Source organism: Cajanus cajan, chromosome 4 (genome assembly GCF_000230855.2).
Source record: "Cajanus cajan strain Asha chromosome 4, NIPB_CcT2T_4, whole genome shotgun sequence".
In the NCBI taxonomy this organism is placed as follows: domain Eukaryota; kingdom Viridiplantae; phylum Streptophyta; class Magnoliopsida; order Fabales; family Fabaceae; genus Cajanus; species Cajanus cajan.
The window spans coordinates 60,945,877-61,012,250 of NC_138520.1; the positions used below are offsets into that span (position 1 = coordinate 60,945,877).

The 66,374-nt window shown below is 32.9% G+C and overlaps 6 protein-coding genes and 1 long non-coding RNA gene across 11 annotated transcripts in view; 3 read left to right on the forward strand and 4 right to left on the reverse strand.

The window, feature by feature from the left end:
* The window catches only part of LOC109791965 (laccase-2), a 4,700-nt gene extending 4,321 nt beyond the window's left edge, over positions 1-379 (forward strand). Inside the window, exon 6 of the mRNA XM_083072717.1 lies at positions 1-379. This exon is cut by the window's left edge and continues 62 nt beyond it. Within this exon, the coding sequence (XP_082928843.1) occupies positions 1-69 (69 nt within the window). The 3' untranslated portion in view covers positions 70-379.
* Positions 380-2,347: 1,968 nt separating this feature from the next.
* Positions 2,348-6,082, reverse strand: FHL (far-red-elongated hypocotyl1-like protein). Of its 4 annotated transcripts, none has more exons than XM_020351334.3 (5): positions 5,957-6,082; positions 5,818-5,876; positions 3,210-3,520; positions 2,702-2,965; positions 2,348-2,557 (listed from the first exon to the last, which is right to left on the reverse strand). In XM_020351334.3, the coding sequence occupies exons 2-5, from the start codon at positions 5,853-5,855 to the stop codon at positions 2,484-2,486; spliced, it is 687 nt and encodes a 228-aa protein (XP_020206923.1). In that variant the 5' UTR covers positions 5,856-5,876; positions 5,957-6,082; the 3' UTR covers positions 2,348-2,483. The 4 variants fall into 4 exon arrangements, with proteins under 4 accessions (XP_020206923.1, XP_020206924.1, XP_082928844.1 ...); XM_020351335.3 differs by having other exon boundaries at positions 5,818-5,855; positions 5,957-6,076; XM_083072718.1 differs by lacking the exon at positions 5,957-6,082 and adding an exon at positions 5,043-5,111 and having other exon boundaries at positions 5,818-5,923.
* A 1,031-nt stretch (positions 6,083-7,113) lies between these two features.
* LOC109791962 (laccase-17) lies at positions 7,114-10,315 on the reverse strand. Its single transcript, XM_020351329.3, has 6 exons — positions 10,100-10,315; positions 9,809-9,960; positions 9,477-9,721; positions 9,244-9,372; positions 7,975-8,946; positions 7,114-7,580 (listed from the first exon to the last, which is right to left on the reverse strand). Exons 1-6 carry the CDS (start codon positions 10,226-10,228, stop codon positions 7,450-7,452), a joined length of 1,758 nt encoding a protein of 585 aa, XP_020206918.1. The 5' UTR covers positions 10,229-10,315; the 3' UTR covers positions 7,114-7,449.
* Positions 10,316-19,572: 9,257 nt separating this feature from the next.
* PCS1 (Eukaryotic aspartyl protease family protein) lies at positions 19,573-21,490 on the reverse strand. The gene has a single exon (XM_020351330.3). It carries the CDS (start codon positions 21,172-21,174, stop codon positions 19,852-19,854), a length of 1,323 nt encoding a protein of 440 aa, XP_020206919.1. The 5' UTR covers positions 21,175-21,490; the 3' UTR covers positions 19,573-19,851.
* A 12,046-nt stretch (positions 21,491-33,536) lies between these two features.
* Positions 33,537-38,669, reverse strand: LOC109791961 (Transmembrane amino acid transporter family protein). Of its 2 annotated transcripts, none has more exons than XM_083072719.1 (11): positions 38,300-38,669; positions 37,003-37,292; positions 36,450-36,496; positions 36,307-36,330; positions 36,028-36,208; positions 35,723-35,945; positions 35,378-35,513; positions 35,070-35,235; positions 34,166-34,209; positions 34,020-34,082; positions 33,537-33,916 (listed from the first exon to the last, which is right to left on the reverse strand). In XM_083072719.1, the coding sequence occupies exons 1-11, from the start codon at positions 38,494-38,496 to the stop codon at positions 33,821-33,823; spliced, it is 1,467 nt and encodes a 488-aa protein (XP_082928845.1). In that variant the 5' UTR covers positions 38,497-38,669; the 3' UTR covers positions 33,537-33,820. The 2 variants fall into 2 exon arrangements, with proteins under 2 accessions (XP_082928845.1, XP_029125843.1); XM_029270010.2 differs by having other exon boundaries at positions 36,450-36,664.
* Positions 38,670-42,886: 4,217 nt separating this feature from the next.
* Positions 42,887-47,062, forward strand: LOC109791966 (pre-mRNA-splicing factor SLU7). Its single transcript, XM_020351332.3, has 10 exons — positions 42,887-43,048; positions 43,510-43,673; positions 43,793-43,905; positions 44,480-44,899; positions 45,021-45,156; positions 45,258-45,557; positions 45,776-45,992; positions 46,136-46,239; positions 46,569-46,637; positions 46,719-47,062. The coding sequence occupies exons 1-10, from the start codon at positions 43,033-43,035 to the stop codon at positions 46,794-46,796; spliced, it is 1,617 nt and encodes a 538-aa protein (XP_020206921.2). The 5' UTR covers positions 42,887-43,032; the 3' UTR covers positions 46,797-47,062.
* A 2,367-nt stretch (positions 47,063-49,429) lies between these two features.
* Positions 49,430-50,633, forward strand: LOC114915376 (uncharacterized). Its single transcript, XR_003803349.2, has 2 exons — positions 49,430-49,930; positions 50,314-50,633. It is a non-coding gene; the product is annotated as an uncharacterized LOC114915376 (long non-coding RNA).
* The last annotated feature ends 15,741 nt before the right edge of the window (positions 50,634-66,374 follow it).

Here is a 66,374-nt window from a genome sequence, read left to right on the forward strand (position 1 = left end):
CTTGTATTAGATGGGCCCGGGCCCAACCAGAAGCTTCAACCACCTCCTTCTGATCTTCCAAAATGTTGACTTTGACTAAAACCCTTTTGGGTCCAGATTCATTGGCTCTGCATCATTTACTTAGTTACTCTCCAATGTTGTTTGTTCCTTTCTTTTCAACAACTGTGAAATTCTTTTGATGTGTTAAGGGAAAACGAATAAGTTATGACTCGTGCATGTCACACTACAATGGGGTTTGTTCAGGTGAAGGGTTCGGTTTGTCTTGATGTTGTTGTCATGTTTGGTTGGTTGGTTTGAAATGAGCAGTCACAAGGGTTTTGCCCTCTGATGGAATATTTAAAGCATTAGCTGATAATTAAAATTTGATCAATTCCTCTCATGATATGGCCTCTTGATCATTGTTTTGCTTATATTCAAAGTCTAAGTCACATATTTATCCTCTAATTGTAAGTAATAACATGATCACTTATAAGTTTAATTTGAGAACTAAAATATAGCACTCAACCGAAACTTCACTTTTAACATCTAGGGTTACTTAGATTAACTATTTGAGTTGACATTTGAACTCCCTATTTTATATGATTATGTCCCTTCTCTAGTTCTCTTATTTCTCCATTTCCAAAAATTAGAGGAAAAATACGTATATATTTATTTCTTAAAGGTTATAGGTGAAAAAATGACTTGTGTATTCTTTATTGTATAACTCAATCATGAGTATAAAAATTGTGTCTTTCTTAAAAAGGAATTAATATTTAAGTCATGGACAAATGTTTTCTCTAGAAAATAAATGTACTCGACTAGATGTGTAGACAATGTGATTTCACTTTTATCTTATTATTATCTAATAATGGTTTAAGTGATATTGTGCAATTATATTGGTGAGATGAAAATGGATGAAGAAGAGATGAGAGTTATAAAAATTACTAAAATAAGGGAAAAATTAAGGACTAAAACTAAAATTTGAATTCTAAGGGACTAACATCGGAAAATGAAAATTCAACGGGAACTAAAATCAAAAGGTGCAAATCTTATAAAGAATAAAATTTAAATTTCAAAATTTTATAGAAACTTTAAATGACATAGAAAACATGATGTCATGTCACATGACACCTCCAAATGATGCCATGTGGTATGTATGCCACAATTGCCGTGTGGACATGTGTTGAGCTAATAGATATTTCCATTGAACACATTATTATCACTTGAAAATTCCAATTTATTATCGGAGACTAAAATTGTTAACGAAAAATAAAGGCTAAAACCCTATTTTGGTCATTTATAATAATTGTTTGTTTCAATTTAGTTTTATTTTTATTTTTTGTCTCAATTTGGTCCCTCATAAGTTAATTGTTGAAATGAATTAAAATATGCTACCATTGTCTTTAGTGATACATTGCATTGTCCTTAATAATATATTGTATAGCCTAACTGTTTAGCAATTGAAGTTATCAATTTCCATTGACAATATTACCAAATTCAATGTTTGAAATGCTTTGTACCTTGGGTCTTTTTCCTTCCATGATTCACAACCGTGAACTATAATCATTGATCGTTTATGCTTAGCAGTCTGGAACCAGAACGGCCCGTTCTGGTTGCACTTTTCGTGTGTAAATTTTGCACCTGGAACGGGCAGTTTCGGATGCAAAATTAACGCACCAAAAGTGTAACCAGAACGGCCCGTTCTGGTTTTAGAACGTGCCGTTCTGATTCTAGGTGTTTTAAAAAAAATTGGCATCCACGTGGCATCCACCTATGCATCTACGTGGCATCCACGTGGTCACACAGTTAACTCCGTTTAAATAATTTAGACGGAAATCCCAAATTGAAACCAATTAATTTATTAGGGACCAAATTGAGACCAATTAATTTATTAGGGACCAAATTGAGACAAAAAATAAAAAAACAATTATTATAAGGGAACAAAATAGGTTTTTAGCCAAAAATAAATGAGAAACTAAATGCGAACAAATTAAAAACTTAAATAGTTAAGAGGAAATACTTATTACTCCAAAAATAAAAAATTTGCACTAAAAGCAGCATGCTATGCTAGAATGCTACGTTATTTAATTAATTAGTTGGTATTTTTATTATATGTCAATAGTTTTTATTAAAAAAATTATAAATCACGATATATAATGAATTTGTTGACTTTTATAATAATTATCTTAAAAATTATACAACCAACCAAATTTTTATTGATCGATTGATAATACATAACTATTAAACTCATAATTAATAACTATTACACTCATAATTTGAAGTAAAATGAGAAATACAAAGGGGCAATATAGAAGATAATGAGAACTGCGGCATCACTATGTAATGTATGCATGAAGGATGCGAAGGGTGGGAAATAAAGAAGAGAAATATTACACCTACTGAATTTTTTATAAAGTCATTAGAATAACTAGTAAAGCTTCGAACAACACATACAACAGCCATTTCAGAATCATATTTACATTTCACTTTATAGGTAAACACTACTAGAGCATAAGCATAGAAAAGTACTCCTCAAACTCTTGATCAATTGTTGGTTGTCTTGAGCTTGATTGAGCTTCTGCATTGAAAACATTATTATGTTAACCTAGGAATTACTAAACAAAACTTCTTTATTAAATGCAGGTAACCTAGAAACTAATTTCACTAGTTCTAGCACGATCCAATCTTCATACATATCAACTGTCTAGAACAAGCATAATACCTTGATTTACATTCCATCTTCCAGATGAAAGAACACACATATTAGGATTCACCCCACTAGAAAAAAGAAAATCTTCAAATTCCTTATCTACAGGGTACTCATTGCTGTCTTTAGCATACTCTGAGCATTCATGACCTGAAAAGCCTCCTAACCCCAGAAGGTCATCCTCATGATTGTTCAAAGCTTGTGCATCGGCATCATCATAAGGTGGAACATATTCACCATCAACAAACTCTTCATCCTCGCTATATCTCACCCTATTTACTGTTGAGACATCCAAAGAGCAGTGGTTACCCTTAGCATTATAAGCATCATCTTATTCCTACACTAGATTTTGTACCCTTTCCTTTAAAAGAATCTTTTTATGGTAAAAAAATGCATGGTGAAGGGGAAGGTGAACTCCCTCCCCCTTTTTCTCCATAAAAGGTAGGTGTAAAAATCAAAGTGTAAGAGTAACATTTTGTAACATTATAGTCATCTCAATTAGCCAAAGAAGTGGAAGGCCTACCATATAAGTATGAATTTTCACAATCTGCCTCATGTTTGGCTTCTTCATTTACAGACATGGCAGTATCAGAGTCTTCAATAAAACTATTGCTGTCTTTGGCAGATTCAGGTTCGGACTTTTCAACTGTGTGGTTGTGCATGCACTCTAAAACTGGATTTTCATCATACATTGAAGCATGATCAGAAGGGAAACTTCCAACCCAGCATTTATGTTTTGGTCTAAGCAAATCCAATTGATCACTCTGTAATTTTCTCTTCTTTTTCCACTCAACAATGTCAAGATTGTGCATTCCAATATCATCCACCTGGAATCTGAAAAATAGCAGAAAAATGTCGGTGTGAACACGAAGGACAAACAAATCAAGACAAATAAAAAATGACAAAAGAACCTCCACTCCACACATATAGAAAAGGAATTAATTAGTCAAGACATGAAGAAGAACGGTTATTCAATTAATATTTTGCTCATGTTAATCTATAGTCAATGAATCAAGAGTGTGCAGTGACAAAAAAGGATCTAAAACACCATTAATTCTTGGTTTCTCCTGTCATTTCTTTGATTTGAATTGGAAAAGTCGTACCTACAACTAGAAAGGTATATATTGTAATCAATCTCTCGATGTTCCAGATGTCTGGATCATATGTCACATAATACATATTCCCATATTAGACCATAATCAAGTCGTGTATAAGCAACATGTTATAGTTATGTTATGATATTTATATGAGACAATATATTTATCAAGAGGAGAGGGTTATATTTTGTTATTTTTATTAGGTTATTTGCACACATAATTCCTCATTCATTAGTAAGATATTGTCCGCTTTGAACTTAAGTTCTTACAATTTTGCTATTGGTTATTTTTCAGAATTATGTGTGTACTTTATAAACATTCATTTCTCTTCTTGTTTTATCGACATGAGACCTTGTTTGTATTTCAACATAGCATAGGTCAAATTTTCATAGTTCATTATCTATTTTGTTTTGTGTAACAAGGAAAAAGCTCAAAGCCTCAACTTAAGCATTTTAAAGAACAAATGACACAGCACAACACGGACTATTACATGAAAAGCAGGATATGATCAGTTCCTTGCCTAGAATGGGATGACAAAGAAAATTAATTCCATCAAAGTACTTTTCATATGTATAAATGGCGTTTCCTAAAATGTTCTTTTTTTTTTTTAAAACATAGCAGAATGGAGCCGTATGATCCATAGCCTATCTCACTTGGTGGAAAAGAGCTTTTGTTGTTCTTATAAATTTTACATATGTTCAGGCATGTTCACTGGTGCAAACATAGCTGCAAACAGAAATGCATACTTTGAATGTAAAAATAACCAAGCAGACAGATTATAATGCTCTGTGGATTTTTTTTTTTACATGGTTCTAACTACATACTTGGAGGAATTCTTGAATAAAACAATTATTTTGCAGTTATTCTGTAATACGGTGTCAAAATCTAAACAACAAAAAAAGAGGGGGGCGCAATTGAAAGGCTAAGTTCTTCTGCAGTAATAATGGAGGAAACCATTTATGGATTACATGGCATGTTTCACATATCATATAACAAAACTTCCCAAAAGAGCTGTTAATGTTTTGCTAGTGAAACATTCTCAACTTGCAAACAACCAGAAGAGTAAAGGGCATATTTTCCTCAAATTTCTAACAATTTCTGGAATTCAAATTTGAAGGTTCTCATAATAGAAACATAAACACCAAAAACAGGACCAAAGGAAGTAAATCCCATATATTATGCGCCAAAATGCAATCCAAACACTTAAATCTGCAATCATAATTTTGTCTATTGATCATATCATATTCTGACAAACATACCTAATGCTTGACTCTTTAAAGCAAATCTACATGCTTTGACTGTTTCTGGTACAAACCCTTAAAAACAGGCTACAAATTAAAATTAAAATGGTAAGAATTTTTGTAATTATTTATAAAAATAGCCAATGAAATTAGAAAAGTTTTATCAAACGACTGATTTAGATTAATTAAGCTTCTTTTTTTTCGTGAAGTAAGAAACTAGTGTGTACAATTGTGTTTTTGGGTTTTAGTTTCTAAAAATTATTTTACAAAATAATTTTCAAAAAATAATTTTTAGAGAGTCAGAATGAAGAAAAAGATGCAAAAAATGTAAAAAAGAACATAAATAATAAAATAAATAAAAAATTTAGAGATGTTCTAACTTTATTATTAAAAAATACTTTTACCAAATAAGTTTAAAGCCGAAAAATAGTTTCCAAAGTGGTCACTCGGGTTTTCAGCAGAGTCAGTGATACTTCACACCATAAACAACACAAACAAAAAAAAAATAGTTTTTAAAAATACAAAAAGAAACCCTAAATCTCATACTTCCAGGCGAATTTTCAACATTCAGCTACTGACATAAGCAACAAGGTTTTAATATACCATATTGGATGAGAGAAACAGTAGCATCAAATCTATGACATAAAATGGGCCTTTCAGCCCCCTTCTTACCAAAAAGAAAAAAACAAAGCTTTAACATGAAATGCTGAAAAGGGGAAACAAACAGTGATCAAACAGAGCAAAAACAAGAAGAGAGGAAAATCCTGAAGACCCAGATAGTGAAAACTGAAACCTGTTAACTTGAGAAGGGTTCTCCATGCTTTCCTCCATCTGGATCCAGAAAATCAAAGACTGTGATTAAAAAAACACAGAATATTAAAGACAAGTTTCTAGAGCTGAGCCTGAGAAAGAAAGAGAGAGAGATAAAGAACCTCTGAAAAGAAGATGAAAACTTTAAGGATGCCATGCTCAGTATATCCGAGAATATAACATCCACACCCTTCGTTGTCTCCTTCTTGCCATTTCCTATACACTCCATGGCGCGTGCATACCACTAAACAAGTTAACTAAGTCAAGTTCACCCCATCTTAGTATCACAGTACTCTTATTAACACATCCAATGAAAATTTATTTAATTTTTTTTTCATGATTCTAATAAATTTTAACTATATAATTAATATCAACATTTTTTTTGTTAATAAGTTACAATTACAACAGTCTCACTTACAATGTTTGGTAATGTTAAGAATTACATGCAACAGCCATTAAGATCGCAATCACAATTTATGACTGTAAAAGTTTTTAGTAGACAATAAGGAAAGCAAAATTTAAACCTAAAACGTTTTTATTTATGCATGTTAGTTTACCCCCTTTTTTATTAATCAACCTTAATAAGTTTAGTATGACTAAAATTACAATCATGACTATCATGAATAAATTACAAGTTAGATCACAATTTTTTTAACCAATTTATATCACAATTTAAAAACTTTGATTTTGTGAAAGTTTTAATAAATGAAAAAACTAAGTAATTTAGTTATATTTTTAAGAATAAAACATATATTAAAAATGTATCAAGAAATGTAACGGTGGCAACATGCGAAGATGATGGCACGTGAGTAAATGTGCAGTGCTGGTGAGTGCTCGAAGAACCATTTGGGTCCCCCATGTATGCCTTCTGACTTATCTGCAACCTGTGAGCATAGGAAATTTGCTGTGAATGTAACACTTTTAGGAACAATTCAATTGTTCATGTACCACCCTCTCTTATTTAAATAATGCTATGCAGCCAAATCACAATAATTACTAATTAATTACATGCCTAGAATCAAGATGAAACAAAATTGTTTCTTTTAATTTTTAAAAGATATACATAATCATGCATCTATTAGAGATTTAGGCTCCATTTACTTGTGCTTTTACTTTTTGTTTTTGATTTTTTTGATTATAAATCTGTCACTTGTTTTCAATATATTTCTTGTTTTAGAAGATTTGTATAAAAATAAATAAATAAAAAAAACGTAGGTAACAAATAATATTTTCAATGTTACCTAGAAGTATGTAAGTTTTTCTGTAAGATACACAAATCTTTGCTAAAGGGGCTTTGGTCCTTTCATAATCATATTACCATATCTGGCAAAAGATAATGTATTACAATTCAAAATAGATATTGAATATGTAGCCTACATACAACTCTTTCCACTCATAGTTTTTCTAACTAGAGTGACCCCATAAGAACTGAAACAACCATAACAATCTAATTGCCCAAACATTCTTTTTTTGGCTACAGAGGAAAGTAATCCCAAAATTTAGAGAAAAAGGAAAGGATGTAAACAAAATTGAAAACCATAAGCTGGAGCAATACTTCCAAATCTAACCCCAAAAGTTGACAAAGAAAAACAAAAACATGAAGGTATCGCTATTTTCAACATTTGGGAAGATCAGAGGGTGGAGGTGGCAGCTTCTGATTGCGCCGTTTTCCATCTTGGACTATCCATGCCATTTTCAAACCCCAACTTGTATGCACTTCAAGGTGGCAATGCATGAACCAAACACCTGTTCATGTAAGATCAGCAAAATAATGTTACAAAAACCCACAACGAATCACCCCGAAAATCCAGAATATGGTAGTTTTAAGATACACTTCATATTACCTTGGTCCTCCTTCAAATTGAATTATTGATATTAAAGTATTTTCTCAATGTTAATTCCTACCCTCAAAGTGGTTTTTAAATTAAATTTCATTAAACTTATCTTCCACTGATTAAAAAGAACTGGTGCCATGAACTATTATCAAAGTACTATTCTAATGTTGTTATGAATATATGTCTAATATGACATTGAATATTATACAAAATTACCCTGTGATAATATGTGATTAGGTGAAAGTTCATTTTAATTATATTCAAATAGATATATATACTTGTAATGATATAGTAATAGTTCCCACCTGGATTGTCTGCAAGAAAGCGCAAAGCAACCCAGCCTCCAGATGGCACACCAGCAGTGTTCCTCTCAGCAGGGTCAACCAGGTTGAACTTTTTGGGGTCCTTCTTGGGGTCAAAGTTTCCATTGCCTTGACCAACAATGAAGAAGTTAAAGCCATGAAGGTGAAGAGGGTGACTCTCAGCTCCAATAATGCTTGTGTCCTGCAGGACCAACTCCACACTGGTGTTGAATGGCAACACCACAGCCTTGGTCCCACTACTCACCATGATGTTGCTTGGTGGAGTGCCAGTGTAGTTGAACTTGAAAGGAGGGTTAGCTGGGAAATCAGTGGTGTATACTCCCTTGGACTTGTTGAAAAAATGTGCTTGAAGTAATGCAATGTTTGGTGTCACAAATGTCACATTGTTAACTGCAGCAGCTACCCTTGTGTTATTAGGCCCTTGGCATTGTTCCTTTTTTGAGCATTGGCTGATTCCTAAGCCAACAGTGAAGAAAAAGTGTCTGTCCACAGTTTTTGGAACTTTAGCAGGGAATCTTGCATTGGCCAAGCTGCGAACCTTGTTGTGGAAGTTCATTGCAAAGACAGTGTCATTGAATTTGGGAAAGGCTGGTCTAAGAAGAGGAAGATTCTTGGTGTTTGATTTGTTGCTTGAGAGTGAAGATTTCTTCTTGTACTCAAGGAACCCTGTGGCTGTGGTGTTATCAAAAGCAGCTGGACCTGTAGCATAGGGCCTTGTAGATATGGCAAATGTGGCATTTGGAGCCTTGGATTTGGCCTTGAGAAGGACGTTGACTGTTTGACCAGGTGTAATCAGAACAATGTTGGTGCTGAAGGGCTTCACATACACTGCATCAGCTTCAACCATAGTGAGGGTGTGGTTGGCTATGCTGAAGAACATCTCATCATTAAGTGCAGCATTGATCAGACGAAGCAAATATGTTTTTCCAGGCTTCACCTTGAGCTTGAAAGTATCTGAAGAAATAGACAGATTAACTTAAAAGGAATGAAACCAATCAATAATCATATTTTATCAAAAACCGACAATGTTTGTGGTTTTCTTCCATCTTTATTTTGAATTTAATTTCTATGTCCTGTCAATGTAAAATCTTGTATGGTCTACCGATCAGAAATCATGGTAGGTATGACTTTTAAGTTAGTATAAAAGTCAACAAATTAGTCTTACATGACAATTTATAATTAGATAATAGTGTAAAAACTCAGTGTATATACTATTTTCTATTGTTTTTGTTTTCCTTACTGTTTTCTTACCTTTGGCTGAGCAGTTGGAGACAGGACCTGGAAGGCCATTAATGGTGTGAGCATCTGAGACATTTGGTGCCAATCCTGTTTGCATTGCTTGGTTTATAATAGCTTCTGTGTCTGCTTTCCACCACTCCCCTGCAATTTTATTCAGAATTGCATACCAGTTTAGGAAAAATGTGAAGTTTATAATATGCCAGTGTCACTAAATTCTGTGATGTGGTCTGGAGGATTGCCCTTACCCAATATGATGGGCACTTCTTTGAAGGGTTGAGTGAAGGGGTAAGGAACGTGTCTTTTGGGAAGAATGACAATTGGACCATAAAGAGTTGTTCTAAGCCATGAGATATGTGCATGCCACCATAATGTTCCTCTTTGGCCAATGACTCTGAAGTTGTACACATAAGTTTGGCCTGTCTGAATTGGACACTGTGTGATATAGGCAGGTCCATCAGCCCATGCACTTTTCAGTTGGCGAATTCCATGCCTGAAAAAATGAATCAAATGTTGAGAAAATGCTACCATTCAATAATCACAACAAATTGATTCAAGGGGTATAGTTTTATAATAATACCAATGAAGGGTAACATTGTACTGAACGTGGTTAACTACTTTGACCACAATTCTATCGCCTTCCCTTGCTATAATTCTAGGACCAGGAAATTGTCCGTTGACAGTTACAATGCTCTTTGTTTGGCAAAGCCTTGTGAAGTTTTGCATTTTAATCTGAAGAGAAAAAAAAAAAAAAAAAAGGATATTAGTCAGTAAAAGTAAATTAATATATGTAAAATTGATTGAAACTTGAAAGCATATCTTTCTTTGTATAAAAAAACCATTGCAATGAAATGCATTACAGTACACATACGTTAAACTTGTAGTGCCTAGTTACTCTTGCATGCTTTGCATGTGTTAGCTCTGGCAGTATCATCAGAGCACATAACATAAGAAACATTGCTCTCATGAATCCTCGCATGTTGAGATAAGCACAACCCATTTCCCTTATTCTCTTCTAAATCTTCTTTTGAAGCTCTTCAACTAGACAATAGAGCTTATAATATTTTTTCTTTGGATGGAGAGAACAGCATAGTGAGGCAGCTTATATAGTAGAAATTGGATTAGTGGGATTAGATAATTAGGTGATTGAAAATGAGACATCACAGACTTGGAATGCCTTCAGCAACAATGTTCCAAACTCGAACCATGCCACTAGCTTGCTGCTGGCAATGCTTAACAACATAGAGTACTTTACAAGCCAGATTATATTATTCTGGAACTTCCTCTAACGGTCTAACTTCATTTTCCAAAATGACCCTTGTAAGACACGTAATGATAGAATGATACTAGATCAAATTTACCCCAACTCAATAGATTTTGTTATCAGTTAATGGCAATGGTCCGTGTCATCATAAATCAGATTGAACAGTAACAGATCCAACTAAACTTTTGATATTTATTGTGATAATATTGTTAATAACTTTATTTTACTTTTGAACTCAAGTTAATTTTAGTTAATAACTTTATTTTACTTTTGAACTCGAAGTAATTTTTGGCTGAGAGTTAACAACTAATTACTAATTTATCAGATATTGAGCACCTCCATTTATGGGATTTTACATATCACTGCAAACATTTTTTATTATATATTTCTATTTATTCGCTTTGATTCACAGTAGTTAATCTATTTTTTATTCATCAAAATTACAATCATCAAATCAGAGTTTGAATAGTCAATCTACTTTAATGACAAGAGTAAATTACATAAACACATTTTAAAGTTTTGTAAAATTGTACAAATGTCTTTTGAAGTTTCATGAAATTGTTCAAACACTTATTTTTTCTACTTCGACAATAATTCTCCTTAATTGTTTAAAAAACATTATACTAACACTGCTTAAACATTATGCTAATCCCTTTAATCATCTAAAAAAACATTACATTGTAATCCACGTAAAAAAATATTATTAAAAACCTAAAAAAAAAAATAATCTGGAGTGTCTGTACAAAATCACATAATCATGAAGTGTCACGATAGTTTAAATGGATCCGGGGCCAATTTGGTCAAATTAGATTATCTTTGGATTAAATATTTCCATTTGTGCACTTTGAGTGAGAATAAAATAAATAAAATGTAGACATATGAAAGGGATTGAGCATCACAAATTGGGTTTGATGGACTCGGTTGTGAGGTAAACCTCAGGCTCCTACCGTTAATACTTGCTAATAAAGGAAGAAAAGGGAAAGCTGGATGTTTACATCACATTGTTTCGTTAGCTGTGTCGGTTGTTAATTTCATTCTATGCTATGCTAACTCTAACAGCTTTTGATGTTACTGCCAATGAAATTTATGTCTTTGAGAATCTCCCTTATATTTTCTAGGACAGGCATTGATTTTGCATCTATATATCTACAGTTTCAAGTCCAAACCTCAGATTTTCACTGCTTATTGTTAAATTGTTGAAAGGTCAAGTTGAGTATAACTTTTGGAGCTGGTTGACCCGGAAAGATTAACGACCCGGGATTGTGGCTCGGGTTTGGATCCTTTGACCCAGCCTTTTATCCATTAGAATAGATATCTCTGTCAGTTAGTTAGACAAGAAGAAAATGAGATGCGAGTGTTCATAACATGCATTGAGATTTTTAATATTATTTTTTAATCTTAAATATAACTTCATTTGTTGAAATGACTATTAGAAAATATAAATTTTAAAAGAAAAGAAAACATTAACCCAAGTTAATATAATTTTAAATCTTAAAATTGAAACTCCTCAAAATTAACTTCAAATCAAATCAAGTTAATGAGGCAAGGATCATATGACATGTATGTTGGTTAACTAATATAATTCACAATTTTTTATTTTGTATGTAAGGGGACTAACAACCCAAATAAAGACAACAACAGAAATAAACTCTTGAAATATCAATTAACAAACATAGGATATTTTTATAGAGAAAAAAACTTTTAAAAAAGTTATACTATTTTCATTATATTTTCTAATAAAAAAATGACATGTGATACTTCTTTTTTTTTTTTTAAATATAGTATTGGTAATAAGTATTCATCGTCAAAAGTTGTGATTAATCTTTGTTGAAGATCATAAGTGTACATAAGGCAAATATTCTTCTCCTAATATAGCCTATTTCATATATAAAATTAGGATTTGAACCCTGTACAACTTGATTAAGCCACACAAGTCACTACCATTTATGTCAACCAATGTTTGTATGACATGTGATACTTAACGATAATAACACAGTGAAAAAAATACATGTTAATGTGTGTTGTGAATAGGCGTACATGGTTGTGCATAGCTCATATTCATAATAGGTAAGTAGATGTTAAAGTGGAGCAGACTGAGCTTCGGCCACCTATTTTTGGATTACAAACTAATTGGGTTGAGGGAGCAGGGTATGCTCTCATAGTTAATATACATTTGATGTAAACCTATTTTTAATTATTAGTAATGGTAAAACAACCACTTTGCTCTTGAGACTAACATCAAACTTCATTTAATGTGTTATTCCTCAGCAGAGTGAACAAAACAAAGATTCGAAACTCTTGAAGTACATTAAAGACGAAAAAGACAAAAACAAATTGTGAAAAGTCAAAAAAGCAAAATCCTGAATATCACGAAAAAGGATTGAAAAGACTGTTCTGCACCAGTCCTAACTACTTTACATTGACACTATCTGCTACATTCAAAAGTAGAAGGAAATGATGATAAGTATTTGCCTGGATCAGATTAGAGATACATGCATCACTGATAAGCATTTAATTTTTGTATTAAATGCATCAAGGGTAATATCTAAGATTAGCAAGGAAGACAAACAAAGCAACTTGTGAAGAAATTTAAACGTTTAAATTTCAACGTTGCTACAACGGTCATCTTCTCTAAAGCTACTATATAAGGATCAAGCCTTCAAACTACAAAGAAAAAGAGTGACATATACAAAGAATAAAATACGAAGAAAAGCATTGTACATAAAAGATCAACATTCATTGAGCAGTTTACATTTTATCAAACATACTGAGAACAAGCTAAAACACTACAAAGAAGCTCTTCATTACAAATCTTGTATATAGTTCTTTGTAGTCTATTTGTGCTATATTTTCATAGTATCATGTCTAAAAGAGACAAAACTATTCTTATAACTCTTGTCAAATTTATATCTAAGGGTTGAACCTGGAGAGGTTTGTGCAAAATAATACTTAGTGTTGAGCCTAGAGAGACTTGTTGAAAGAATATTTGGGTTTGAGCCTGGAGAGTTGTTGAAAAAATACTTGGTGTTGAGCCTAAAGAGACTTGTTAAAAGAATACTTGAGTTTGAGCCTGGAGAGGCTTGTTAAAAGAATAATTGGTGTCGAGTCAAAAGTGTTTTGTAAAATAATACTTGTATCTTATACAAGATAGTGAAACTCAATCTGGTTGGATTGAGAATTGGACGTATAGTCTCTATGTTTGAGATGGACTATTATAAAAACATTTGTGCCTTTTCATCTATTGCTTTACAGTACTTCATCTTATCACTTTCAGCATTTCGTTTGATTACTACTTCACTACAAAAGTGCGAGTTTTTGATATATATTATTCAACCCCCTTCTAGTGTGTATCTTTTTCTCCAAAAATTGGTATTAGAGCTCATACTTTAACAGGGTTAAGCATCTAATAGTGCTAAAGGAAAAAGATCCAAAATGGGAAGTAGTGAAGGATAATACTTACCGAAATGAGCTTCTCTCAAAAGGCCTCTAGCCTTCAATGGAGAGGACTATCCCTACCAGAAGGACAAGATGGAAATGTTCATCAAGTCCACCTAGTACTAGTTCTGGAGGATCATCACCCAACATGACATTAAAGTAACTAAACTTGGGAGTCAATACACTCGGGAAGATTATAACATTTTGTAACAGAATACCAAAGCAAGATACATACTTGCCTGCTCTTTATCCAAAATTGAGTACAACAAGTTCTGCAACTACTCTACTTCAAAAGAGATGTGGGATGCCATCAGGGTAACTCATGAGGGCACTAAGGATGTCAAACTCAGACAAGCTGCTACTCTTTAAAGGAACTATGAGTTGTTCTCAATGAAGGAGATCGAAACCATTGACAAAATATTTGGAAGATTTCAAACAATTCTAAATGAGTTAAAATCCTTGGGAATTGAGCGCACCAAAGCTTAGAATAATCTCAAAATCCTAGACAATCTTCCTAAAGTTTGGGAACCTAAAGCCACTGCCATCTTGAAGCATGGGATTTAAAGGTTCTCACTCTAGATGAACTTCTTGGAGCACTTCGTGGAGCACCCAAGGCGAAAGACAATATTGCCTTGAAAAGCAATGAGACAAGCATAAAAAAAGAAAGATGAAAAGCACTAAAACTCGAATTTGAGTCAAACAGGTCAAACGATACCTCAAAAGACTTAATAGACAGTGAAATCTCCCTAATGTCCAAGAAATTCAAAAACATGCTAAAATAAAAGGGAATATTGAGGAACCTACACAAAAAGCAAGAGAAAGAAAGAAAGGTCAACAAAAGAGAGGCCAAGGATATCGTCTGCTTCAAATGCAGGCAACTTGGACATCTAAAAGCAGATTGTCCATAACTCAGGAAAAGGTGGTCAAGCAAAAAAGAAGATCAAAAGAAGTCTTATGGCCACTTAGAAGGATCTTGACGACGAAAGTAGTAGTTTAGATGAAGAAGTTACTAACATCTATCTTATTGAGTCAAACATAATTGATATAGAGGTAAATTCTGACTCTAGCTCTTATTTATCTGAATCTGACAATGATGAAATGTCTTTTGAGACACTCTTAGCTAATTCTCACATGATTTCCCTTTAGTACAAAAAGCTAAAAGAAAAATATAAAGCCTTGGAAAAAGAGAATCTTAAACTCAAAAGAAAAATGTTAGATGATGCTAAAGAAATATTATGTCTCAAAAGTAAGATCACTAGTTTTGTTCCTCCTAATGTAGAAATCTTGAGAAATGAAAATATTCAACTCAGGAAAGACTTAACTAAGTTTATAGATGGAGCCACAAAACTAAATCTTTTGTTAAAACATAGAAAGATTCCATCTAACAAAACTGGTATTGATTTTGACTCAAGTCTCAAGACTTCTCAAACCAAACCCAAAGTCTTCTCTCACAAGGCTAGTGGATACGAATATAAAAATTCAAACAAGAGGAAAACTAAGGGAAATGAGACTAACGAAAAAGGACCCAAGAGAATCTTGAACTCAAAATATATATCTTTGTTGTATCCAAAAAATGTAAAACAAATATAGCAGGATAGATCTAGAGACAGGAACTTATATATATAAACTTAGAATCGAATTTGATTTTTCAAATAAAAGAAAACCTATATCCAAACTCGTATTCAACCAATGTAATTTTTTCTTTTAAAATTGGGTTAGAATCAGACTGATATAGATTTAGTTGCCATGCCACACGAGTATTAACCTCAATAGAAATAAGATCAAAGGACGAAAATATCATATTATTAGGTTTTCTTATTCCCATGTGTGCTTCAAGCACATACAATGAATGATACAACATATAGACAATTAGATAACAGATTTGAAATTTTGTTTGAGGAACATTTAGGTATCATGATACCGGAAAGAAAAACACAAATCATATATGCAATGCAAAATGGTAGGTTTGTGAACAAGTGAAATTTGTGTCTTTCTCTCTTATCATGTCATTGAATAAACATTCTTTGTCACAATTAGTTAGACAAGAAGAAAAGGAGATGTGAGTGTTCATAACATGCATTAAGATGAATTTTATCTATAATTTTTAAATGACTTGAAATTTTAATATTATTTTTTAGTCTTAAATCTAACTTCATTTGTTGAAATGACTATTAGAAAATATAAATTTTAAAAGAAAAGAAAACAGTAACTCAAGTTAAAATAATTTTAAATCTTAAAATTTAAACTCCTCAAAATTAATTTCAAATCAAATCAAGTGAATGAGACAAGGATCACATGATATGTATGTTGGTTAACTAATATAATTCATAGCTTTTTATTTTATATGTAAGGGGACTAGCAACTCAAATAAAGACAATAAAAGAAATAAACTCTTGAAATATCAATTAACAAAAATATCTAAATGAAGGGATATTTTTATAGAGAAAAAACTTTTAAAAATATTATACTATTTTCATTATGTTTTCTAATAAAAAAAATGACATGTGATATATATATATATATATATATATATATATATATATATATATATATTGTAACTATAGTATTGGTAATAAGTACTAATATAATCTATTTTATATTTAAAGTACGATTTGAACCCTATAAAACTTGATTAAGTTTAGGGAATATTTTATAAGAGTTATTTTTATAAGATTACTTCACACACAACTCTACAAAGATGAGATATTGTCCGTTTTGGGTATAAACCTCTCACGATTTTGCTTTAAGTCTCTCAATTATTGGAGTGTGTGTTTTATAAGTTTTTATTTCTTCTCTTATTTTATCGATGTGGGACTTGTTTGTATTCCAACAATCCTCTTTTCAAACAAGGGACCTAACCTTTCACACATGATGACAAAACTAGGTGAAGAAGATGAATGATCTTCCCCTGGTTTTGCTCTGGACTTGGAGTTCTTCCTTGAACCAAATTCTGGACTTCAAAGTCCAACAAAGAAGAAGAAGAATTGCATAATGGAAAGAGGAAGGAAGCACCAAAGCAAAGTGAGCAACGGATTGCTCACAAATGGAACTAGACTTAGAAGCTCTCAAGGCTCTAAGCTAGGCGTGAAATTGTGACTTTGAGGAGAGAATTTGGCTGAATCAAAATCTGATCAGAATTCTTTAAAATGTTCAAAGTGATTACAATTGAGAGGATTAAGCTATATATAGATCCGGAGGCAAGCAAGTGGCGCCAATCTCAAGCTTACACCATTGGCGCCAAAAATTTGAATTTTAAATGAGATTTGAAATTCAAAATTTTGGTCACCCATGTGCATGGCTATGATCTTAGGCTAACCTTGCATCTAAATGTCATTTAGGAGGTATTTAGAGTGGATTTGGCGTGCACATCTTCAGCCACACTCTAGGCTTAAAACATGTGACCCCAAATTCATGTTAAATGACTTCTAAATGAAACCTAGATTTAGCCTCCTTGACTTATTCTAGTATTCCTTCAATATTCCTACTCTAATGAACTAAATACAATGGCCAACCAAATACAATTAATAGAAAATAATAAAAGAAACAAAATGAGCCTAATATTGGGTACCAAAATACCAAAGGCCCATAAAGCCCAAAAATAAGCCCATGAAGCCTAAGGCCGAAAAATCTTATTCTAGGTGGTCCAAAATACAAGACTAAGAAATGTAAATCCTATACTATACTACTCAATAAAGAAAATATCATAGTGGTCACTATAAAGCCCATGTAAAGAGTACTCTAGGCCCACTAAGCCCATTAGGCCCACCAAGCTCTGAAACAGTCAAATCTTCAAGTAATCTCCTGACAATAGCTCTAGTGATTGGACCTTTGGTCCATGCTCTTCCATCAACACACAACTCCACAATGGTGAAATATTGTCTGCTTTGGGCCTAAGTTCTCACGGTTTTGCTTTTGATTATCACCCTAAAGGCTTATCAATCATTGAAGTATGTGTGTGTTTTATAAATTGTTATTTTTTCTCTTATTTTATCGATGTGAGACTTGTTTGTATCCCAACACAAGTCACTACCATTTGTGTCAACCAATGTTTGTATGACATGTGATATTTAACGACAATAACATAGTGAAAAAAATACATGTTAATGTGTGCTGTGAATAAGTATGCATGACTCATATTCATAATAGGTAGGTAGATGTTGGAGTGGAACATATTGAGTTTCAGCCGCCCATTTTTGGATTAATCATTTTTATTAACATATAACTTTAATTTTAAATTTTAATCAAATAAGATTTATCATTGTTTTTCAATTTAATTAAAATTTTCATAAACAATTTTAATTATGGGACTAATTATCAAAAATTTATCTAATCAATTAATCATTGTCACAATTTTTATTAAATTATTTAAAAAAATATTTTTAACTAGATAAATCAAAATTCTTTTTTTAAAAAAATATAATACTTAAATTTTTCAAAATTAAAATTTTATTTAAAAAATAATAATTTTATTTATACAATAATAATTTTATTCACTAATTATTTAATTATTTTTTTGCAATAAAATTAATTAATTAACATTAAAAAATTAAGTTTATAAAATAGAATTAAAAAATAAAAATATAAAAAAGAAAAAGAGAAGTGGCTTTGAGAAATTCGGATGGTCAATCTCAATTTCTCAATAGCTAAATTTGAAAAGCAATGCTTTTTATGTACATAAATCGAGTTTGAGAGGTAGAAAATATCACTAACAAACTAAAATGTATTACTTGAGTAAATATATTACAACTCGTGTTATTGTTGTAGGTATTTAAAAATAAAAAAAAATAAATCCAAAAATAATTGTTGTGACCTTCATTTCCTACTAGTCACTTCAACAATTAGATTTCCATTTTTAGCTCCTTTGTTTTTCCCATTTCCAATTCATCATTGAGTCCAACAACTTCAATATATTTGAAAAAAAGTTGAAGTGAACCTAACCTACTTTTAATTCAAAGCAACTACTTCTAGTATATTTATTAATAAACAAATTAATTAAATTTTTTTTTTAATAACTAAAATATGACTTCACTCTTTTATATATAAACATATTTTTTTAAAAAAAATATGCACTTTTAATTTATGCATATTTAAAATTTAGCAAAATAACTAAAAACAATTGAAAGATAAATAATATATATATATATATAAAAAATTAATTAAAATGTGGGTAAGAAAGAAAACCTAAAAGATGTTCAAGTCTTAAAAAATTGTCAACAAAAAAATTTCTAGCAATCTCATTCCGATTGGAGCATTCAGAAATAAGTCTTGTCCTTCTGTGGATTTGACAAGGAATTTTTATTTGAGATAACCAATGATTATTTAAATTAGGTGATCCCCTCTCATAAATAGAGAATCCAAAAATCATTAAAGAAATGAGTTAATATATGATGATAATTATGAACTTTATATATATATATATATATATATATGACTTGATTTAAAATGGAGAATACATACTCCTCTAATCCTAGTCAAAAAAGAAAATGATGCTTAAAATAAAGGTAGTTTTTTCAATAAAAAAACAAATGTAATCGACATTTTGAGTCGACTTATAACTAAGGAAGTGATAAATAGTTAATTAGATTCTTTCACATAAATTAATAATCTATAAAATCGATTAATACTTTATTTGAATAACACGTCAATTTGAAAGAAAATGAAAAGAGTTTAAGCTATAAAATGGGTGATAAAGAAGCAACATTAATTTCAAATTTATTTGGTTACTAAAAACAATAAAACAATGAAATGTACAAAGTAAGCATTTAATCTTACCTATACCTCTAAGCTCACTGCCATCTAAATGAATTGGACCCACAACTTTAAACATCACCAAGTTCTTTAAACATATACACTAACCCCTCACTCTCTCCTTCAAAGATCTCTTCACTAAGGACCACACCCCCCAATGAAGCAAGTGGGCCCACTCAGCCCAACCCAAGTAGCTTTTGACCAACCAAATCACAGCGTGCATGAGCCAGCCCAATCCTATGTTCCACAAGATCAAACTCCATCCACATGTTCTCTTGTTGGTGATGACCAATGATAAATGCCTCCACACCAAGAAGATCCGAGTTCCCAAATGTGAAGCAATAAACCCAATCATTGCCCCGAACCAAACCCGGCACCCGATACAAAAGCTGCTCACCCGAAACCCGCATCTCCGCCCCGTCAAATACCAAACTCACACTCGGTAACACCGGTAATTCGGATCGGTTCATGGGCACCCGGTAACAAAGATCCATCGCTATTTGAAAAACAAAATTCGGATCATCCAATACCCGCAAAGTACCATTTGTTTGCTTCAAAAACTCATCTCTCAGTACATTATAAACCGGGCCAAGTAAAAAAGTAAATTGGGTACCCAAATCAAACATGGTTTGACCCGCCCCGGTATGATCCGGTATCAAATCATTGCCCGAGATATTTAGTAATTGACCCGAAACCTTAATTCCTTTGAACCGAACCGTGTACGCGGACCGGTCGAAGTAGGGTAAAGGAGTGGATATTTGAACCAAGGGAGTGTAGTTTAACGGCCCGACCCACGAGAAATTGGATTCCCCGAGAAGTAAAATGCCCGAGAAATCAGAACCCGATATGCAGTACGAGAATTTGGGTATTTTTAACTGAGAAACCAACGAGAGTGACCCGAGATTCATACCCATTAACCCGGTTGTGTTGGAGTCCGAGTCCGAGTTAGTGCTGAAGGAAGAGTTCATGCACCCGAACACGATTCCCGGGTTAACGAATGACCCGAACCCGAACGTGTCCGAAGCGAGGTTCCCTTCTGAGGAAGAAGCGTCGGCGTAGGAGAGTGTTGCATGGCAGAGGTTGTTGGAGTCGCACGAAGCGGGTATCGGAAAGTCTCGGGTTCGGGTGGTGCATGTCGACGAAGAGCACGAGATGGGGGAGTAGGAGGAAGAGTGATTCGGGTTGAAAAGCGGGTCGGGTATGACCCGCGTGGTGGTTGTGTTGTTGCAGTGGAGCCACGAGAGTTCGCTTCCTGTGTCAATGACCATGGACACGTTCTGTGGGGGTGTTCCAACTGTTATGGACACGGTGAGGCTCACGTTGTGGTGGAAACGAAGCTTGTTGGGTGGCCTTGGGAGATACCCAGATGGGATCACTTGTGACTTTAGTGGCAAAGCTAGAGTCTTGGCCTCACTTGTGGCAAGAAATGTTTGTAGGATGAGAAGCATGACAAGTCTGAGACGTGGGGTTAAAAGGGTGTGTGTGGTTTTGGGCCTCATTATGGTGTTTTGAAGGGTTTTGGATTTTGGTTTATGGGGGAGTTAAAAACTTAAAATGGAGGGTTATGAAGTCCGAGTGTTTTGGAGAAGATGTTTTCAGTGACAGTACGTGGAGCAGAAATAGTCTCTAGTGTGGACAAGAAAAAGAGAAGAGGTATGGAGTAATTATGGAGGATTTGTTATAAATTTTGGGGGCAAAGAAAAGTATAGGAATTGCTTCAAGATTTAGAGTTATAAGTGAGAAAAACCCTCTTCCACTACTCAAGAAAAAGATCTGAGAAATAGTTGAGATGGGATCCACCAAGGAAGGTACAACAACACTGTGGTTGTACCTAGTGCTATAGTATTTAATACCTAATTGACGTACATTTGTTTTGTTTGATATGTATATATATATAACGGTGTTTCTATATCATATGTGTATTGTTGTATATTTATGTTAGATTTGAATTCATTCTTCTGATCTATGTTTGATTCTGTTTTCTTTATGTGATCTGGAGTTTGCTTTTTTCTTCCTTTATAACGAGTACTAGCTGCTAACATGGCTTAAAATGGTATACATGACAGATGGGAGAATACAGAATTTATGACTTTGTCATGTGGTAGGAAGTAGCAACTACTGCTTATGAATGTGGAAGGCTATGCAATAAGTTTATTTAGATGAGTATAGTTATTAACCAAAACAGTTTAATTAAGGCTTGCATGTAGGTAAGTTTAAGATCTAGCTTTTAACCATACCATACGGTAGTTGGACTTATAAATAATTGAGGATGGTTTGTTTTCTCTTTTGGACTTGGAAAAAAAGTAAGGTTCTTTGCTCCGTGTTGTTGCTACCACAGAATGTTCCACCTTGACTAATAAAGCAGCGTAGCTGAAAAGGAAATTTTCAATCTTCGTTTTTTACGAACCAAGTTAAGTAAGAATATAAAACACACCACGTGTCTTGTCTTGTATGAAAATAACAAATGCTAGAGTTTTGAGGCCAGTGTTGATGCTAAATTCTGTTAAAAATTACTTTAGTGAGTTCAGTAAGTTTGAATAGCTTGCATGATTTTATATATGTTGAAAATTGAAAGAAAGAAAAATAAAGAATTTAATTTATTCATTTGCTAAGGTTGAAAAAATGACATGTGATGCAGAAACATTATAGTACTTACTACATCACAATGCATAGTGACTGGTTGCAAAAAAGCTTTGTATGCTTACTTTGCAAAGGAATATGATATGATGACAACCTTGTGTCACAGGCATGGACTTGTAAAGGTTGCTTTCTGAAGTAATCAGCTTTTCTTGGTTGTTGTAGATGCCAAAACATTTTCTCATGGCAAAGCACGTGATGCTTTTCTTAATCGGGACATTGATGTTCTAAAAACTAGGCCTTGGGATCCTCTCATTTGTGAGACAAACCCGAGATCTCTATTCCTAGCTTTCAAAGAACGACACATGGATTAAAGTTTTTCAAGGGCAGAGATTTAATACTGCAATTTTCAAACTTAGCCGCTTTGATAACCATTTGTAGTTTTAGGATGTGTTTGTATTATTATTTACACATGTTTTGATACTTTCAAATGAAAAAATATGGATCTAAGTGCATTCAAATAAATAAGTGTTTATTTGTTACAACAGTTAAAGCAAATATTCACTTAATTGATGAAAGCTTATCAAATTAAGAAATGATTTAAAGTTTGGACAATATTTCATTTTAAGTTTTTCTAGAATTTAGAGATGCAAATTATAGGAATGTACAAAAGTGAGCAAGTAGAATATTGAGCTCTAGGAAAAAAATTGCAATTTAGAATCTTTTGAGCAACCAAAATTATGAGAGATTTTAAACTAGAAATAGTATTTATGAATAAACTTCTTCATAATAATTTTTATGAAATAAAAATAAGAAGAAAAATTAAAATATTTTTTTATAAATTAAAATTAACTCATCCATAACTTAATTCATAAAAGCTTGTGTTGATTTTTTCAAAAATTATTTTTTCTTATATATAAATTAGTTTTAGTTTACAAAAAAAATTCATTTATTTTTATTTTTTCTCTTAATTATGCTTATGAATAAGTTTATCCATTCATGTGCTAAGACCTTTAACTGACCTAGTTGAAGTGTAGAACTGTCATCTAAAACAAGCATGAATAGATGGACTTTTTAATATTTTGCTCAAACTTGGGAAGTTTTCTACCGAAAGAATATACTTCTTAAAGAAATCATGGATAGACTTCATGTTTTCACGTTTTAAACCAATCATAAATGCTTTCCTAGCTTGGAATTTGAAGATGATAATTAAGCAAGTTGCAGACTCAAGAAAGCATATAGCAATTTGATAGCCACACGATGATGCTGAAAAACTGCCGGCATTAGCTAATATTCCGGTCATTCATGACTATATATTAAAATGTATAGTTTAAAAACACATGCAGAAGCAAACCAACTGCATAGATTAATAGAGCTGCATTCAATACGTGTTATTCCAAAAGTTAATATATGTAGGCACACCAACCTGACCATCAAATTATTGATCTTGAGTCATATTCTACATAAAAACAAATTATAAAGCCATTCAACCCCAGAAATCTGAGTTTAGAATATATAATTTCAGAAATAATTTGTGAGTATAACAATATGATATCATGTTACACTGCGAAATTTTGCTGATAAAGTTGTCATCCCTCCTTTATGGTAATCTTATTGGACGGATTCTAGCATTGGAGTCCCACAGTGGTCACAATGTTAAACGCTTTAACCAGCTTTTAACGTTAATGAAGATAAATTTTAAATTAATATTTTTAAAAAGAAATCCACTTGTTATATGTTTACTCTACTGTACATTCTGCTACTCTTTTTCTCTAGTTCTGCCGCCCTACCACCATGTTGTGTTTACTCTACTGTATAGACTTTGACATTCTTTTCTTTTTCTATTAAATCTCGATGACGCTCTACCACCATGGACGAGCTTGACATTTCACTGTTGAATTTCTTCTTCTTTTTAAAATCATGGATTCACTTTTAATGACTTACAAATTGCAATAGTAATGAAAAAAAAAGAATAAAATTATCTTTTAATTCATGCATGTATTAAGTTTGATTATTTATTTATATATATATAAGGTGTATTGGAGTATAATCTTACTCCTTTATCTTCTAGTAATATTTTTTTGTTTTGTGTAACTAATCCCTTTAGTCCATCATATTGTTATAGGTTACCAATGCTTTTGTTAGTCACCTAATCATATAAATAATCTACTTACTCTCTATAATATTTGTATCTTGAATAATATATAAATTATATCTTATTTTTCAAATCTTTCTATCTTAAACTTAATATGGTATCACAGAGCTAGGTTTAGTCCTTTCTCTTTATCATTTTTTTTCGATGCTTCGCTTCTTTATTACTTTCGCATGGCTAATTCTGGTCCATTGCCACCGCCTTCTTCACCTATCCATGCAAAATCTCTTAAACAATGTTTCTCCTCAACCAGCGTGCTTGACAACATCGCCTTTCTCGCATTTGCTCACACCATCTCTGAAAAACTTGACAATAAGAACTAATTACTATGGTGTCAACAAGTGGAACTTGTCATTAAATGACATTGTCTTCATCATTTTTTGGTCAATCCGTAAATACCACCAAATTTTGCCTCGGTTTCTAATTGTGATGCTAGTTGTATTTCTAAATCCTATATTGCTTGGGAATAGCAAGATCAATTATTTCTATCTTGGCTTCAATATTCTAAGTTGAAGGATATACTCACTCGTGTAATCAACTGTACTTTTTTTCAACTTTGGGATATAATTCACTCGTACTTCCACACTCACAAATGGGAAGTGTGCCAACTCTGTAACGATCTTCGTAATACGAATCTTAAAACACGTAATGTCTTGGATTACCCAATTCATATTCAAACTCTTGTTGATGCCCTAATAGCCATAGGCGATTCTATTTCCTCCAAAGAACATCTGGATATAATTCTTGAAAGTTTTCCTAAAGAATATGAATATATTGTTTCCTTAATCAATAATCATTTTGATGATCTTTTAATTGATGAAATCAAAACTTTACTTCTTGCACATGTGAGTCGCGTCTTGACATGTTCAAGAAGAAAGCGGATGCATCTATAAATGTTATTGGAACCTCATCTAATTCTAATTCTTAACAGTGCAACCTCAAGCCAACATTGCTCAGCATGACTTGAGACAATACCAAATTCACAATTTTGTGGTGGTTGAAATGGAAACAGAGGTGATAGATATGGTAGTCGTGGTGGTCGAGGACGTGATAGATACCCCGTTGTTCAATGTCAGGTTTGTCACCACTATGAACATATTGCTTCTATGTGTTATTATAGGTTTGATCAAAAATTTGTTCCTACTACATCCTTTGATCATTGTTTGCCTAGCCACACGATGCAATCTACTCCATAAAATATGTGGAAAAATACTCAAGTTGTGTCGTCTCAACAAATCTTTCGTCCTTCGCCTGGTCATAATGGTATTCTTGGAGCACAACCCAATTCCCCACAAGTGTATATGGTTTTCAATGGCTTTGTGGGAGTTGCTCATTTAAAACCACAAGCCATGGTTGTAAACTCTTTCCTTCTTGGTTCAAATGTTTGGTATCTAGATTTGGGAGCCTCTATTCATGTAACAAATGTCTCCCAAAATGTGCAACAAATGACACCTTTTGAGGGTGTAGATCAAATCACTATTGAAAAGGGTTAAGGTCTCAATATCAATTTTATAGGTGTAACTAGTTTTCCTTCTCCTTTTAATCCTAATATTATCTTTGCCCTTAAAAATCTTCTCAGTCCCATCCATTACAAACAATCTTATAAGTGTCAATCAATTTTGCAAAAATAATCTTGTATACTTTGAACTTTCACCCTTTTATTTGCTTGGTGAAATCACATGATACTAAAGAAATGTTATTCAAGGGATTTGTTGGCCCAGATGGTATGTACCAATTTCCCTCTTTGTCTTTTTCTACCACAAGACAAGAGCCTACATCGAATATTGCTACAAGAAACTATATATATTTATTTTGCCACTTAGCATTCTAGACTAGGCCACCTAAATAATGATGTAATGAGAACTATCTTTCACAATTGTATTTTTCCTATAATCAATAAAATTGACATTGATTTTTGTGTTTTCTATTGTCTTGGTAAGTCACATGGATTACCTTCTAGTCACTCTTAAACAATTTATAGCTCACCTTTTGAATTGGTGTATAATGATCTAAGGGCCCTACACCAATTTCTTCTTCCTGTGATTATCTTTATTATGTGACTTTTGTTGATGTGCATACTCGTTTTACTTGAATGTATTTACTTAAAAACAAATCTCAGACCCTGGAGGAGTTTAAATAGTTTCATGCCAGGGTCCAAAATCAGTTTAATTCCACCATCAAAGTTGTTCAAACAAATTAGGGAGGTGAATTTTGACCCTTCTCTGTTTATCTTGCAAATATTGGCATTCAACATCGGATCATCTTCCCTCACACTCATCATCAAAATGGAGTTATCGAGAGGAAGCATAAACATGTTGTGGAACTTGGCCTTACGCTTATGGCTTAGGCTAATATTCGTATGCAGTTTTGGGATCATGCATTTCTTACAAGCATTTATATCGATTAATCGCCTTCCTTCATTGTCCATACAAAATGATATACCATACAGACGCTTATTTCATCAACAACCAGACTACAATTACCTTAAAAAAAATTTGTTCGTGTTTTCCTCTATTACGACCTTACAACAAAAATAAATTGCAGTTTTGGTCTCAAAAATGTGTATGTTTGGGATATTCCATGTCATATTAAGGCTACACGTGTCTTGCATCTGATGGTTATATATATATATATATATATATATATATATATATATATATATATATATATATATTAAAGATGTTATTTTTAATGAGTCAAAGTTCCCATATGAAACTATATATGTTTAATTTTAAATCCTTAACGTCTTCACAACAAGTTGTCAATGTTCCTTTTACCATAACTTTGACAATATATTTTGTGTTTGCAAATAGCTCACAAACATCCATTGCTACTCATAATTTTGTTCAACCATCTCACTCCTTATCATAAGAATCAACCTCCCCTTAGTAGCAAATTGCTTCTACTGTAACTTCTTAACCATTAAACTTACATCCTATGATAACATAGTCCAAGTCAAGTATCATTAAAACCAAGCTACAACCAACACTTCTTTTGACTTATTTTGAACCTAAAACTACAAAACAAGCTTTATCTAGCGTGCTGCCATGAATGAAGATTACAATGCTCTTTTGCTCAATAAAACATGGTCTCTAGTTTCTTTACCTCCCAACAGGACTACTATAGGATGTAAGTGAGTTTTTAGGATCAAGGCTCGGCTAGTTGCTAAAGGATTTTATCAATAACTTGAATATGATTATAATGAGACAACCAATTGTTAAATTAGTTATTGGTCGATTAATTCTCATGTTAGCATTTACTCATCATTGGAAAATTCAAGAGTTGGACTTAAATAATGCATTTCTCAATGGTCAACTTCAAGAAGAAGTCTATATGACTCAACCACAAGGGTTTGAATCTTCAAACAAAAGCTTGGTTTGTAAACTCAAAAAAGTAATTTATGGCCTCAAGCAAGCTCCACGTGCTTGGTTTAATAAATTGAAAACTACTTTGTTGCATTTGTAGCTTCAACCTAGTAAATGTGATCCTTCTTTGTTTGTTTATTCTAATAATAATGATGTCATTTACATTCTAGTTTATTTTGATGACATTATTATTACTGGAAATAATTATGCCATTCTACAAAATCTGATTCAGCAACTCAATACAACCTTTTCTCTCAAGGATCTTAGTGATATCTAGACTACTTCTTGGGAATTAAAGTCAAGCCTTGAATAAATGGTTCTATTGTTCTAACTTGGAACAAGTATATCATGGATCTTCTCAATTGCATTGATATGGAAGGTTCTAAACCTATCTCATCACCTATGGTTAGTGGTTGTAAGTTATCAAAAATTGGTTTAGATAAGTTTCTAGACACTTCTTTCTATAGATCAATTGTCAATGCATTATAATATGCAATAATAACTAGACCAGAAATAAACTTCTCTTTTAACAATGTTTGTCAATTTATGTCAAATCATCTTAAGCAACACTAGATTGTTGTAAAGAGGATTCTTTAGTATTTATAAGGTACAATTTTGTTAAGTCAAAAGATCGTGGATCTCTTGAACTTAGAGTTTTAATACTAACAATAAAATGTTTTTATAACGAGAAAATGTCTACAAAAATGTCCTTGAAAAATATCTCTAAAAAGCTCTTATAAGATGAAGTGTAAAACATAGATCGTCTATGAGACATTATAAATTAGGTGAAGCATACAATCTTTCATATTCATTAAATGTTTATTATATATTGAGACTAACAAAAAATGCTTTTGAATGTTTCATTCCTTAATAGATTGAACTAGAAGATCATCTCAAAACTCACAAATTTGTTAAAGAGAACAAGATCATACTTTTTGGCAAGACCAAGGACAAAGATCCCTAAAATCATGGAGAAAAGCATATAAAGTCATTGTTGCTACTACACTGCATTGACATTACCTTTACAAGCTCCATTTGGTATGAAAAGATGATAAGTAGCCTCCTTGATCAGATAAGAGGTACCATTTAGTGAAAAACAATTAATGCTCGCATTAAATAAGTTGCACATTTATCTGCCATCACAAGGAAAGACAATGAAGACAGACGAAGCAAACTTATGAGTTGAGCTCAAAGTGTTGCAATGGTCATCTTCTCCGAACTACTATATAAGAAGATTCAAAGCACAAGAAAGATAAAAACACCAATTTTAAGTGATACATATATTTTGTACAAAAACATACTCTCTATAAATCTATTATTTCTTGTAAACATTCATTGTTATTTACTGGTTGTATAACGTCTAAGTGAGATAATCACAATACTTGTGTAACCTTCATAACCATTTTTATAAGGTTGTGCTTAGAGAGGCTTATCTGAAAAGAATACTTGTTTTGAGTTTGGAGAGGCTTGACTCTAAAAGAGTATTTGTTTGTTAAGCTTGGAGAGACTTGTTGTTAAAAGAATACTTAGGTAGTTGCTTGAAGAGATAAGTCAAAGAATATTTAGGGTTGAGCCAAAAGTGGCTTGCTGAAAGAATACTTGTATCTTTATTTAAAGATAATGGAACTCAATCTGGTTGGATTAAGAATTAGATGTAGTATTAATTGTTGAGATGAACTAGTATAAAAATTCCCAGTGTTCCATCTAACTACTCTTCATACTGCATATGACTAGAGTTACTACTTTACTACGAAAAATCATGCGAGTTTTTGATATGCATTATTCAACCACTCCCTTCTAGTGTGTATCTTTTCACTACAGTTTGGTATCAGAGCCAAGTTTTGATGGGGTTGAATATCTAACTATACTAAAGGAAAAAGATCTATTATGTGAAATAGTGAAGGACAATACCTACCAAAAGAAGTCTCTCTTACAAGGCTCTCTGCCTTTAATGAAGAGGACTACTCATATTGGAAGGATCAAATTGAGATATTCATCAAGTCTACCTAATACAACCTTTGGAGAATCATCACTCAAAGTGATATTGCTGTTACCAAGCCTGAGAATCAATATATTTAGGATGACTATAACAAATTACAACTTAATACTAAAGCAAGATACATCCTTGCTTGCTCATTATCCAAAATGAAGTACAATAAGTTTGCAACTATTCAATAGCTAAAGAAATGTGGGATGCCATCAAAGTAACTCATGAGGGTACGAACGATGTAAGGCTCAAATGAGCTGCTACACTTTAAAAACACTATGAGTTGTTCTTCATAAAGGAGAGCGAATCCATAGATGAAATGTTTGGAGTATTCCAAACAATTCTAAATGGGTTAAAATTTTGGGGAACTAGGCTCTCTAGAGCTCAAAATAATCTCAAGATCTTGGACAACCTTCCTAAGATATTGGAACCCAAAGCCACAACTATCTCAGAAATGCGTGATCTTAAAGTTCTCACTCTTGATGAACTTTTTGGAGCTCTACGAGTTCTTGAACAAAAAAAATCACCCTAAAGCAAATGACATTATTACTTTGAAGGATGGTGAGACCAGCAAGATGAAAGAGAAAGGGAAAGCATTGAAAGCACAACCTGAATCTAGCAACTCAAATGAAAATTCTAAGAACTCTACAAATAATGAGATATCTTTTATGTCTAAAACGTTTAAGGACATCTTAAAGAAGAAAGGAAGATTAAGGAACTTTCAAAAAAAGAAGGAAAGATTTAGAAAGCTAAGTCAGACTGACAATAAAGATGTTGTTTGCTACAAATGCAAGACGTTTGGTCACATGAAAGTAGACTGCTCTTCTCAAAGAAAGAGGTGGTCTTCTAAAAAGAAGGTCAAGAAGAGTCTAATAGCCATTTAGGGGGATCTGGATAGTAATAGTAGTGGCAATTCAAATGATGAGAAGGGCAACATATGCCTCATGGCAGACATTGAGTCAAACGTTACTAACATAAAGGTAAGAACTAATTCAAGTTAGTTTTTTCTGAATCAGATGATGATGAGATGTCTTATAAGACTTTCTTGGCTAACTCTCACATGATCTCCCTCGAGTACAAGAAATTAAAGGAAAAATGAAAGATTCTTGAAAAAAAATTTCTTGAATTGAGGAAGAACATGTTAGACGTAGGAAAAAAGATAAAATCTCTCAAGGACAAAATCACAACCTTCATCCCACCTAAGATTGCAAGATTGGAGGCTGAAATCCTACAATTCAAAAAGGACCTAGCTAAATTTGTCAATGGATCTTCTAAGTTAAACATGCTCTTAAAGCATAGAAGACGTTTATCTACCAAAAATAGTCTTAGCTTTGACCTTGGCTTAGGGACATCTTAAACCAAACCCTAGGTCTCTTTTTGTGAAGCCAATAGAAATAGGGATAAAACTTCAAGCAAACAAAAGAGTAAGATCAAAGGCATGGGGACTAACAGAAAAGGAACCATGAAAATATGGGTACCAAAATCTTAAATAATCTCTATTGTAGATATCCTTAATAGGAAAAGAAAGAATTCACATTGGTACTTAGATAGTGGCTGCTCATGACACATGACAGGGGAAAGGTCATGTTCCTAGACCTCCAACCACATGAAGGATCAGTCTCCTTTGGGAGTGAAAAGGGAAAAATCAAAGGTATAGGTAAGATAGGTAAAAACTTTATACCTATTGTGAATAATGTTTTGCATGTTGAAGGTCTAAAGTATAACCTCTTTTAGCATAAATCAATTTTGTGATAGTGGGTATGATATGAAATACACTATTAAAGAAGACTCTTTTTTGTAAAAGTTTGGGAATAAGTCATTGGGGGATAGTTGGGTTTGGAAAGCCCTAGTCTTGCCCATTGTGTGCATGGGGCAGAACTTGCGCAACTTTGTTGTCCTAACTAAATCCTGGTAGTATATTCTTCTAGTGAGAGTGCATTGAAGGTGTGATCGAACATATTCTCCTAAGCTACTATTTGTGTTGCTTGAGGCAATACTCCACATGATATTTTTTATTGGTGTCACATGCATGATTAAATGTAATTCATGTCCATTGTATAGTGCATGTGGATAAATCTTTGTATTATCTTGTTATTATTATATAAATTTATGATGTGATATCAATTGAAAGCTATACCTTGTCATATGTAGAAAAATGTAATATGTTCATATTATTTATAAAAGATAGGGCTATCAAGCATCACTATAGACACCAGACATCCCAACAATATTGACAACCCTAGGCCTAACAATCATCTACCACAAACCCAATAGCATTAAAAAAGAAAGGAGAAGATAACAAAGTGTGAGGGACTAGACAAAACTCAAAAAGACAATTTAAACAAAACGAGAAAAAGGCAAACCATTATGATTATGAAAAAAAACCTCACCAACAAAACCTAGGAAGACGTTCCCACCAAGTGAAGGACATTCTATTAGAAAAACTATAAGAAGCTAATCTATTTAGTGATGGCGAGCTCAAAACAATTGTAGAAGAAACTACCATAGAAATGGCCTATGTGACAGTGAAACTTATGTTCCTATAATGAAGATTATTACAACAAAATCAAATTACCCCTAATAACATATACCAAAGGTCCTAAAAGAACATCTTTCACTTGGCCACTCCTTTATTTCTAGAGGATCATAAAAAGGTTCTCCGGAGATGAAAGATCAAAAGACATCTTGCATCCAAGACCAGATATCTAGTACAAAAAGGCACTATAAAAACGATTCTCAAAAGATTCAACTACAACTTCACAAAGGTTGGGCATAGAAACCACTATGATTTCATGCAAACAAAGGTTTTCATCAATAAATTTTTCTATGTAATAACCTCCAAAAAAGATCAAAAGGGTAGTATTGCAACAAACTAAATAATTGTTGCCCAAGCTGGAAAACTTTCCTACAACCTACAAAAAGAATAAGCATCTTTGAATGTTAGCTCACCACGTACTGTAGAGGCCCAAATTGGTTTGTTAGCTTGTGGAAGAAGCATAACACTTATTGGAGTTTAGGAATTTGTCTTAATAGGCAAGAAAGGATGCACCAAGAATTGACCACCATAAGACCACAAACCTTAGTTTGCAATACATGACACTTTATAGAAGGTCAAACGGAAGACGATTTACACCAATACAATGGTTGACCATGTCAAAGGAACTTGGCTCACATGAAGATTGCCCATTCCTATGAACCATACAAAAATTTCCAAGCAAGCTTAATAATGGTAGCCTCATTTAATGTTGAGATAGAACAAATACCTTTGTCACCCTCCTTAAGAAATGTACATACTTTTTTCCCATGCAATTATGACATGTTTATAAGTATATAGATCATTCCACCAAGTGAAATTACACAACATAAAATCCACCAATTTAATCACTTGTTTTGGCCAAGTATAAACCTAAAAGCTATAGATCAAACTACCATGAATAATGAAACTAACCAATTGTACACAACCCATAATATAACAACTTTATTTTTGATTCCTAAAAAATATCTCTTTGGGTCCTTATATTTGGAAATGTGCAAAGTTTTGTATTTACCCTTCACAACAAATTATTTTCATTTGATTATTTTTTTTAGAAATAAGGAGCATATATTACATATTTGTATAAATTAATAACAAAATAAGACAATTTTTTGAAAAAAAATGAATTAAAAGCAAGCATTGTTATATTTGTTGGATAAAGACTTAACATAATTAGCCATTTGGTTGTACACACATAATTTTATTAAACTTATAGAAGTAGAGAACTTGACAATACAAAAAGAAAATAAATAAAAGAAAGTAGCTATAAAAGAAGGCTTAAGCTACTTATATTCATTTTCCTTAGAAATATAAAGTACAAACAATACACATATTACAAGGAAATGTTCAAACCAACTCAAACTAAAAAGTTGAAAACATGGACCCTGATCATTTTTCTTATTGACAACAATCAACTATAATTAGTTTAAACTAGAAACATAGTTAAAATTATGACTAATAAATATACAAATAGACTTAATATGTAACAAAAACTTGTAATAGAAGTTATAAATGAGGCAACAATCACTAGTTAATCCCCTTCGCCCAATATTTTTGAAATAGCTGATTGTGTTCCAACACAAGCACTTATCAACCCCAAAACAATTATCAAAACGCAATTTGTTATCTGAAAATCAAAAGAGTTAAGCATCATGAAAATTGATTAGCTTCATATCACAATATAACAAAAAATTCAAAATAATAATTTGAATAACAACCTATTTTTTTACCTCTAGATTTGATATTCTGCCACTATGTAGCTTGAGATAACATGCGCAAGGATAAATAATTGCCTATATGAAATATGGCAAACAAATACATAATTTTGTTCAAATGATTTGTATAAGAAAAATGAAGATGAAATAAGAGAACTTACAACCAATATTGATAGTAAAGAACCAATTAGTGCCATCAAAGAACCTACAATGAATTTGAAAGAAAAAATCATCAAATAACACAAATGTATGCTTATGATGGTACTTGCTCCCTGTCTCCCACAATTAGCATTGTTTCAAATGGAAATGTGAAATGTAAATTTGGAACTTTATCAAATTCTTGTATGCATGAAATCTTTATTGTAACTTTTCCAATCCCAAATGTTGAATAAATTATTAAACTCTAAGTAATTATGATAAATGCGTCCAATTTTGAGTAATTCTAATAACTAGTCTAAAGGACTTTGAGGCTAAGTACATGTACAAGAGTTTGACATTTTTTTTTTATCTTTAGTTAACCTTCAAATGTGCACAATGCACTAAGCATTAAATTAAATATAAATGTTTACATTGAATTTGTATGTTAGTAAGTATTGATATTTAGTTATTTGGTTAGTTGTATTTGGTCCTATTTGGACAAATTTCTCCAAAAGAACTTCTAGGAGAGAAAATTTGAAAGGAGAAATGAAATAATTTTTTTATAAACTAAAATTAGCTTATGCATAAATTAATTTGTGGAAGTTATCTCCTAATAACTTATCCAAGATCTTATTTTTTAACTTATGCATAAGCTAGATTTAGCTTATACAGAAATTTATTTCAATTTTTTTTTTAATCCTAGAAGTATTTTTAGACAAATTTATCCAAACAAATCCTTTATTTTATAGACCCTTCAAGTGCACACTAAATGGTTAAATACTTATTTTATTCTTTTCTTAGCCCCTAATACTCTAAATGTGAAAATGTGAGTGTCCCTTCAAAAGGCACAAAGTAAAACAAAATATAGAAAATTTATTCATTCATAAAGGTGGTAGTAATATTAGCGGTGGTGGTATGCATACTTACCAAAATATGGAATATAAAGAGCCACAAGTAAACTTAATATCACTAAAATTGTTCTGATAAGAACAGACATAGCATGACATCTTAGCCTAGGAGAGGTAGTGAGTTCCTCTATGCTTAATGCTATAGGCAATAATGTTAAAGCATATTTTGCCACTGGAGTCACAACCTGTAAAACAAAAATTCGTTAAAATCTTATATAAGCAATCATAAATTTAAGTTAAAAGGAAATAAAGAATTTTCTTATGTGAATTGATTACCTAGCTATCTTTCTAATTAAAAAGAAAAAGGAGATTAATTTGCTTTCTTACAGTTGTCCAAGTTGCAATGTCAGATGCATATAATTCTTTGGGCATGTTTAAGGTAAACTGAGATGCAACTAAGTCCCCAAACGTTAAATAGCCCATTATTCCCACGCTCATGTACATAACAAGGCAAAAGGCAAAGCTGTAGAAGGGAAATAAATTAGTAATGCTATTAAGCATAACTAATATTTGATTATAAACTAAGCAAAAAATACCAATTTTAATAAATGTCAAACTCAGTTACATTATAGATTAATTCCTTAATTTTTCTTAAATGAATTAAACTTGGTTGCATAAGTAAATTGAGCTACAATACACCATAAAAAATTCAATACTAAATTTCATGCTTACCAAATATATAACACGATGGGGAATTTGGATGGTTCTTTCATGGAAGAGTATATGTTAGGAAAAACTGCATGACCAGCAAAACAAAAACTATAAAGACCAATTGAGACAGATATGTTTTCCATGTCTAAAACTTTTTCTCCTGGCTTAAATCCAACAACTTGGTCTATCGTCCCAACCCAAAACAAGCAGAGTGCAACAAGTATTGTTGCAAATATTCCTCCAACTGAGCACAAAGGTAATTGTTGTTAGCAACTAAATTTTAAAGAGAGAGTTTGTTAAATATGTCATAATATGGGTCAAGTAACCTGAAATATAAGAAAGTAAGCTTAGATTTCGTAGCCAAACAGTTGGTAGAACTAGAATAGCTGCTGTGATAGCAAAAATTTGTTCATCATTGAAGTCAGTTCCACCAAATGTCATGTGAGTGTTAGGAAACAATGATGAGAGGTTATCACTGACTAGTATTATATATTCAACACAAGAGGCCTACAAATAATAGTTATTTACATGTAAGTACATATGAGAATCAATAAAGAAAAAAAATGTAAAATAATTGCAAATATTTATCAAATTCTTGCACTTACAAAAAGTTCCACATATAACATAATCTGCATTTGGAAAAAAAATACATGTAAGTTTTTTCCTCATATTCACACAACAACAATTGTTGTGTATGCACCTATTGAAGTTATTATTTGATAGTTGCATTAAATGTTATTGTACTCACCGCAATTCCCAAGCGACCAGCAATTCCAAAAGCAGCTTGGCCAATATCTGGATAGGTTTTAAGTTCAGGGTAGTTTTCTAAACATCTTACTAATAACATGCCAGTATAACAACACATGATAGCAAACATTATCAGTATTATAAGGCTTAACCACCCTCCTTTTTTGATTGCATATGGAATGGTAAGAAGTCCTATCCCACACAATATATTGATTCCTTCATAGAAAACAAAAATTATGTAAGTCCTTGACATAATGACAATAATTGTGTAAAAAAATGTCATCTAAATGTCTTGGATAATGAATTAAGTTTTAAGTTAATAAATAATTTAGTATTTAAACACCTCAAAATCATATCCCTACTTGTTTTAATTCACATAAGTGAAATATTAATATTGACATTTTACATTATGAGAAGAAGGTGATAGAGGGCATGGATCTTTTAGCTACACTATATATATATATATATATATATATATATATATATATATATATATATATATATATAACTATACAAGGATGAAATTAAAATTATGAAATGGAGATGATAATTACCATTAATTATTGATTTTGCAACTGAACATTGTTGTTGTGATGGTGGCAATTCATGTACAGAAAATTTAGCACTATTAAGTGGTTGCACATATGGTGTTGAGGCAACTTGATCCTCTATTTTTACTGAACTTGTTTCAGAAATAAAAGGTATAGTTAAAGAAGAATCCTCTTGATTTTCCTGAAGTCTTTTGAATGATGCCGTGGGAGAGTTATCTCCCCCAATTGAACCAAATCTCCTTAGTAGAGTAAGTCCTGGTGGTGTTACACTAGTTAACATGTCCATAGATTGCCTGCTCATAACAAACAAAGAAATTTAAGATTTTACTTCCTATAAGAAGATAATTTTTTCCAATTTCAATCATATTAATTAATTACTTATCATTTTGTTTAATATTTTGTTATAGTCTATTTTTTATTTAATAAGTTTATTTTATTAAGCTCCTCATTGAAATAAGGAAAAAATGATTATGTAAATAAATTATAAGTCATTAGATAATTTTTTTTATAATCACTTATAAAAGAATAAACTAAAAGTGCAATGAACTTCTTCATAACCTAATATCAACTTATGCACCTTAACTTTTAAAGGGAATAAATGAAAAGAGTTTACATAATTGTTAACTACATAAGTTAATTTTTAACTTATGTGAGAAGTTCAATTCATTTTGTTTTCTTATTTTCTTCTCATATAAGTGTGTATGGATAAATTTATCCAAATGGGGTCAAGTGTTAACAAGTTCCAAGTTCTTCCATATATAATATGTATCAAATGCTTAACTATTTTGTATGAATACTCCATTAATCATTCATCGCATCTCAACCAATTCCCTTAGTTGTAACTTCATTAATTTTTCCTGGAGTGTTATGGTTAACAAAAATTAATTCCATAAAAATTTATGTGTGTACATGTGTAACATCATGCATGAAAAATTTATTTAAATTGCATATTCATAATTGGATTCATTAGTTTATGAATTCTCTTTTGTCGATAACCATATCACTGCATGAATTACACATGAAAGTTGAAACTTTATGAACAAATCATGTTAATGGTGGTAGTAATTTGTTTCTCGAATTCAAAAAAAGACCAATGCAAATGACCAAGGCCAAAAGAACTAAAAAACATGTGACAAATCATCCTACAAGAATAACTTATTCAGAGAAAGAATTGAATGTACAACAAAATGGATAGCCCTAAAATAATAATAATAATAATAATAATAATAATAATAATAATAATAACAATAACAACAATAATGTAATAATTCATGTAAAATTAACAATTAATCAATATTACCTATAGCTTTGAGGCCAAGAGGTAATGGAAACCTCATGAGACAAACTTGGTGAAGAAGGATTATTATCTGATTCAGAATCATCATCCAATAAATGTTCAAACACCCTTTGTGCCTGATTTTCTTCATCATCAGTTTGGAAATCATCCTCACGATCAGGACCCAGATCCTCATCCAACTTCATCTTACCCCTTTGCATGCTAATCCACACCTTTTTTTTTCCTATATCATATATCAAAATGTAGAAGAGAAAAAGAACCAAAGCTTATATAATTGAATTCGAAGAATAATTTACACGATTGTTGAGGTTGCTTTGAACTACATTAGCGTGCAAAAGTTCTAGTTACATGGAGGTGATAACTTGTGATATTAATTTGTTTTCGGTTCTTATAACCTTTTTGTTTGCATCAACGACCAAAGAGACTTACTAAGAATAGGTAACCATTCAAGGGATGGTTAAGGATTAAAATTAAAAACTATGTTTTTATTAAAAAGACTTTGTCCATAAAAAGGTTCAACTGAGAACAAAATAATACACCAAAAACTCATACAAGAGACGTTGTGTTAATTAGACAATATGAAATACTTTTGAAAAATTACTCCTTCATGTTGAAAAAAATTACAACTATTAAACTATGTTCTATTATCATAATAGATGTATGCTACACATTTTTTTATAGGAAGAATGTTTAGACTAGAACTCTATCATTTTATTTATCATACCTTTTGGATCAAGTTTTAAAATTTCATCTTTATCGTCTTGACTACTTTAAAATATGCTTGAGCAAAAATAAAATATAAATAAAAATCAAATAATAGATATTTTCTTAATAATCTCACATAAAATAATTATTATATAAATTAATAAACTATAATAATATTGAATAAGAGTGTTTTAAGAAAATTTTATTTTTTAAAATAATTAATGATTAGATAATTAAAATTTAATTCAATGAAATTATTATACAAATTATTGAATAAAAAAAAATTAGACACAAATAAATTATTTTCAGATTGATGATAAATAATCAATATTATGGTACAAGATTAATTTTAACTATTAATAATTCATTTAAAGAAAATTAAAATTCAATTAGAAATAAAGATAAAAATGATAATTAAAAGAGATAAAAAAATTAATAAAATGCAGTAATTTAAGATCGTTGAATTTTTTTTAAAAAAAACTAATTGTTAAATCAAATTAAATTTGATATCAAAATTAATAATTATATTTAAAAATAAATAAATAAATAAACTGTCAATATATTATATTTGGACAAAACATGTTACTTAGGAAAGTGATAACAAACCTAAACAATATCATCACTTAAAAACTCCTACAAATATTCTTATTTTGTGTTGTTTTTCTTTGGTTGTTATGCAAGTGATCATTAGAATGAAACTAAGGATGTTGGTGATGAAGCTTAGGCTTCAGTGATAGGTTTTGCTCTGGTAAGACATGTCACATTGGGGCATAGCTAGGACAAAATTAGGATGTTGTTTCTGTTAATTTATTTTGGAAACATTAGTTTTATTCATTTTATTTAACACTAATTATTATCTTATTATTTTAGTAAAAATATTTCTTTAATACAATTTTAGTTATATATATAGTTTGTCAGTTAAAAAAAATATTTTTGAACATTATAAATAATAATAATTTTTCATTCTAAAACTTAGTTTAATAGCTTGCAATTTTATAAAATACCTTTTAAATATTATAAAGTATATTTGGAGAGAAAAATTTTTTTTAGTAGCTTAAAATTTTATAAAACACCTTTTATGTTATGAGTCAATTTTGTATAAATGCATTATGCATTTGAAAAAAAATATATTTACAAATAAATGTGATTTGATTTGGTTTGAAGTGGTTTCAAATTCTAATCCAAAAATCAAACCAAACTGTTTGATTTAAAAACCAAATCAAATCGTTAATTTTTAATTTTCTATCAATTTTCAATTTTTTTGGATCGATTTGTGATTTTTCATTTGGGTTGTTCGATTTTGGCACCCTATTATAAGGTCCTTATTCTCATTCTCTAGATACTTCATATCCAAGAATTAAATTCTAAATTACTAGATTTCCATGCATTATATATCATTATGTATCCCATTGAAGGGTTCTTCATTAATGAGTTCCCCAACTCGTGAAAATTCTTGAAGTACTTATTCGGAGGCATGCACGAAGAATAGAAAGGATGTGCTTAAATTGACGGATAATTTGTAGTTTTAGTTTTGTTTTTAATTATAAATTGATAGGTAAATTTTACATTCTTAAATGCATTTTGCTTTATAACCTATTTTTGAAGAACTTAATAATCATATTTAAGAAAAACTTGTTAATTTCACATTGTTGTACATTTTGCACAGAAGTGCTTTTAACAACAATTTTTCATGCACCACTTTCACATAGTTTAAAGAAGTTTTGGTTGCAAAATGGACCCGATTTTTGATGATTTAGACCTATCTAAGGCTTAATTCTTTGCAAGGATATCCTTTTGTTTGTTAGTGAGATCACAAAACGTTTTTGCTACAACTTTAATAATTGACAAATTAATGGAATGTCTTGTTGAAGTTTTTTACACAATGTGAAGTCTTATACATAAATGCATCATAACAGTTTTGTATATGCTTGATGACTCTTACTACTTCATGTTTCTTAGCACACAATCAAGGTTTCAAGCAAAATAAGAGATTGCTTGATGATCTATTTGTTCTTTGCTTGGAGAAACTATTTATTCTTGTTGAGATGACAGTTTCTCATAATCTTTGAAGGCCTATAAAGATTGCTAAAGGAGGCATGCGCTCTCTCACTAGGCATTTGTGGATGATCTCATTTTGTTTGTTGAAGCACATTTGGATAAAGTGGATCTAATACAATCCTGTTTGGGTTTACTTTGTGGCAGCTTTGGTCAAAAAGTTAGTAAAGAAAAACTAGAATTTTCTTTTCAAAAAAATGTACCTTGGTGGGTTAGGGAGGAAATTAGCTATCGATTTGGATACCAATGTACTAATGATTTGGGCAAGTATTTAAGAGTCCCAATTCAACATAAGAGTGAGCAAGACTATGGATAGGGGGTACTAGACAAAGTGAACCAAAAGCTTAGTTGATGGAAGATAAGAAATCTTTCTTTTGCAGGTCGTGTTACCTTAATCAAATCTATTCTTACACCTATCCCATCGTATGTCATGCAAACAATTTTTTGCTAAGACAGTTGTGTGATGATTTGGATAAAAAAATGTCGAAGCTTTGTTTTGGGGGACAATGATGTACAAAGACAAATACATGCAGTAGCTTGGGATGATATCTATAAGCTTAAGCCAGGGGGTGGACTTTGAATTAAAAGTGTCATAAACATGAATAACTTATACATGATAAAGAATTGTTAGGTTATTTGTTCATAAATGCACAAGTTGTGGGTTTAGATTCTTTGGTCAAAGATCAAATATGGGGATGATACCTTGCCTTCTATAGTTTCTCAACCAAATGCTTCTTATTTGTGGTGAGGAATATGCTTAGTATGGGAGTTAGTTAAAAAGAATATAATTTAGCATGTTGATTATGAGGCCAAGGTCCATTTTTTTGCTAGATGTTTAGATGGTTAAATTTCTAATTATTGCAAGTATGGTTATCAAAGACGTACTAGAAGAGAAGTGCAACAATTATGTGTCACAATATATGGATGCTCAAGGTGAATAGGATCTTTGAAGGGTAAAACATTTGCTCCATCATGATGTTTGGTGAGCTATTATTGGCCACACACCACCTGTCTTGCATGATGAAGATGATGTGCGTGCTTGGAATATGTTATCCGATAAGTCTTACCAAAGTGTATAATGTTGAACCAAAGACGTTTTCATTAACAATTATGTACTTTTTTCATTTATTTTTATTTTTACAGGTTAGTTTTTAAATGATAATTGAATTTCACTTTTATGTAATTGAGTTTGAATTAAATAATTTTATCGACTCTACTAATAAATAATATATTATAAGAATTATTATATAATTATTATATTTTTAACTAAATTATGTAGTAAATTGGTCTAAAAGTAAAAATTGCACAATTAGAAAATGAAAATAATAATGTGTCCTCTCAACTATAATAATGTATTCTTCATAAACATTATGAAATTTTTTTGACATATTCATCATTTATATCTTTAATTTCAATTATCCTTTGATATCTCTTATAATTGTTGTTACAATTTGTTTTAAGAATCATGTTAATAAGATAATGAACTTTTTTTTTATATCAATAAGACAACATAATAAACTTAAAAAATTAAAATCACAATAAAACTTTAATGTCTTAATATTTCTTCTAATATATATATATTAACCCATGCAAAGCACATGTGAACATCTAGTTAAGTCTAATGAGATAGAAAATAAAATAGAAGGATATTTAAGAGAAAATAACAAAACAAAAAAGTATATTTATAAACTAATTGAGCTTGTGACAAAAAAGGCTTGAGTCTGAGTCATTGGTATGGGCTTCTTGACAAGCCCAATCTATTTTGAAGACTATAGTCGATTAGAGAGAGAAATATAAATTGAAACGTAGTCGTTTAACTAACACCGCCATGATCGGATTTTGCGGAGGCTAAAAAGATAAGCTAATAATAAGCGTGTTGAATTGCAAAATCCCAAATCAAAACACTGTGACTCAGCTTCGTTCCTCTTCTTCGTTTCGTCTCTGATCTTCACTTCGATTCTGCGTTTCTTCACATCATGGCCACCGCTTCAGGTACACCTTTTCTCCCACCTATTATCATATTCTCGTTTTCTAGGGTTTCTGATATCATTCTTAATTATTTTTTAACCAACATGTCGTTTTTTCTGCCCAAATTCTATTTTTGTTGTTCAATTTCGTTTTTGGATTTTGTAATTTTTAATTTTCGGGCTCTGCTATGTTTCGTTCATTCGTCCAGTCCCAATCAGGTTTTCAATTTAAATCTGTTAATCAATACTCATCATGTGTTGTTAATAGTTATTACGAACAAGTTGGTAATCCTGGTAGGGTCTGGTAAACATTGAGGGGTTTTTTCTTATTGGTTTTTGGTTAATTGGTTTGAAACTTTTTACTTCAATTTATTATTTTTTTACTTGTGTTTTCTTCTTTTAATTGTAATTTTAACGTGAATGTGTTTATCTCATTTTGCATTATATCTCAATGTTTTGTTGAAACTTGTATGGCGTGCATTGTAGTGGCGTTTAAGTCCAGGGAGGACCATCGCAAACAGATTGAATTGGAGGAAGCGCGTAAGGCGGGGCTTGCTCCTGCTGAACTGGATGAAGATGGGAAGGAAATCAACCCTCACATTCCGCAGTATATGTCATCTGCACCTTGGTATCTTAATGCTGACAGACCTGTAAGTTTTCCCCTCTCCCTCAAGTTTTCATAGTCTGTTGAGATCTGTAGGAAATTTTGATGTTTCACTTTGACATATAAAAGCTAACTAATTCTTCTGCCTTTTTTCCTTGCTTATAGAGTTTGAAACATCAAAAGAAATGGAAATCTGATCCCAATTACACCAAATCATGGTATGATAGAGGTGCTAAAATCTTTCAGGCAGACAAGTATCGGAAAGGTGCATGTGAGAAGTAAGTGATCTCTCTCTATTTGTCAAATATGTATGTGCTCTGGTGTTCACAGGTTTTGGTGTTATCTCTGCAAATATGATGTATGCTCCTTGTTTTGCAACTTAAAAGGAGTATGAAATATAGTTAATTGAGCGCTCAAATGATCAGTTAATTCTACTACCAAATTTACGAACATATAATCAGTTTTGACTTGCATCTACTATTCAACGTGTATTAGGTTTTTGAATTTATTTCGAATTTTAATTTTTGTTTTTGTCCTTTATTAAACTACAAATAATGCATGGGAGTGGGACTAAGTATTGTAGAATAACAGATGGGTCAGTTTGCTTTGTAGAGTAGAATGTGAATATTACCTATGAATATGTTTGGTTATTAAAATATGTTTTTTAAATACTATTTTCAAAGTATGTAAACTATTTTGAGTTTATGATTCAAATTTTCTGAGGCCCAATTAGTTACTACTTTTCCTAATCTCTGAAGTTTGATAACTGCGCTTGTCTCTGAATTTATTTATATTCTCATTTTATCATACAAATGTCTACTGACTGCTTCAAACTTCATTTTCTTGTTATAGCTGTGGAGCTATGACACATGATTCTAAATCATGCATGGAAAGACCACGGAGAGTGGGAGCAAAATGGACAAACAAACACATTGCCCCTGATGAAAAGATTGAAACTTTTGAGCTTGACTATGATGGGAAGCGAGATAGATGGAATGGTTATGATGCATCAACTTATGCTCGAGTCATTGAAAGGTATGAAGCTAGAGACGAAGCTCGAAAGAAGTACCTGAAAGAACAACAGCTGAAGAAATTGGAGAAGAGCAACCAAAATGGTGAGGATGCTGCTGCAAGTGATGAGGATGAAGAAGAAGAAGAAGATGATGATCTAAGGGTAGATGAAGCAAAGGTTGATGAGAGCAAACAAATGGACTTTGCAAAGGTTGAGAAACGTGTCCGTACAACAGGTGGTGGGAGTACTGGAACTGTTAGGTAGTTTTCATGTTTCCATTATTTAAATAATGCAAGGCCTAGTTAATTGGTCCCATACTTAATATTATCTCTTTCATTATTTATCTTAGATGAATTGAAGCTGAAATAATTTATCCTTCAGGAATCTACGTATTCGAGAGGATACTGCAAAGTATCTTCTTAATCTTGATTGCAATTCTGCGCACTATGATCCCAAGACTAGATCCATGCGTGAAGACCCACTTCCAGATGCAGATCCAAATGAAAAGTTTTATGGGGTAACTTGCATCTAGAATGAAAATTCATATGAAAAACTTATTTGTTTTTACTGCTGTATTTAATCTTGTATTTGGGTTAAATCTGTTTTTTGTATTTGTAGGGTGATAATCAATATAGAAATAGTGGGCAAGCTTTAGAATTCAAGGAATTAAATATCCATGCTTGGGAAGCATTTGATAAGGGACAAGATGTTCACATGCAAGCAGCTCCATCCCAAGCTGAATTACTTTATAAGAGTTTCAAGGTCCGGAAGGAAAAATTGAAGTACCAAACCAAGGAAACCATTATTGAGAAATATGGCAATGCAGCCGATGAGGACAAACTTCCAAGAGAACTTTTGCTGGGTCAAAGTGAAAGGCAAGTTGAGTATGATCGTGCTGGTAGAATTATTAAGGGCCAGGTAAGAATATGCATTCTAAGTCTTTACAGTTAAGCATGTGCAACTTGCATATAAATCTTAAATATATTTCTTGGTAGGGTAGTGGAATTCTTACTTGATCTATTAACATGTTAAGGTTTCACCATGAGTTTTAGTTTCAACATTTAAGAATTTTGCTTTATGGCTATTGCTATTGTTTAAAATGATAGATTTATTTATTTATCTGCTATTTCCAATAGGAAGTAGCACTCCCCAGGAGCAAATATGAAGAAGATGTTTACATTAACAATCACACGACTGTTTGGGGCTCTTGGTGGAAGGATCACCAATGGGGATATAAGTGCTGCAAGCAGACAATACGAAATAGCTATTGCACAGGTGCTGCTGGTATTGAGGCTGCTGAGGCTGCAAGTGATCTTATGAAAGCTAATATTGCCCGTAAGGAGGCTGCTACAGGTTTGTACACTAACATGCACTACACCAACGCTGTGCCCCTACTTCCTTCTCTTTCCATTGTTATTACTTTCTTTTTTTACAATTTTTCTTAATTGTATTTGGTATGTCTATTAATCTCTAAATCTTTTTATGAACCTAAACAGAGGATCCTGCACCTGTGGAGGAGAAAAGGCTTGCTACATGGGGTACTGATGTCCCAGATGATCTAGTTTTGGATGAAAAATTGCTTGCTGATGCACTCAAGAAGGTAAATATCGATCTATAATGCACATATTTATGATATTTGTTTGTTAGTGTCATTTTTTGCCTTATTATGCATCCTGCGGAATTAATTATATTTTTGTGCCAATGCCTTATTTTGACCTCAATTACCCAGGTCAGGACACCATTCATTTAAGCTAAATATTCCATGTAATTTCTTGAAACAAAGATGGCATGATCTGGCTTTACATTATGGATGCTCTTTCCTAGTATAAAACAATTTTTTTACCGAAGCATTCAATCTTTCGAGATGTAATTATTCAGACATTTATTCATATTTTGTGCTGATTGTTGAGTTTTGGTGCACTTTCACAGGAGGATCTAAGAAAGAGAGAAGAAAAAGATGAGAGGAAACGCAAATATAATGTTAGATGGAATGATGAGGTATGATTTTTGTTGTCACTGGTTGAGAATTTCATGGTATGCATGCCCTTCACAGATTTTAAAATCATTTCAATTTTGCAGGTTACTGCGGAGGATATGGAGGCATACAGAATGAAGAAAGTACATCATGATGATCCAATGAAGGATTTTCTGAACTAAGCTTGGAAATAATTAAAACACTTGTATCACTTTGTTACGATTAAGGGCTGAAAGGCTTGCATCTGTTTCATTGCAAGTCCAGCCTTACTGTTCTTTTTCTTACTGCCAGTTGGATTGGGCAGAATGGATCAGCTTTGCATCCTTGATCCTTTGACCTGTAGCGGGAAAGAGGAACTACTGTTGTTTGTTTGTACAGTTTTTTTTATGGATCATTGAATCAGTTTCATATATCCGTTAAATAGAAACATGGGAACTGTTTGTGGTAAGCTATATATGAGAATATGGCTAGATGTAGTCAACGGTGTTTTAGACGACTAATGGTTACATGACTTTCTTAGATTTAACATTTTCCTATGGAGGTGGGTAAATAGGTTGAATCTTGCAATAGACAAGACAAGATTAATTAGTCATCATATTGTAATCTTTTGGCTCAGTGAGGAAAAACTTAGGGGTAGGTTGGATTTTCATCTGTACATCAGAACATGGTTGTGTTACGATCCATTTGCTTACAAATTTTAACGAATTAAGAATCAATCAAGTCACAGGTCACTTTTATTAATTTGAAACATCTTTTTGTTTTTTTGTTTAAGTATGATTTATATATTTAAATATAGTATTTATATGTATTTATAATTTATTTAAATTTTAGTTATATATATTAAACATTTGGCTTGTATATTACATGGACTAGTATCAAAAACTTTTTTGATACAGTAGTAGCACTTATGTTTAAAATTATACATTGTGTTTTGTGATTGGATTTTTGATAATCATATATACGAACTAAGTTTAAGTTTTTATATGTTAGATGAAGAGTAGTTTTAAGATAATATATTTCATTTAAATAGTCTGAATTTTCTAAAAGTAAACTACAAAAAGGAATGAAATTATTTGTAATATTTTATTTAACTGTGTTTAAGTAATCAATTCGAGTATAAAAGTAAAAAAGAAAAATTTGCTAAAAAATAATTTGACAACTTTTCATCATGTATAAAATATTTTTTTTTACAAAAAAAATTATCTGTCTTTTGTAGCAGAAATAATTTAATATTATATATATATATATATATATATATATTCATCAATATTATTAAACAAGAGAAAATAAAATTAAAGATGATTAATTTTTACGAATAAATTATAATAACTTACTAAACACGCATTAGTATGTCTACCCAATTATTATTAGAGTCAATTATTTATTTAATTCTTTTGCTAATCTTAGGGGTTAAAAGATAATTGAATGAGATTTTTTTTATAACATTGAAGGTGTTGTAACCGAGATCGCGACGAGACGGCAAAAAATAAATTAAAAAATAGGAGTCGCCACTAATGTTGTTTTTTACGAAAAAATATTAGAAAAATCATAAAGTAGAAAATGGTTTATGAAAATCAGATTTTTGAGTTCGGGAGTCGATTACGTGTGAGGAAGGGATTAGCACCTCACAACGTTCGTCCTAAGATGATTACCTTTAATTAATTAAATAAATTATTTATAATTTATAAAACATTTATCTCACTAAAATGATCAAATATATTTTATTTAACTGATTTAACTAATGCACTAAAAAAAAGTTAAAATTATTATTGTTATACAAAAAGGAAGATAATATATTTTTTTTTGCTCGATAAGATTTATTTCTTGCTCCTACGTATCTTTATGTGTAATGAATAATTAGAGTCACGTAGTTCTTTGTAAAAAAATATTTGTGTGTTTAATTAAGTTTTAAATTTTTAAAATTTAAGATTCTTGAATTCACCTTAAAATATAAAATTGACTGAGGTGTACACCAGAGTCAATTCAAAGAATATTTAGTTTTGATTATATTATTACTACTATGATATTTTCTTAAATGATTTTTTTTTGGATATTTTATTTTTTGGAAAAGAAAATCTAAAGATATCAAGTTGTCACAACTTGTACCTTAAATTTAGAGGTTAAAAAGATGTCACATCTAATTAATCATTCCTCAAATAAAATCTTTTATATAATAATTTCAAATATTTATGTTGAATATTGTGGTAATATTTTGATATTTAATTATGTTTTTTGAATTAAAAAATAACTTTAAGATAATAAGTTGTCACGACTTACATTCTTAAGTTTTAGGATTAAAGGAATGTCACATTCAAATACTTTCTTTTTTATAGATAAAATTAATACTAATATTGATAAGAGGATATCACAGTAATTATTATTATTGTTATTGTTGTTGTTGTCTAAATGAATTAAAAGTTATATAAATATCTAACACATTGTATAAAGAAACAACTTAATCAAATAAAACCAGTTAAACTAATTTTGTTAAAATAAGAAATAAATATCACCATCTAAGATTAAGGGAATACCATATACAAATAATCTCCTATTTTATAGATATAATTAATACTAATATTGATAAGAGAATATCACGGTAATTATTATTATTATTAAACATATTAAAGTTACGTGAAATTGAATATATAATGTTACATAAGGATTTAATTTATATATATATATATATATATATATATATATATATATATATATATTATACGTATACTTACTTCTTATATATACATATATAATATTATTATAATTACAATTATAAAATATATTATTTTAGTAAAATATCATCTGATTACTTTTTTTTTTAAAAAAAGGTTAATTAATTGTTTGTTGGATGGGCTTAGCCCATATGCTGGCCCAAAATGGAAGGAAAAAATGGGGGATTAGATGGCACTTGGCCATTTCATGGAAACCCTAAAAATAGAAAAGGGTGAGAGGAGTGGGGGAGGCTCTGCTAGGGTTTTTACGCGCAGCCTCCCTCCACGGACGTCGACGGCGCGGTGGACACTACCATGGCATCGTCATGGCTAAGGTGGACGGCCGGCTATGGAGAGGGAATGAGGAGATAGCTAAAAGGGGAAACGAAGAAAGGTAGGAGTGGTGGCCGCCACCGGAAATCGTTTCTGATGGTGGTGCGCGGTTCGTTTCGGTCGGGCATAGTAAAGGTCCACGGAATAGGCTAAAGGCCGACGATGCCGCCACCGGAAATCGCCTCCGACGGCAGTGCACGGCGACATTCGCGGTGGCCGGAAATCGCCTCCGGCAGCGGTGCATAATGGTGTTCACGGGAAGCACCGTTTTCCTGGTACTTTTCATCAACCCTTTTTATTCTATTTTCATCTATTTTTCTATCTGAATTTTTTTTTACTTGTTAAATGCTTTACTGAGGTTTGAGAATGAGGGTTTCGATTTCATGGTAAAAGGTTCACTAAAAATAAAATTGTCTTACTGATCAGAAATTATTTTGCATCCTATATAATAACAAAATCATACCAAATAAAAATCGGAGAGAGTAATTGATACTTGCTCTACTTTGGCCTCTTCTTTTGCCTTCTGCTTGAGTTGTTTCTGTTTGAAATTTTTTGTTATCCTTGATTCTTCTGTTTCAAAATTTTTTCGTCCCCCTTTTGTTCATGCTCCGTTCTATTATATATAGTCTCACTATTGTTTTTAATTGTTCTTTGGCAGTTGGTCCAAGCTCATGCTTTTGGAAGCATATATGGCAGAAGCATGCTCTTGGGGACATGTCGGTGGCTAGGGCAGCAAGCTTGTTGGAGGAGAAATAACCGTACAGAAAAGTGTAGGATGGCAGAGATTTTGGGTGTAGAGGAAAAGATTATTTTGTTATTTTCTTGTCTTTTTCTAATTTTCTTTTTTTATTTTTTTATTTTTTATTATGCTTATTGTGTGTATTTTTTTAGTTTAAATCTAGTTTGTAAATTTGTTCCTGAATCATTAATTTGAAAATTTTGGGAAATAAATTAGTAGAAAAATTAGTGGGATAAAAATTGGTGTTTACAGTTTGCCCCTCTTTACTTAAATTTTACTAAAGAATATGAATAATAGTAGTTTTCATATAATTGTAGTAAAAGATAAGTAAAGACTTAAACTCCAATTTTGTCTAGGGAAAAAGTTATGTGTATTCACCACTCAGAGAAAAGATAGTTATGAGGATTTAGCATACATTGGAGAGTATAAGGATCTAAAAGTAATAACCACAGGGATCCTAAAATATCAAAAGGATAATGGACTTTGGGATATAAAATATTGGAAGCAAAAAGAACGATGACTCAAATATAAAAATAGTGGACTTAGGGACCCAAAATATTAAAAGCAAAGAGCATGGGAACTCAAAATATGAAAAATAGTGGACTCAAAGATCCAAAATATTGAGAATTAAGAGCACGGAGACTTCAAATGTGAAAATTGTGGACTCAGGGATCCAAAATATTGAGAATTAAGAGCACGGAGACTCAAAGTATAAAAATAGTGGACTCGGAGATCCAAAATATTGAGAATGAAGAGCACGGGGACTTCAAATATGAAAATAGTGGATCTAGGGATCTAAAATATTGAGAATTCAGAGCATGAAGACTCAAAATATGAAAATAATGGACTCGGAGATCCAAAATATCGAGAACTATGAGCATAGGAACTCAAAATATGAAAACAATGGACTCGGGGATCCAAAATATTGAGAGTTAAGAGTCCAGGGCCTGAAACATTAGTAGAGTGAGTGTAAAGGCTCGAAACATTAATAGAGTGAACATAGAGATTCAAAACATTAAAAACGTGAGCTTAGAGGCTCGAAGCATTGACTAAGAGAGTGTGAAAGTTCAAAACATTAAAAGAATGAGCACGAGGGCTCAAAGCATAGAAAAAAGAGAATGAGCGGATTGAGCACAGGGCTCGATGCATAAAATAGTGAGCGCGGGGGCTCGAAACATTAATACGAGTGAGATAGTAGTCAAGTAAGTATAAAAAAATAAAAATAAAAATAAAATAATAAAAAAAATTTAAACTTAAGAGTTACGATAAATACTCGATTGGTTCATGATTAATGAAATGTATGCACAATATGTTATGTGAAATGATCTTAGTGAAAATAAGAATGATAATAAAAATGAGTTTTGGCTTTGCATCATTTTTCCGACCTTTGACCCCTTACGAGCGTGAGAGCTCAAGCCGACCTCTTGTCAAATTATTGCATCGCCAGATAGGCTATCTTGCCTGATTAGAATAGTACAATTCAAAGCCTTCAACATCTATAATCTTCTTCAGTAGAGTTAGCTAAAGATCTTTCATTTTTGTGACTCTTAGAATCAAACATCGTAATTGAAATACTCTAGTTTACTTTTGACTTTATTTGTTTGTTTTTCTTGCATCGCATGTTGCACTTTTAACATATAATAATGAAGTAACCACATAAAAATGACAAAATGTGGGGAATATGGGCTTTTATTGCTTCAAGGAAGAAAGTACAAGTGCATGAGAGTGGAGATAACCAAAACAAGGGGAGAATAACAAATCATATTTTAGGGAAGCAACACTAATTCCCCATATCAACAACTTTGAGACCTCATTATTTGGCCTCTAAAGGTATCAAATGCTTGCTGAGCATTTTGAACATTGCCTTGATCTTCCAATTTGCCCCAGCTTCGTACTTTGGTTGTAATATCTACTTCCTCCTTCTTCACCTTCCTATAGAAAAGTTGCTCTAACATTTGCCTAAGCTGCCCATTCAGGTTTTCAACCCAGTAAGCCTTTCTTTTTCTTTCATTTGTTTTCATTTTCTTTTTAGACCTTAATTTTTGCCTAGGCCGCCCTTTTCGAGTTTTTAGCCTACCAGGTCGCTCTAAGTTTTGTCTAAGCTGCCTTTTCAGGTTTTCAGCCTAGCGAGCTTTTTCTTTTTTTCATTATTTGTTTTCATTTTCTTTTTAGACCTTAATTTTCTTTTTAGACCTTAGTTTTTGCCTAGGCTGCCCTTTTCGAGTTTTCAGCCTACCAGGTTGCTCTAAGTTTTTCCTAAGCTTCCTTTTCAAGTTTTCAGCCTAGCGAGCCTTTTCTTTTTTTCATTATTTGTTTTCATTTTCTTTTTAGACCTTAACTTTTGCCTAGGCCGCTCTTTTCGAGTTTTCAGCCTACCAGGTCGCTCTAAATTTTGCCTAAGCTGCCTTTTCAAGTTTTCAGCCTAGAGAGCCTTTTCTTTTTGTCATTATTTTGTGTTCTCCTTTATACATAGTATTTCTTGATTGCATCATAGTTTATTGGGTTCAACAGATCTTCCCCATCCATATTTATGAGAATCAAAGCCCCTCCTAAGAGCCTTTTTTACTACATAAGGCCCTTCATAATTCAGGGTCCACTTCCCTCTATGATCTTTTTGAGGTGGCAATATCTTTTTTAATACTAAATCTCCTTCTTGAAACTCTCGCGGATGAACCTTTTTGTCAAAAGCCCTCTTGATCCTTTTTGATATAATTGACCATGACATAAGACATTCAATCTTTCCTCTTCAATGAGGTTCAACTGATCATAGCGAGCCTGAACCCATTCCTCTTCCTAAACTTTGGTTTCTGCCAATACTCTTAGAGAGGGTATCTCAACCTCAATGGGAAGCACTACTTCCATACCATAAACCAGAGAATATGGAGTTGCCCAGTAGAGGTGCGAACAAAAGTGCGATATCCATGTAGGGAAAAAAAGAGCATTTCGTGCTAATCCTTATAGGTGACCACCATCTTTTGAATAATCTTTTTAATATTCTTGTTTGCTGCTTCTGCTGCCCCATTCATCTTAGGGTGATATGGTGAAGAATTGTGATGTTGAATCTTGAAACCTTCACACAACTCTTTCATCATCTTGTTGTTCAGATTGGTCCCATTGTCAGTAATGATACGACTTGGCAACCCGTATCTACAAATTAAATCTCTTTTAATGAATTTGACCACCACATTTCTGGTCACACTGGCATAAGAAGTTGTTTCAACCATTTAGTGAAATAGTCGATATTAACAAGAATGAATCAATGCCTATTGGATGCTTTTGGTTCTATTGGACCAATCACGTCTATTCCCCACATTGAAAAGGGCCATAGAGCAGCCAATACATTCAAAGATGTTGGGGGAACATGAATATTATCTGCATAAATTTGGCACTTGTGACACTTCCTCACATGACTACAACAATCAGCCTCCATGGTCAACCAATAATAGCCAGATCTTAGGATCTTTCTTGCCATTACATGTTCACTTGCATGTGTTTCGAATGAACCTTCATGGATCTCTTCCATGATTTCCATAGCTTTTTTAGCATCAACACATCTAAGCAATACCATGTCATGATTTCTTTTATAAAGTACTTCTCCATTTAAGAAGAAACTCATTGCCAATCTCCTTAAAGTTTTCTCGTCATTTTCTGAAGCTCCGGGAGGGTACTCTCTATCTTTTAGATAGCGCTTGATGTCATAGAACCATGGTTTGCCGTCTGGTTCTTCCTCTATTGCTTGACAATATGCTGGTTGACCTCGATTCTATATTCTTATCAGTGGAACCTCTTTTCCTTTACTAATCTTGAACATCGAAGACAATGTAGCTAGGGCATCAGCCAATTGATTTTCCTCACGAGGGATGTGATGGAAAGTTATTTCCTCAAACTGTTCCATCAAATTTTTGATGTATGAGTGGTATGGAATTAATTTAGAATCCTGAGTTTCCCATTCATCTCTGAGTTGATGAACAACCTGATGGAAGAGCATGGGCTAAAGGCCCAACCACTAGAGCTATGGCCAGGAGGTTACTTGAAGATTTGACTACTTCAGAGCTTAGTGGGCCCAATGGGCTTGGTGGGCCTAGGGTGCTTCTCACTTGGGCTTGATTGATTAAACACCATGTCTAATTGTACTTTCTTAGTATAGGAATCTATTTTCATGTTGGTCTTGTATTTTGACCATAGATTAGGGTTTAGGTGTCTTGGGCTTAATTTTGGGCTTCTTGGGCTTTGGGCTTTTGATACCCAATATTGGGCTCATTCTTCTTCTTATATTTTTTTCTATTCATTGTATTCATTAGACCAATGTATTTCGGTCATTAGAATAGGATTATATGAAGAAAACATTAATAGGAGAATTAGGTTTCATTTATGCATCATTTAGAAGTAATTTGAGTTGAATTTGAGTCACATGGTTTGCATGGAATGGATCCGGCCATGTGAGCTCCAAATTCACCTCAAATCACTTCCAAATGACACCTAAATGAAGGTAGCATCCGTGTGATTAAGTGAGGTGGCCAAAGTTTGAATTTCAAATTCAAATTTGAAATTCAAACTTGGCGCCACTTTTGTTCACTCAAGGTGCCGCCAAGTAGCTCTAGCTTTCTCCTATAAATGGAACCTTCTACACTTTGTAAGTCACTTTTGATATATGAGAATTTCTGAATATTTTCTTCAGCTAATTCCCTCAAGAGTCACCGAGTTTATCCAAGAGAGAAAACCGAGAGAATGCCTTCAAAAACCTTAGGAAAACCTAGTTTCCTTCCCTTTGAAGTGTGCAATCCCTTGAGTTCTTGAGCTTGGATGCTTCCCTCCTCTAGATTCAGCAAGTGTTCTTCATCTTCACGAGTTCCTCAAGAGTGCTTCTATCTCCATTGAAGAAGATCCATGCGTAAGGAGAGCAAAGGAGGAGTTGTCTTCCACTTCTTCCAACCTCTTCCATCAATTTTGGTATCAAGAGCAAGGTCTTCAAGGAGATAAGTGTTCTTGAGTTTTTGGTCCGATTTTTTTTGTGTTCTTTGTGTTCTAAGTGTCTTGTTTGAGTTTCTTTTCGGATCTACATGCTTTATATCATATTTTGTTCCATAGATCCATTGGTTGATTGTTCTTGAATTTCTTCCTCAATCAACTTGTTTAGGACCTATTAGCTTGTGCTTGTTTTTGATTTTAATTTTGAGTCTCTCCATTCCTAATATGTGTCCGTGATTGGACTGCATACATTGCATTTAGATTTTGGTTTTTAATCCATGTTTTGTCTTAGTGTGTTTGTGTAGTCTTTATATGTCTTAAAATTCCTTGAATAGCATGTTGACCTAAATTTATTTGTGTCTTGTTCATCAATTTGTTGCTCTCGGTTTGCTTATTGTTCTTGCCTCCTATATGTGTTTTTTCTTTTATCTTATTGTGTTCATAACTTGCTATTAGTTCTAGTAAGTTTCTTTAGAGTTAGGTTTCCATTGTGTCTTAAGTTTTCAAATCACATTTCCATTGAAAATCTTCTAAAAAAATTTGTGACTCAAAATTTCAAGTGTAATCCTACTTCTAGTACATTTTTTTTGTGGATTCAATTTTAAAAAAAAAATGATGAGTTAAGAGGCTGGAAAACAGAGTTTAAAACAGAGCCTAAAAGACATAAAAGTTGAAAAGAAAAATAGTTCAAAAGGAATCCAAACCAAAACCTAAAACTAGTGCACTAGTTTCTCATTTTCACTTGAAATTTGACCTAATTTTTGGCTGATTTGTATTCTCATTTTCTATAGCTTGGAATCATATAAAAATTTGAAACAAAAGGCAAATATACTCTCTAGACTCTTAACTTGATACTGGAAAAAGAAAGAATAAAAAAAAATATAGAGAAGACAATTTAAAAGGAAAAAGCCGAGAGGTGTAGAAGCTGAAAAACCTATTTGATTCCTTGTTATTGTTTTGACTATAACTTGTTCTATACTTGTCCAATTGCTTTCAAATTTTTTTTGTTTTGTTCATCTACTCTAGTACCTATCTAGGATTCATTCTAACTGAGTGCTAGCTTTGTTTTGGAGTCTTATTTTCCAGTTTTACTTATTGAACTTCTTTGAGTCTTGTCATAAACACATATTACTCTTAATTTTGGTATAAGCTTTCCAAATTGTGCTTTGTTGCTTGTCTAGTTTTCTTTCAATAATTTCCCTGTGCTGGAAGTGGCCTTAAATCCTTGCTCAAGGATCAAGCATTGCTCAACAAAGAGTAGGAAAAATTTTGGACACTATAATCACCAAATTTGACCTAATTTAGTGACCAAAATCCTCCTAAATTTCCTTCACTTGAGTGACCAGTCTCTTCACCTTGCGAGGCAGCCACTTTAACCTCTTTGTTGTGTTTCTTTTGCAGGTCCATGAGTAGCATATTGAAGGATTAGTGGCGGATTAAACACTTAGTTAAGTGTTGGAAAATTTGAACATCAATCCGTCACTAATTGGTCACTAAAGCCATCATTTACTTGCTTTCTAGGCTAGTTTACATTTTTGCAAAATCTCTTGTATTTTAAACCAATTTGTAAGGCTTGGAGGGAGTATGTTTCAAGCTTCCACTTAGTGGAAGTGGCTTGGAAATTTCATATGTTTCAAGCTTCCACTTAGGGAACTCGACTAGTTACTTATCTTGCTTCCTTTAAGTTCTTTGTCTTTTAATTGGTTTATTTGCTGCCTTGAAACGACTAGACTTTTGTAGTTTTACTTGCTCACGTTTAGTTTAGTCTCAAAAACAAACAAATTGTGAAAAATCATTCAAAATTTTTGTGAAAAGTTTTGGGAATTGGAAGTACCACAAAGGAGTTTAGTGATTTCCACTTGAAAAGGCTTGGTTATTAAGTGGCTCTTTGTAGCTCACCTCCCTTGATAGTGCAACTTGTAGACTTAGACTTCCAAGTGCTATTTTCATTCCTAGAAAATACCAAAAACATTTTATAACTTTTTGCATAGCATATAAAATCTTATTGCTTAATCATGAGTCAACATTCTCAAAGTAGTAGTGACTTTGAATCTCCTAAAAGTTTTAAAAGAATTGTCAAGGAGGTTGAAGCACTAAAACTTTGGAAGCATGATGAAATACTTCAAAAACAAAAAGAAAAACTTGAAAAGGAAGTACAAATCATGGCTTTAGAACAAGAGATTCAACAAATTAAGCAACGAGAAGAAAAACTTTTGAAAAGATTAAATAAAAATAAAAGTCAAAAAGGTTCTTCAAGGAGCTCAACCAAGAGCTCCAATGATTCTCAAAGTCAAAATAATGATGGTAGTATTCAAATGGATGCTTATTATCAACCCCCACCTAGGAGAGTCATCAAAGAACACAAAGTGAGGGAATCAAGGGTTGATCTCCCTTACTTTCATGGAAAAGATAATGTGGACACCTACTTGGATTGGGAGATGAAAGTGGAGCAAATCTTCACTTGTCATCAAGTAGGTGAGGAAAGAAAAGTTCCTTTAGCCACCCTAGCTTTTCAAGGACAAGCCATGTATTGGTGGACATCCTTGGAAAGAGAGAGAAGACTTCACAATGATCCTCCCATCACTTATTGGAATGAGTTGAGGAGTGCTATGAGAAGAAGGCACATACCTTCTTATTATAGTAGGGAGCTTATGGATAAGCTCCAAAGACTCCAACAAAAGGGTATGAGTGTTGAGGAGTATAGGCAAAAAATGGAGTTGTATCTCATGAGGGCTGGGATAAGGGAAGAAGAAAGATTGACCATTGCTAGATTTCTAAGTGGTCTTAATTTTGACATAAGAGATAGAGTTGAGTTACTCCCTTATAGGGACCTTGATGATTTGGTCCAACTTTGTATAAGGGTGGAACAACAAAATTTGAGAAAATCTTCTTTTAAAGATAAAACTCAATCTAGCTCTTATGTTAAGAAAGATTACAAGAGGGAGGGTCAATTTGATACCTCTAAGAAATTTGGCAAAGAAAAAGAAAATGAGAAAAATAAAAATGTTGTCACTTCTAGTAGTAAGACTAGTGACATCAAATGCTTTAAATGTCTTGGGAGAGGCCATATAGCTTCTCAATGCCCAACTAAAAAGGTGATGATTTTGAGAGGGCAAGACATTTATAGTAGTGTTGATGAATCTAGTTCCACTACTTCAAGTGATAGTGAATCAAGTGAGGAAGACCATTCCATTGAAAGTGCATATCCTTGTGATGGTCAACTTCTAATGATTAGAAGGCTTCTAGGAAACCAACCTCATGATCTCACCTTTCACAAAGAGAGAATATTTTTCACACAAGGTGTAAAATTCTTAATAATGTTTGTTCTCTCATTGTGGATAGTGGGTCTTGTTGTAATTGTTGTAGTACAAGGTTGGTGGAGAAACTTGGTCTTACTATTATTCCCCATCCGGAACCATATCAACTTCATTGGATTAATGAAGATGGGGATATTAATGTTAATAATCAAGTGAAAGTCAAGTTCTCTATTGGTAACTATGAAGATCAAGTGGTTTGTGACATAGTTCCTATGGAGGCTTGCCATATTTTGTTGGGAAGGCCATGACAATTTGACAAGAAAACCATGCATAATGGCCTTACCAATGAAATCACTTTCACTCACAAAGAAAAGAAATTTGTACTTCACCCTTTGTCTCCTTCACAAGTGATAGAGGATCAAGTACAAATGAAATTAAGAAGAGAAGAAGAAAAAAAAAACTTGATTAAAAAAAAAACAAAAAGGAAAAGAAGCATGAGTCTTCAAAGAAGAAGGAAGAATCTCTTTCTATAGAAGGAATTCAACAAGAAACTTTAAAACAAACCTTAATTGTTGAAAAGCCTTCTTATCTTCTTCTTTGTAGAAGTGTGCTTCAGTGTCATAATTTAAGCATTGAACTTAGTTCTTTACCTCCTCAAGTTTCTCATTTATTAGAAGAATTTGATGATATATTCCCTAGTGAAGGTCCAAAAGGTCTTCCTCCTTTTAGGGGTATAGAACATCAAATTGATTTTGTGCCTGGGGCTAGTCTACCCAATAGACCAGCTTATAGGACAAATCCCCAAGAAACTAAGGAGATAGAAAACCAAGTTCAAGAATTATTGGATAAGGGGTGGGTGCAAAAGAGTTTGAGTCCCTGTGCTGTGCCTGTATTGTTAGTGCCCAAGAAAGATGGAAAATGGAGAATGTGTTGTGATAGTAGAGCCATTAACAATATCACAATCAAGTACAGGCACCCAATCCCTAGACTTGATGATATGCTTGATGAATTACATGGTGCTTCTATATTTTCTAAAATTGATCTTAAAAGTGGTTATCATCAAATAAGAATTAAAAAGGGTGATGAGTGGAAAACTGCTTTTAAGACCAAATTTAGATTGTATGAGTGGATAGTTATGCCTTTTGGTTTAACTAATGCACCAAGTACATTCATGAGGCTTATGAATCATGTTTTAAGAGAGTGTATAGGAAAATTTGTTGTTGTTTATTTTGATGACATATTAATCTATAGTAGTTCTCAAGATGATCACTTAGGACATCTTAAAGAAGTTATGATGATCCTTAGGGAAAACCAATTATTTGCAAATCTTGAAAAATGTACTTTTTGTGTGGATCATGTGGTTTTCCTAGGGTTCATTATAAGCAAAAATGGGGTTCAAGTGGATCCCGAGAAAATCAAAGCCATTCAAGAGTGGCCCAAGCCTAAAAATGTTAGTGAAGTTAGGAGTTTTCATGGATTAGCAAGTTTTTATAGAAGATTTGTGCCTAACTTCTCTAGCATTGCTTCACCCTTGAATGAGCTAGTCAAAAAAGATACTTTATTTAATTGGACTTCAAAGCATGACCAAGCATTTCAATTACTTAAAGATCAACTTACTAATGCACCTATTTTAGCTCTACCCAATTTTGAAAAAACTTTTGAGCTAGAATGTGATGCATCAGGAGTTGGCATAGGAGCTGTGTTATTGCAAGGAGGACACCCCATTGCCTATTTTAGTGAAAAACTAAAAGGTGCCTCCCACAATTACCCAACCTATGACAAGGAGTTGTATGCATTGGTTAGAGCTTTACAAACTTGGGAACACTATCTTGTGTCCAAAGAGTTTGTCATCCATAGTGACCATGAGTCACTTAAGTATTTAAGAGGTCAAGGTAAATTAAATAAGAGGCATGCCAAATGGTTAGAGTTCCTTGAACAATTTCCATATATCATTAAATTCAAGAAAGGAAAATCAAATGTTGTAGCAGATGCTTTATCTAGAAGACATACTTTGCTTGTGTCTCTAGGTACTCAAATTCTTGGATTTGATAATATTAGAGAATTGTATGAGGAAGATCTTGTGTTTGGTGATAATTATAAAAAATGTCAACAAAAAGCTTTTGATGGTTTCTATATGGTTGAGAGGTATTTGTACAAAGAAGGAAAATTATGTATACCCCAAGGATCCATTAGAAAACTATTAATTAAAGAAAGTCATGAAGGTGGGCTTATGGGGCACTTTGGTGTTGATAAAACTCTTAGTTTGTTAAAAGAGAAATTTTATTGGCCCCATATGCGAAAAGATGTCCAAAGGCATTGTTTTAGATGTTTAGCTTGTTTACAAGCTAAGTCTAAAATAATGCCTCATGGAACATACACACCTTTGCCTGTTGCTTCTTCTCCTTGGGTAGATGGATTTTGTGCTAGGGTTGCCTAGAACCCAAAGGGGAATGAATTCTATTTTTGTGGTAGTGGACCGTTTTAGTAAAATGGCTCATTTTATTCCATGCCACAAAGTAGATGATGCAAGCAACATTGCAAAACTCTTCTTTAGAGATGTGGTTAAACTTCATGGGCTTCCTAAGACTACAGTCTCAGATAGAGATACAAAATTCCTAAGTCACTTTTGGCGTGTCTTGTGGTCAAGACTAGGAACCAAACTCCTCTTTTCAACTACTTGTCATCCTCAAACAGATGGTCAAACTGAGGTAGTGAATAGATCTCTATCTACTATGCTTAGGGCAGTCCTAAAGGGTAATCACAACAAATCTTGGGATGAGTTTTTGCCACACATTGAATTTGCCTACAATAGGGTAGTTCACAAAACTACCAATATTTCTCCTTTTGAGGCTGTATATGGATTTAATCCTTTAACCCCTTTGGATTTGATACCTCTTCCTAATGTTGAGCATTTCATTCATAAGGAAGGGGCTTCAAGGGCTGATTTTGTTAAGAAACTTCATGAAAGGATTAAAATTCATATTCAAAATCAAAATGAGAAATATGCAAAACAAGGAAGTAAAGGAAAGAAGTCTATGATCTTCGAGGAAGGTGATTGGGTTTGGCTTCATTTAAGAAAAGAACGTTTTCCAAATCAAAGAAAGTCCAAACTCAGTCCTAGAGGAGATGGTCCCTTTCAGGTCTTACAGCGTATCAATGATAACGCTTATAGACTTGATTTACCCTCTGATTATGGAGTCAGCACCACTTTTAATGTTAGTGATCTTAAACCTTTTATAGGTGCTAGTGATGATGAGGAGGAGTCTTCAGATTCGAGGTCGAATCCTTCTCAAGAGGGAGGGAATGATGGAAGAACATGGGCTAAAGGCCCAACCACTAGAGCTATGGCCAGGAGGTTACTTGAAGATTTGACTGCTTCAGAGCTTAGTGGGCCCAATGGGCTTGGTGGGCCTAGGGTGCTTCTCACTTGGGCTTGATTGATTAAACACCATGTCTAATTGTACTTTCTTAGTATAGGAATCTATTTTCATGTTGGTCTTGTATTTTGACCATAGATTAGGGTTTAGGTGTCTTGGGCTTAATTTTGGGCTTCTTGGGCTTTGGGCTTTTGATACCCAATATTGGGCTCATTCTTCTTCTTATATTTTTTTCTATTCATTGTATTCATTAGACCAATGTATTTCGGTCATTAGAATAGGATTATATGAAGAAAACATTAATAGGAGAATTAGGTTTCATTTATGCATCATTTAGAAGTAATTTGAGTTGAATTTGAGTCACATGGTTTGCATGGAATGGATCCGGCCATGTGAGCTCCAAATTCACCTCAAATCACTTCCAAATGACACCTAAATGAAGGTAGCATCCGTGTGATTAAGTGAGGTGGCCAAAGTTTGAATTTCAAATTCAAATTTGAAATTCAAACTTGGCGCCACTTTTGTTCACTCAAGGTGCCGCCAAGTAGCTCTAGCTTTCTCCTATAAATGGAACCTTCTACACTTTGTAAGTCACTTTTGATATATGAGAATTTTTGAATATTTTCTTCAGCTAATTCCCTCAAGAGTCAGCGAATATACGAAGTTGGCGTGATTATCATCATCATCTTCCTTAATCATAGCCACTTGATCTGCGTGCACCACCACCCCTAGCTTCGAAAGCTTTGATAAAGGTGACAAATGGGAATCTTCTGAACTTTAGGCTCTCGATTCTCTAGACGAGCCAACCTTTTCTCTTTATTCTCCTCTGCCATTCTTCTTTTATCGGCTTGAGTAGGTTTGTACCCTAGCCCCCATCGATTCTTGTTTTTTGGCAATTCAATAAATTTATAACTCCTTCCAAGCATTTTCCCAACCCAAGTCCTGGCTAGTACCCTTCATTCATCATGACCTTTGCAACCATCATGGATGCTTTTGATGGTTGTGGACTTCCCATTGGAGATTCAACATAAGCAGTACTAATTATTTCCAATGACTAAAATGAGGTTTCCAGAGCCTCCTCAACTGCTTCAATATAACGAGTGGGAGTAAGACAACTCACCAACATGTCTTCCTCACCCGAGACAATCACTAGCTTGTCCTCCACAATGAATTTCAGCTTCTGATGTAAAGAAGAGGGAACAACCCCAGCTGAATAGATCCATGGCCTTCCCAACAAACAACTATATGCAAGTTTAATATCCATGACTTGAAAAGTTATGTTGAAAGTGAATGGGCCAATCTAGACAGGGATCTCGATCTCTCCCATAACTTCCCTTCGAGATCCATCAAAAGCCCTCACGATCATGGAACTTGGTTTCATATATGTCCTGTCACAAGGCAATCGATCCAATGTTGACTTGGGCATCACATTCAATGAGGACCCATTATCGATAAGCACCCTAGCCAAAATGTGATTTGCGCATTTCACAGAGATGTGTAAAGCCTTGTTATGTCCCCTTCCTTTAACTGGGACTTCATCGTTTGTGAAAGTAAGGTGAATGTTAGCTGTAATGTTACCAACGATGCCACCAAATGTGTCTAGTGTGATGTCATTGGACACATGAGCTTCGTTTAAGATCTTCATCAACAAATTTCTATGACTCTCAGAATTCATCAACACTGATAACAAAGATACCCTTGCAGGAGTATGATTTAACTGATCAATGAGCCTGTATTCACTTTGTCGAATAAACTTAAGAAATTCTGGACTTCTTCATACGACACTTCCTTTTTCTTTTCAACCATGACTTTTTTATCGTCCCTCCTCTTAACACTCAAAACTTCTTCATTGACGATTGTATTTTCCTTTTTCTCATGATTTTTTATCAAGTCTCCTGCTCTCAACTCTTCTGGAATAAAGACTCTACCACTACGGGTCATTCCACCTACCCCCGCGATATTTGTTACGTTGGTTCCTGCAGTGTCAATGCCTTCTTTTTGTTGGGCATTCACATAGTCACTCTCTACCTTCACATCGTAACGCCATGGAACCGCCTTAGTGTCCTTGTAATGAAAATGAGCTGGAATTTTCACAACAAGTGGCTTAAGGGTACTAGGTGTTGATGCGAAAGTGTTTTTGGTGAAGGTGATTACCAGTGGTCTTGGAGTAGTCAAATTGGACTTCTCGTCTGATTGAATCATCAATACATCCTCTTTTGTTCGCACCTGGCTCACCTGAACCAAGTTTGAGTTAATCATGCCTTGCAATATTTGCTTGAACTTGCCACATTCCTCAATAGAATTTGCAGTTGTAGGGTGGAGATCGCACACTCCTGCTTCGCGAGACTATCCCTTAATCATCCCAAATTTGCACAATTCTGCAAAAATGAATCTCATGGGGGTTTGGATCTTCTCTACTTCTGTCACTTGTGGAGTACATTCTTCTTCGATAGCATTAACCGATAAAGTCCCATGACTTGGAAGTGGATTACTTCTTACATTCGGCTCGCTTTCCTTAAAGCTTAATAATCCCGCATCTATCAAGTCTTGAACCTTGTGTTTCAAACCCCAACATTTCTCAGTTGAATGGCCTATCGCTCCAGCATGATATTCACATTTGGCATTTGAATCATAACGTCTTGGATATGGAGGTTGGACAGGCTTTATAGGAAAAGGCACAATTAGAGCATTTTGAACCACATGTGGTAGCAATTTAGTGTAGGTCATAGGGATCGAAACTAGAGTCCCTGGTTGATTGTTACCCCTTCTTTGAGCATTATTCACCATGGGAGGTGAAATTGCTTATTGATTTGCTTGGGGTACAAAAAATTGTGGTGGCACTGTAGGTGGTCGATAAGGCATTCTAGATGGATAAGGTTGTGGGTATGGTTGTAAAGAAACTACTACTATTTGTGGGTTATACATATATCGGGGTATATAATTAGGTACGAAAGGAATAGGATTATAGTTGGGTCTGACTGATGCTGTCATCACTACGTTCGTTTCACCTCCTTTCCTCTTATTTGTGGTTTCTAAGGATTTCTTGATGGTTGTGGATCCTGTTGTCATGTGGGCAATCTGATGGCTTCCTCCTTCCATGGTTGTTGTAGAGTATGAAAGGGAAGACCTTGCCCTTGATCTTAGGCTCACCAAAGGTAGAGAAAGGGTGACTTAGGATGGGAAAAAGGATGATAGGCGAGTAAGGAGAGAAGGGTGGCGGAAGTGATTATGGGATGGTGTTTGGTGCTCACAAGGTTGGCTCACTCCAAAAGTGAATGGAGGCCACTCTAGGGTTCCCACTCTCCAAGGGTGGAGATAGGAGAAGGTTAGCCAAAGTTAACCTAGTGACTAAGGAGAGGATTTGAGGCACAAAAGGCTCACTCAAATTCTATATAATCCAAAGTATTTACAAGTGGTGGGGTGTTGGGTATTTATAGGAGGGGAGGCATCTAGGGTTGCATTTGGGACATGCATGGCCGAAATTCATAAGGAAAATGCACTCCAAATGACATGCCAAATGAACCCTAGATGCTACTTGGTGACCAAGTTTGGAATCTATGGGTCTAGATTGGTTACATCAAGGTGCATGATATGATCATGCAACCTTTACCCTCCACTTGGGCCTAAGCCTTTCTATCACCAAAAATAGATCCAAAACTCACCAAAAATAGGCGTCACCTCCTAAAAGTCAGATTAGATTCTTCATCCAAATCCTCAGCTCCTAAAAATGGTGTGAGATCACAAACATTAAAAGATGAGCTAGTGCCATAATCAGAAGGAAGGTCTAATTTATATGCATTGTCGTTTATTTTGTGAAGGACTTGGAATGGTCCATCTCCCCTAGGGTTGAGTTTTGACATCCTTTGAGTAGGAAATCTATCCTTCCTCAAATGAAGCCAAACCCAATCCCCAACTTCAAAAGTAAGTTTCTTTCTTCCTTTGTTGTTGTATTTGGCATATTTTTGAGTTTGTTGTTCAATTTGACTCTTCATCTTTTCATGGTATTTTTTGATGAAATCCGCCCTAGATACTCCTTCTTTGTGAAACAAGGAAGGGGTATTAGGGAGGGGTAAAAGATCAAGAGGAGTGATTGGGTTAAAGCCATAGACAACTTCAAAGGGGGAAAGATTAGTAGTCTTATGGACTACTCTGTTGTATGCAAATTCTAAATGGGGGAGACAATCATCCCAAGTTTTCTTATTTCCTTTGAGGAGTACCCTCAACAAAGTGGATAGGGATCTATTTACTACTTCGGTTTGGCCATCGGTTTGAGGATGACAAGTAGTAGAATAGAGGAGCTTAGTTCCTAGTTTTTCCCATAAAACTTTCCAAAAATGACTAAGGAACTTAGCATCCCTATCGGACACAATTGTTTTGG

Coding starts and splice junctions, on each gene's coding strand:
- FHL (XM_020351334.3), bottom strand. CDS start 5,855: ATGGAGGAAAGCATGGAGAACCCTTCTCAAGTTAACAG. Junction 3,521..5,817: donor AACCCTTCTCAAGTTAACAG/GTTTCAGTTTTC, acceptor GCTATTTTTCAG/ATTCCAGGTGGATGATATTG. Junction 2,966..3,209: donor TGAAAATTCATACTTATATG/GTAGGCCTTCCA, acceptor ATGTCTCAACAG/TAAATAGGGTGAGATATAGC.
- LOC109791962 (XM_020351329.3), bottom strand. CDS start 10,228: ATGGGTTGTGCTTATCTCAACATGCGAGGATTCATGAGAGCAATGTTT. Junction 9,961..10,099: donor CTAGGCACTACAAGTTTAAC/GTATGTGTACTG, acceptor TTTTCTCTTCAG/ATTAAAATGCAAAACTTCAC. Junction 9,722..9,808: donor TACAATGTTACCCTTCATTG/GTATTATTATAA, acceptor TCATTTTTTCAG/GCATGGAATTCGCCAACTGA.
- PCS1 (XM_020351330.3), bottom strand. CDS start 21,174: ATGAGGCCCAAAACCACACACACCCTTTTAACCCCACGTCTCAGACTT.
- LOC109791961 (XM_029270010.2), bottom strand. CDS start 38,496: ATGCAAAGGGGTAAGATGAAGTTGGATGAGGATCTGGGTCCTGATCGT. Junction 36,665..37,002: donor TGCAAAATCAATAATTAATG/GTAATTATCATC, acceptor TTTTCTATGAAG/GAATCAATATATTGTGTGGG. Junction 36,209..36,306: donor TGTTATATGTGGAACTTTTT/GTAAGTGCAAGA, acceptor TATTATTTGTAG/GCCTCTTGTGTTGAATATAT.
- LOC109791966 (XM_020351332.3), top strand. Junction 45,157..45,257: donor CAAATGAAAAGTTTTATGGG/GTAACTTGCATC, acceptor TTGTATTTGTAG/GGTGATAATCAATATAGAAA. Junction 45,558..45,775: donor GTAGAATTATTAAGGGCCAG/GTAAGAATATGC, acceptor TATTTCCAATAG/GAAGTAGCACTCCCCAGGAG.